Genomic DNA, 72,089 nt, shown 5'->3' with positions numbered 1-72,089 from the left:
CACAGTTTAATGTAATTAATGACGAATATTTACGATAAAGGTGTGATTTTTTATGAAATGCTTTGAGATTGTGATGAGAGATGTCTGCAGGTTCCCGTTGTACTCCCTGTTTTAGATGATTGATAATAAAACAGTTATCCTTTTGTCAACTACCTGAGTTGTTTTGATTATTGATGTTTGAATAAAATTCTGCATCCCCATTTATCTCAAGGGGATTGCTATCTCATCTTAAAGGGCTTGAAGGTCTAGTTCAAGTTTGTATCCATTCCTTTGAAACTCTGAACTCAATTAGGTGTGGCTTGTTGCAGGTGCACATGGCCTAGGAAACAAAGAGACAAAATTAAGGTAAATGGAAGCAAGATAGTTCTGCAATTTATCTAATTCATGTTGAATGTCTTTCTGTAACAATAACTAGAATGAAAGTGGAATTGGATTGACAGATATAATGATCATGAGATGTGTTGCAATGTTTGAAGGATATACGTTCAAAAGATATAACATAATTTAATTATATGAATATTGATTATAATATCATATGAGTGAGACAAATAATCCCTACTCATTTAACAATACTCATAAACATATTTGCAGACATCATCCAGTTGCATAATACTCATTTCTTGTGAGTTATGTCTAAAATCATTAGCTAATAGCAAACTTTCAAAATATATAATGCAATGGATCCAAAAAGAAATATAGAATCAAATATGAACATATTTTAAAATGTATGATTCATCATAAAAGTATGCAGGTTGCCAGAGCATTATAACTTCTGAAGTGTATTTGTTTACTCTTTTGTAATGAAAAATTATGTTACATTACCAAAAAGAAGGTAACACTATTACAAAGTAAATGAATCACGCACAGGTAGCAAAATATGATGTAATACATTTACGCATCATATGTCTTGACAGCTATTTAAATAGTTCCAAAATGGCGTTGTCAAAGCATGCAGAATGCCAACATTGCAAGGTAAAAACAGTATGGATTATTTGCAAACAACTCATTTTGGAATATATTTTGCATTTATTCGACAGACTAACAGTAGTTCTCATTTAGAGCAGGAATATTTAGAAAAAAATGTTTCAAGGATTTGAGAACTACAGAAGCTGCATACAATTATAAAACACCGGAAGATACCAAGAATTGGCCAATAAAAAGGTGATAGATCATAAATTATAATTAGGACTCTAATAGTTTGTGTTTTAAAAGAGATTTGAATTAGAACTGGTGTTGGGGAATGAATGTGAATAATTCAAGAATACCTCATAAAAAGAAGGCTTGTAAATCGTATGCATTGGTTAAATGGGAGTTTTTATTATCAATTTACAATTGTACACCATTTATGAATAGATCTTCAGAATCCTAAATTAATCATTTCAATTTGTAATGCAGAAAACCCTTGTCTATTCTGTCTGGTAGAAAACTATGACACAGAACCATCTATAATATTTATTTGGTTGCTTGAACAAATACCTATGTACAGATGAGTTGATGTTCTTCTTTTATTATTTATATTTGCCCACTTAAATGCTAGTTAGTGGACAGCTTGTAATTAATAAAATATTAGGAAGGATAAATAGTTTTCATACAGATAGACATTAATGTACAACTGAAAAATTAATCTGTTTAGGAAAACTGGGCATTAATTGACAGCATATTTCTATATTTGCCGGTATCTGTCAGTGACATATGTAAACTAGGACAGAGTTGTCAACTCTAACATGAAATTATATATAAACACAGTGACAGCTATATATTAGTGTCACATTAAATGTTAATGTTAAATGTTTTCCTTTCCCTTCATTAGCATTTTCAAATTGTATAAATTTGTTACAATAGAACCTATTAGGTTCTTTGTTTAAGAAAACAATTGTATAATTTGAATACTGCGTGATAATATTGGAATTGAATAGTAAAAATGTATAAATACAATTTCATTGAACACGCATTGAAAAAGGCCGTGGGTCATAACATGCAGTGTATAAAAGAAATGCCATATAAGTAACTGATTATGGCTGGTAATTGGGTTATGTTCTGTTCAGATATATTTGATTATCATCAGCTAATTTCTTGTTTGAATAAAAGTGTTCAGTATATTATGCAATGCATCGGACACAGATGTTTTGAACACAACCTATTAATATAGTTCCTAAGAGTCAGTAGTGTACGAAAATATGTGATAGCTCAACAGAAATCATTAGTACATTTTAGTTAGTTGATATAGGGTACCATGTCCATTTCTGAGGGAGGACATGCAACAATTTAATTATCTAACTAGAGAATATAAACAAATTGGTCTAGGCACAAGATATATTGGTTTTGCCCATCTTTTTTAGAAAATAATGTTAGAATGCCAACACCCTGCAGTTATTTAATTAGGAGGTAGGTAAGGGTGGCATTATATTGATCCTAATCAACGATTACTATATTGAAGAAGGCATGACTCATTTACGTATGCCAGTATATTACATTAAGCAAAATTATTATTCAACTAAATCAATCATACTGAAAAGTAAATAGTACAGGAAGGGTGTGTGCACTGATGATCAAAAAGCATTTCGGACCAATAAACATCCATCATTCCAGTGGTGTATTTTCATACTAAAATAAGCCAGAAATATGAGTAATTTCTGGTTTTACATATCATGAGTGGTATTGGATGGGTAACTGATAATATGTTAAAAGATACTGATGCAGCAATTTGACCAAAAGTACAGAAATTGAAATCATATGTAATGGTTTCTATGAATAACTGTCACATTTTAAATATAATATTTAGCAAATGGAGTATGGATTAGCATGAAAATGATATATTCATCTATTGAACATAACCTGGCATTGCAAACCACAGACTTTTACTACTTGGAAATGTCGGCTTCATAGATTTTGCCATTTGAAATGATTACAGAAGTACCTACATTTGCACTAGATTACAACATATTAATATTTAACTATGAATGTTACAAACAACCCAAAGGTATTGCAATGGGGGCATGTTTCGGGCCACCATTAGCTAACCTATTCTTGGGCCAATATGAGCAGATGCATGGCATAGGAACAATTAACCTATTTCAAAGCATTGTAATAAGGTACAGCTATATAGATGATATTTTTGTAATATAGAACTTTACCAAAAATGGAAATACAGGAATATGTGGCCTTCCTGAAAAACAATGATTTTGGAATAAAACTTAGCAGTGCCTCAAGTAAGACCCATATTGATTTTTTGAATCTTAATATATATGTAGGAAATAACAAACTACAGTCAACACATTCAGAAAATAGACAGAAATAATCTCTGTAACCCATGCAGACAGTGTGTATCGTAGAAGTACTACAACTAATATCTCAAGTGGAGAATTTATAAGGGCACACAGTAACTGTCTGGAAATAACATTTGATGAGGAATGCAAACTGTCACTGAATAGATACCGCCAAAGAGTTTATAAGAAGGATGAGATTATGAAAGCTAAAACTAAAGTGAGGAACAAAGATAGAAAACAGTTCCTTGACTTGTAAAAATAATACTATACTATCATACATACAAAAATCAGATTTAGAACACATTATATTAAGGCGCGCAACATATTTATAAGAGCAAACATTGTCATTTACTTTGAATTGGTATCTAAAGGAGAATACTGATATTAACCCCATTCTAAGTTACACTAAAGCACAAACTTTAAAAACACAATTATTTCCAAGTTTTATCAAAAACCAAAACAAAGAAATAACGTTATGGCTAAAGCCAGATGAAAATATTGAGGGATTTTTAAAATGTGGTTCTTGTAACATGCTAATTTGAAATGTAAAACATTAAGTTTCACATCAAGCAATTTGTCAGGTGGTGTATCGATTAGTATTTTTTGAGTGTACAGCCACCAGCCAATGAAAGATCATGTACCTATCATCGGGGAAGGGGAAAACAATGAAATGAGGAAAAGCACTAGGAGGTTTTCTTTTTCAGTTTATAAGTAAAAAAACATATTTGTACTGCCACATCATGATGTCATCACTGTACAGCTAACAATAGTGTTTATCATTTTTCTTTTAAATCTTAGTGGACTTTAGTTAGGGAATCCATCAGCCCTTCTTGGAGCAGGGTATTGCTGGATGCTATAATCTGGACTTTACATGTGTGCCTAAACTGCTGAGCGTGGATTTAAGTCTGCTTCAGGTTACTGGAGCAAAGCCATTAAACTTGAGCCAATTGAGTGTGCCGGACTGAACTGTCCTTGACAATAGACTTCCCTTCGGTGCCAGAAAGCGGTATGGTGGGTCAGGCCCTACATCCTTCTCCTGAGGAGGAGGTGAATGGTAGTACATGTGAGCCACTATCTTCACCGGGAACCACACCACCAGGTGACATCTTATGGACACAGACATTGTGGATGGTATAGTCCTTTTGGACAAAGGGAATGTTTCGTCATGAAGGAGGCATCACTAGCATGCAGGAAGCCCTTCCAAGTGTTTCTTGAAAATTCAGGGTTGAGCATCTCAGAGTACATAAAAAGATCAGTTCTGGAGAGTGGAGCATTTTAGTTAGTTGGGAATGTGTTATTGTTGAGGATCCTGTCTATTTGTCTTGCTAGAAAACATGAATAAACCTTTTGTTTAATCATAACTGGAAATTAAGACAATTATTGACATTGCCAGATTGGCACCATGACTCAGATCTGGGGTGCCACATGGTATGGCATCAGACTTGTGGGCTGCTTCTTCTCGAAGACCCCATGTGCACAACAAGGAAAGGTAGGGTTCATGTTACAAACTCCAAGTCGTTTATTGGGAGGAGGATGCACAGGTTAGTTGTCATTGTGCATGTCTAGCTACCCATGAAAGTGGGGAGTTGGGGGATTCACTAGTATGATTTGGCAACAGGAAGATCTGGTTACGGGATATGGAAAACATTACTGGATTGTGTATGGTATAAAATAATTGATGTTGCCTGTTTTATTGTGGTGGGCTTGCCTTTTGTATATATAGGGAATAGTGATTATGTTAGGATGGTCTGGTAACAAACCCTGCAGGTTTCAGATATAGGTGTCTGAATATGATTTGAATGCATTCAAGCCCCAGCAGGAGTAGGCATCGGTAGGAGGCCTCTCTGTATTTCTGTTCTTGATATGGAAAATAAATCACGCAAGGGTAAGGATTGCATCTGTTGGGATAGCAATGCCAAATTTAAAAAGGGAATGGCAAATGCTTGCAGGCTGAGTGCTCGATATACTTTCCAGGACCACTATGCCAAGGCTCTGTTAAATTCCCCCTCTCTTCTCAGGCCTGCAAAGGAGTGGAGCCAAAGGGTGAATGTTGCATTGACAAGTGAGCACAGGGCACCCGAGATTCAAACTCTGAACAAAAATGAGTAAAGGGCGGTCGAGACAGGTGGAAGGACTTCTAAAGAGCTTCATGGTACAGTATATGTTCACCAACTTTAACAGTACTACTTGTGACTTCTTAGACTCTTGACATTACTTAACAAGCACACCTAATTTCCCATAGAGAGAACATGGACACATTGTGATCACTGAGACCAGCCTTAGAAAAACAAAAGGGTAAGATAATCCACAGGCAATGGGAGCATTTGTTACTTGGTTAGAAGAAGCGCCAGCTAGATCCAATGATTGCAATATTAGAGGAGTGAGAAAAGTGAACAACAGGTTGCAGGGTATAACAATATGTCCAGGGGCCAGATGTTCCTCATAACAATCAACGTGCCTGTGCCCCCAAATTGTGGAGGAGAGAACAGACACAGAGCAGGATGATCAGGACTGTGAGACAGTTGAAGACATTGTATGCTTCTTCAGCCTTGTACTTGCTGCAGCGAAAGCAGACCAGTGACAGGTCGGTCAGGGAACCCATGTACCCAGAGCTGAACAGCCCCCCATGGTGGTTCTACCCCAACACGCTGAGCCCTCTTCACCAGTGATGCCTAGACCACACAACCTGGGTGCCCTGGCGGGCCCAGCTACCTAACACACATCCACCTTACAGTCCATCTGAGATGTCGAGAGGCCTGGTGTATGGAAGAGAATTGTGGGCCCACCAAATACCTCTTAGACAAATGCAGGTAGGGAAGGAGGAGCTGATAAAACAGCCCAACCTCATCACTGTACATGGTCCAGGGACACTTGCCAACTAAGAAATTCCCAAATATTAGTGAAGGGCTGCAGAGACTCATAGAGGAGCTGTGTGCAGACACCCAAAGCTATAACCATGCTTGGGAAGATATTACTCAGCTAATGAGGTTGGTGATGTTCACAAAGTGAGGCAAAGACTTACTGAACGTACTACTTGTTCAGACCAAGACCCAGGAACTATAAATCCTTTTCTCCGAGCTAGGGAAAGAATAATTACTGCCTGAAGATTACTTAGACAAACTACAGGTAGTATTCGCTCAGCATTCAGGTATCACTAAGGTAGATGAGAGAACTCAGTGGGATATAGCAAACTCATTTGTAGCCAGTCTGCAGGCCAAAGTGCAAGCAGAGCTAAGGAACATATGCATTGGGTGGCAGACTAAACCACTATTCTGGCAGGATACCGTCAACCCTGCTTTACCGTCTCTGCTGGCCGATATCCTGGTATTACCAAGATATGACGGGCAGTGGAGTAACAGCAAGTTCCCATTCTCAGGGAGTCCTATAGGACTCCATGGAATAGGATTTACTGAATCACTGGCACATGTAACGGTGGGACTCCAAGGGAATGGGACCTTATTGTCATTCTGCCACCCGTAATATACCAGTAATACTGGGATATCGGACGGCAGAGACGGTAAAGCAGGGTTAGCAGTATCCCGTCGTAATAACTTTTGTTAGTGGCTAATCCTAATTGAGCTATTTTGTCAGGCATTGGATGTTACATAAGGCTGTTACCTGCATTGTCCCCTTGTTAAACATGAAAAAAGGACTATTTCAACATTTGCAGTCTGCCATATTGTAATGGAGAAGTTGTTATGTAGATTACTAGTATATTATGGAAATAGAGAATGAAAGGCATAACGTAATGTTAGAATTGGTCTTGCATTTTTTTCTGATTGAAAGTATTTTTAGTGGATCATGAAATGTGAAGTTCACTGTGGTATTCAGGATTGTTCCAATTGTCATTGACTCTTCTAAAACCTGATTGTTTACTACAGAACATGTTAGCAGTTGAATGTTTGTTATTTGAGTCCTTAACATTATGTGAACCCTCACATAATTAACCCATACAATCTAGGTTATTTGTAACATGAGTGTCTAGAATGCCCAAAAAATGATTAGCATTGTGCATATGGCATTGTTGATATGTCACTAACAATTCCACTCTGAAGCACTATCAGAGCTGCAGGGATTAATATGTTTTAATATGCTTTGAGTTCATTTTTTTGTTAGGGCCCACGTTTGTTTTGTAGAAATTATTGATGGCTTGTGTGTCTTGCTGACACATTTACAGCTCTCAGTTGCCTAATCTTTCAATAGAGTGGAGACATTCAATTCCCAGTAAATGTGTATATTCCTACTTGTCAACTGGTGCCTCTGTTGCAATTGTTGTGCTATGGGCTAGTGGCAATCATTATCTCCTATTGAATTGAGATGTTCTCTGATTATTATAGGCAGTTCCTATTTAGTTCTCCCTATGATCGTCCACTGTTAATAACCATTGGAAGAATCTTGCTCATTGGGAATACACCTAGAGTCCCTTGGATCATGTTTATGTCCTTACCAAGTAATGAGGATGTGTCCTTTCTCTTTCCACATTCCCTGGTCCATACTCTCCCCACTACTGTGGAGTACAAGTTAGGTCTAGCTCTTTTGCCAAAAGAAAGATACATTATAATAACATAATTCTCTAAGACAATTGTAAAAAAATACATTCCATGTCACCCCCATACTCATATTAGGATTCTCCCACCTAGGCCTGCTCCATCCACCTCTGCCATTAAACAATGATTTCTCACACATAAATTGTCTGGATGGGTACAGGAAACTTAGATGCTCCAGTATGCACACAGGTGATCCTGTATTGATGGTAGTTGATAAACTAGCCTGGTAAATACAAGTGACAACAAAACAGTGTCACCTGGAGCACATTTGCGGGTAGGACCTACCAACCTAAACCTTGGAGCCATCTTGATGTCTTCTCTATCAAATTTCAAATTAACATCTCTGCCATTCAGTCAAAATGGAACATTGATCATTTTAGAAACAACAGATACGGGATTTTTTTCTGCTAATGATACCACCTGTGGTGGTAAATTTAGATTCAAACTTGAGTGCCCCAATCTAGAAATCATTGGTGCTACGGCCTCCATTCCATATGTATGCTTAAACAGATTTGTATCCTGCTTCTTATTCAGGAGTTCCTCTAAAATGGATCCAGTACAGAAAATTCCCTCCCACCCCACAACTGTTTTTTGGAACACCTAGACTAGTTGCAATTTATGACATTGCTGCCAGCCCCATTTTCTACATTACAATTTTAGGCTCACCATCACAATTGTAATAACACCGCCCCCATTTTCCCATCTGCAATAGTATCATGATTTTGTAGGGTAAATGAACCAAAACCTGAATTCCAAATAGGCCAAATAATTGATGCACCGTTTGCAAGGAAAACAAAGTTTTATTATATGCAAAAGTATCATGTCGAGCCAAACTAAGACAGAGCTCGTCCCATCCAAAGTTGTGTACATCTTTTATAGCATAAAACCATAAATTAACAAAATGATCCATGTTAAAGATTACAACATGATCCCGCACTCACCATTGCAACACCTATACACAAATCTAATTATCCTGTATAGTCCATTACAATTTTGATCACACATTACCTAAAATGCATTACCCTAAACAGTTGACCTACTACATCATCACTAGAAGTTGATTAACTAAGAGGTAGTATTATTGACCATCAGGTGATGTGCATGTGCAGGCTTCCGTCGGATCCTGATCAAAGTGTGAATAGCTAGGGCAACTCTTCTTTGATAATACGATGGACCTCCTCATTATATCAGGCACAGTGGCATGCACCGACAGCTTCCTGCCCTTGTAGATACATTTACTGGCATACTTTTGCTCCTCCCACTCGAAATCATGGTACAGTTCAAGCACATGAATGACGTGATCAGGGCACCAGTCTTATGTTTAAATTTTACATCTTTTTTATCCCTGTAGTGCAGTGCTTGCAGTTCTAATTGGATGACTGCTCTTCAGGTGAGGGCAGTAGTGCTCTAAATATTCACCTGGCCTCTTGGCATCACAGAACTCCATGTCCTGCTCTCATGAATTCAATCTTTAAAAGGTGCATCCCTACCCTTCCTCGCTGTATCCAGCAGTCCGTTTCCAGCTCCTACGATCTCTGCAGGTGGATTCAATTAACTATTGTTGACACAACACGGCCGCCTGAGTCCTTGACATCAGAACATCTCTCTGGGGGGAAGGAAGGGGAACTTGTCTCAGGATCAACTGGACGGAGATACAGCTCCACGTTAGGCCCGTTTCTCATACCTTCCCAAAAAGCATCCTGTTACATGTCCTAAAATACAACATGGTGCAACTCATGCAACCTTAGCCCCCTGACCTTACCTTTACTGCAACACTTCCCTGACTCTATCTCATACTCCTACCTATGTCAGCTACCTATTTGCACAAACCTTAAAACATAACTCCATACACTACCACTAAATGCAAGAGACATCACCCTATCTTTAACCTCTGCAACTGCAACGTGAATACATTTTTGCTCTTTCTTTATGTCTAAATGGTGTTTTAAATATGTGTGAAAGCTAACTACAAATGGGTACATGTGCATTCTGCCCACCCGATGAGAACTACTAATACTAGGCCACCTGCTAATATACTTTTTGCAATCTAAATCTGCCTTCCTGGGATGTTGCACTTTTATCCCAACACTACCCCTTTTGTTAATAATCCATTAACTAATGCAGATTCCCTTCTTCTATCATTGTCGTCCTTGGGCACCCAGACTTTGCACATGTGGCCTAAACCTTCCCCATCCTGGCATATTCTTTTGGGTTACACATCATAAAACAACAAACCCCATTTCCTGCCAAAAGTACCCAATGTTCCACATAATTTTCTGGATCATATGGGAGTATTTAGCATTATTTTTATGCAGCACCACTGCATGGGTTTGGTGCATTGATATAATGCGGTACAGCAAGGCATGTGTTGCCAGTGTGACATGGACATGTAAATGAAAACAGGCTATTCAGTCAAAAAAACAATTTCTACATCTAAAATTCAAATAATGTTTTTTCACAGTTAAAAGCATATATTTTTTTTTCTCAACCTGAAATCCCTCTGTTGCAGGAGACACATTTGAGGATTAATAAACTAACCTCATTAACAATACTAACGATTCTAACTCATTAATAATATAATGTGTTCTCCAGTGCAAAATGAGATGGAAAATGACATGCTCTTAAAGTCATTTTAAAAGCGCATCCAGATTTTTTTTCTTTCCTTTTATCTGCGCTCTGTCCACAGTATTTGCAGGAAGCAAAGACTCAAATAAGCAGGAAATCAGTTTGGTTACAGTTGCAACTGTATAAGCCAAGCCATTGTTAAAGAGAAGGAGGGTAGGACATGATAGAATTTCATTGGTTGAACTCGTTTGGCAGGCTGTAACAGAGCTTTGCTAATGAATCTCGGGGAAGAAGAGAGGAGAAGACATTTTACACAACTGGGAGAAAGACCTGGCTGGTGGCTGGGGATTTTCCTGATTGAAAAAGCAGATCCCAGTGCACTGCTGCAGAGACTGGGAATTCCAGTCAATAAGCCCCGGTTTGAGTGACGGCAGATGCTCGTCCTTGCTGAGGAGATTTAAGAAGAATTCATTGAACCACTTCCAGAAGGCGACCAGCCGACGAATTTCACATGCTGGACAGGCCTGGTAATTACATTACAGAGTGTGGGGGCAGTGTGTATGTGTGCGAAACTATTCAGTCAGCGTGGAAGAGGGAACTCCAGTGTTTTATCAACATGTTTAATGTTGCGAATTGAATATGTTCTCGCCGCTCTCTTCTCATTTTGTTACCAATAAGGTTGTTACTGTGCAATTTCCATTTATTTCTGTAAAAAGAGTAAGATTGTGTTGAAATGCAATTTTTATAATACACAAAAAATATCTGAAAGCAGACGGATAGTGTGTTTTATTTTTCTCTTTTATTTGTGCATCTACCATTACAGTACTGATAATATGGGGAGAGGTTTAGACAGTGCAATTGTCATTTTTAAGCTAGCTAAAAATAAGACTTAGCGGTAGCTGTGTGCATGATTCCACTGAGTATATAAGTGCATGTTTTCTGGATGGAACATAATAATAATATAATGAAATAGACTGATGCTGGAGGTACATGTGTCAGCAGAAAGAGAGGCCCTGGACATAGTTCACCGATGTAGATAAGTTGGTGCTAAATACCGCATATTAGCTCGCTGCCGTAGATAATTCAGTGAGGACAGCCTATGGTGGCACTCCAATTGAAAATGTGGTGTTTCTGAAATGTAAGCCTGAGGCCTCTCTAGTGATCACATGAACAAACTAAGCAAACATAAGGGGTTCTGGATATTGGGGTCACATATGAAACAAAGGAATTATGCTCACCAGAAATACCACCAATAACGCACACCAACATAATGTATACCACTAAATGTATTTGTGTGCTGAAATAATGTATATATACTGTAGTACTATATAACAAATCTAATCTGAATGCAAAAAGTGATTATTACTGAATTATTTTCATTTTAGCGGTAAGAAAATACCGCTAGGCCCCAAATCTATACAAAATACCGTACATATTTATGGTGCGTTTGCCGGGAAAGTGATCATAGAACACCTACTGGGCGTGGCAAGTGTGTCTCACACTGCCATCTGTACATTAAAGGGAACCCATTTCATAATAACAGTGTGTCACCAAAACGAATTTCAGAATGTCACAAACGGAAACCATATTCTCAGACCTAGTGCAATATTTAGAGGAAAAGTTGTTTGCACATGGGACGTGGTCATCAAACAGTACCTCAGAATGGCATGACCACATTCAGGGTGAGGTGCAGAAAGAAAAACTAGACAATATTTTTGCAGAAGGCAGCATAATTCAGGTCTGCCTTACAAGGTTATTGAATGCAGCCAATAAAAGTGCAGAGAAAGACTGTTTAATACGGCTATGCGCCAAAATATGGTTTATTTTGAATAGGTCCCTGCAAATGCAAGAAAATGATACCCAGCTAATTAACAGGTTAAAGACTGACTTAGATGGGGCAAGTAAAAAAGAGGAGATGTTAAGAACAGAATTAGAAGGATGTCAGAAAGACATGCAATTAAAATGCAGAGATTTTGATATTCAGTTGTCCAAAAGCAAGAAATAGTTTGAAGACAGTGAGCAAGAATTGGTACACTTAAACGCCTTAGTGGATCACATTAGACAGGATAAAGATGAGATTGTTTCAGAAATGCAGATTTTACAAAAAGAACATTTTGAAAAAGAAAGTGATCTCCAAGGTGCAGAGCAAGAAATGGTTAAAATGATTCAAGAAAGAGACAAGAGAAACAAAGAATTCAATGAATGCCAAATGCAAATGTGCGACATGCAGGAGGTAATAAATAAAATGAGTGATGAAAACAACCATCTGCAAAATGAAGCACGCAGGCTCCTTAAAAAGTGCAAAGACTTAGAACAACAAAAGTGCATTCCCAGGTCCCAGGAGAGGCGGCAGGGTACTACATTCAATGGAGTGGAGGCGAATTCTAGTTCTGCCCGAAGAGCTAGTGCTCCAGTGACTGGGCCGGTGACTGAACTTGGTTGCAGCGCCCGTGGGGGATTTGATACTCCCATTGGGGGCAGCCACCAATCCCACCAAACCTGGAACCAGGATTGAGTCACCAAGTAGAGCAATTCCATGCATTGCAACAAGTAGCCCATAAAAATAATGAAATCTATTAAAGCTCTGATCAAATCATTTAAAAAAGGAGGTGAATGCTGCATTGAGGATCACTTAGAAGTGGTTCATGACATTTTTAAAGCACTCCAGATACCTAAGGAACAGTACAGACCATATTTTCATTTAACTTTAGATGCTCCGACGGCCAGCATCATAAGGGGATTAAATGAACAGCAGAATATGACATGGGTGGAGTTTGAAAAAGAAATTAGGCGTCATTTTTCTCCTTTCCAGTCATTACAGGAGGCAAAGAAAGTTGCTTACACACTTACTGCTGGGCCTAATACATCCCCACGCCAGTTTTTACAAGACTTAAAAAGAGCATTTTCTCGCTTTGATGTATCTTTTGACCCCAATTCTAATGAATTTAAAACCGCCTACTTCTATGGGCTACAGAAAGACATCATATCCCAATTGGTTCGTGAATTTGATTGTGACAAGTCCCTTGAGTGGATTGTGCATCAAAGCACAAAACTATATGAGGTACTCTATTGTCAGGGTAGAGAAAGTGATATAATGAAAGATACTAGACCTAAATCTAAAGAACCCTCAGCAACAGTGATGGAAATCAGGTCAGCCAAAATGTCCCTTGAGTCTGCTCAAAGTCCAGGTAAAAATAATTTGGTACCTGAACAAAGGGTTAATCAACAAAGGTCATCACACTCTGCACCAATGTTTCAATCACATGATCCTAGTAATAGGGAGAGCTACATCAGTCCTAGGTATTTAGGAGATAGTCCCCGGGCAGGCTATCGGCCTGATATGTCAGGTATGAACTATAATCGGAGACAAAATCAAGATCAAAGAAATGATGGTCCCTACCAGACATTGGGGACACAGAGCAAATTTGATCCCAACACCATGATATATGGTAATCAAGATAGACCCCGATATGTGGATCGATTTGCTGATAATGGGAATCAACATAGGGGTCAGTACCCACAACATGAGAGACAGGACATGAGACAGAACATGAATTATACTCCACTCAGTACAATGATTCCCCACCAGGGGACTACAACCAAAGGATGGGTGCACCCCGCTCCCCTCCACAAATGAATCAAGAGTTCAGAAACTATCCCAATAGAAATCACTCACCTGAGAGGTATCAAAATAGATCCAATCAGGGAGAAAGCAACCAATATTGATCTAGGCCACAGAGGGAGGATTCTAGAGAGATGGAAAGGTTCCAGTGCCTTGAGGCCCAAGTGAAAATGTAAGCTCAACAAATAGGGAAGCTTTGTACAGCACAAAAAGTCATCAAAGGAGGGGGCTCATGGCCATAGCAATGACCGGGGGGCTTCTTCTGAAAAGTGACTAGGTACTCATGATACCTACAGCGCCGAAAAGACAGATTGCTCTGATGTAATTTCGCATATTGACTCTGAGATGTCGAATGATTTAAAAGTGAAAATGCCAGTAAATGAACATGAAACAGAAAGTGCAAATACTTCTAAAAGAGAGGTACGGTTTAACCTAGAGCTAAATCAAACATTGGAGATTTGTACAAATGAAATAAGAAGACCTGAAACTCCAAGAGAACAAAGAGACAGATTTAAGAAAAATGACTCATGCATGGGGAATACCAGTAAAACGGGAGTAAGTGGGAATGCTATGATTTCTTCCCTGGGAAGTCAAAACGATTGACCAAACACAGGCAGAAAAAGAAAATAATCCAAAGGACGGTACATGCCAATCACCTGAAGAATTCTTTGAGCCACATATTTTTGAAGAGGCTGAAAGGGCTGGTACCACACTAAATGATCACAAATGCACAGAATTAAACAATGAGAGATTGCTGAATGATGTTGTTACACATGTTCAGTTGGAGGGTTGTAATGTGGCCTCTGATGATAACTGGATGGATAGGCGAACAGTGGACACACTCCAAAAAACCTCTGAACATGGAGAAATGAATAAAGTCTCTCGCGCAGAAATGGGTAACAAGGAGGGAAAAATGTCTTTCCATTTACCATTGTGTTTAGCCAAAAGTGAAAAAGGCCTGAGAAAGGTGAGTCCTGAAATCAGTAAGAATTCACACTTCTTATGTGTATTAGAGGAAGTTGAGGACAGGTATTATGCTCCCATCACTGTAGAAGAAAAATGCCAAACATTTGCAATGATTGACACTGGCGCACAGGCCACAATTATGTCCAAGGAGCTGGTAAAGAGTATAAATGAAGGGAGATACCCACAGAATCAGATCACAGTGAAGGAAAATAAAGGTCCAGTGCATAACGTTAATGGGGAGGAGGTGCCCATCATAGGTGTAACTGAGGTTGACATAAAAATAGGAAAGCACAGAATGAAACAAGAGGTATTGATCACATCTATTTGTGAAATTCCATTTCTGATGAGGACAGATTGCCTGAAAAGATTGTCTCCTGTCATAGATGGGGTGAATGGAGTGCTGTGGTCCTTAAACAAAAAACCATTGAGACCTAAGAAACTAAAATCACAAAGCAGCAACATAAATGAATGTCACACCGTTGCCAAAACAAATGATGCTGTGGAGGTATAGCTCCAGAATAGTTGCATACCTAGTGTCACTGTTATATTAATGTGTCAAGACAAAATGCAGAGCGACAATGAAAAACTACCTGTACAAATATACTTGGACCCAAGGAAAAATTGGCAGACCGCCATAGATGAGCACACATTACGTTTTTATTTAAAAGAAGAGATATGCAAACAAAATATTACTCCTAAAGCAGATTCACAAAAACACATTACCACTCTTGCTGAAACACACATGGAAGATGAGCAAACATGGGTTCATGTTGGTATAAATGACTGTTTTAAAACAATAAAAGCCACTTTAGCGCTTGAACAGGAGAGCAGCTTCATTAACGAGAAATTGTTGCAAAAAATAATGGAGAGGGAGGAAATAATGAAATTTAGGATTAAAAACCAATATGTTTCTGGGTTGGACAGTCCAGACTTTGAAAACCGAATTGCAGGCAGATGCATGCTTAAAATTAGCATTGGGCATACAACAATTTACCATAATGTATGGATAGTGAGTGGAGCACAAAATAATTTTTACATGGGCAATGACATCATGCACAGAATGTGTATGGTGTTAGATTACCTTAATCAAAAAATATGGTCACGCTTAGGTGGGCCGGCACGCGAATTTGAAGACAAAAGAAGGGCTTATCATTGTTCACAACTGGTTCCTTATGCAATCGAACTACAAATGAGGAAAGATACTATTATTCCTGCATTTACAAAACAGTTTGCAATAACACTGAAATGCAAAAAGGGACAGCAGATGAAAGACTCTGATGCATTTGTGTGCCTGAATGAATCCATAAAACAGCAAGGCCTGGGTTATGAATATATTCCATTGGTAGATATTGGTGAAGGGCCTGTAAGAATTATGGTAAATAATAAGGGTTGTCAAGATATACACTTAGAGGAAAACTCCCCATTAGGAATGGCCATACAAAAATCACATTATACTGCAGATCTAAATAACATGGTGATTGGAAATATCCCTGAAATGTATGTAGATGCCAAGGGTGAGTTGCCAGAATACCTGGACTCTCAGCCCAAAGGAATATTTAAAATTCATTCTGTGTACCCTTATGATTCAAGTGAGACAGTGTGCTGTTATCAAGAGAGTTGTATAACATTTGATTTAAGTGAAAATGAAATGGAAAATCAGCCCATTGAAATGGAAGCTGACATGACAAAACATTTAAAAGTGGCAGCTTTACAAAGAGACACAGCCACACAACTAGAGGAAAGTGCTGAGATTCCACTACCAGAACATTTTCAGAAATTTTCCAAAATGGTAGAAGAGCAGATCTCCTTAGCGGATGCTTGTGACAACGATGAGGATAGAAACAAATTGAGGAAGATATTTATGGAATTTAAAGATGTATTTGCAAAAGATGCCTATGATCGCGGGTTAACTAATTTACATGTGGCCACACTTCCGGAAGGGTGTAGCAGAAGTCCAGTATTTGTACGCCAGTATAGACTACCGCTGGCATGTTTAGAATCATTGGCAGAGATTATTAAAAATTTAGAATCGCGAGGAATCATCAGGCATATCCATAGCACATCCAACACGCCCATTTTAGGTGTGTTAAAGTCAAATGGTCAATAGCGGCTTTGTGCAGATTTGAGGGAGTTAAATAAAAGAGTACCAGTGTCCAGATGACCACTGCCATTCATTGATCAGGGCCTAGCTCAGGTACATGGTTCAAAAGTGTTTACCACATAAGATCTCACCTCTGGATATTGGTGCATGCCATTGGCAGAGGAGATACAGAATTTATTTTCCTTTACATTTGACAGGACTCAATATGCATGGGTAGAACTCCGTTCGGGTACGTTAATAGTGGGAGTGAATTTGGAATATTTTTGAGGAAGGCCATGCCTGATGCAGCGGAAAGAGGAACCATAGTTTATGTGGCTGATGTCCTGATAAAAAATGAAAGCTTAAAAAACCATTTTGATGAAATAGGCATGTGCTTGGCCAATTGCAGAAAGCAGGCACCAAAGTGTCTTTACAAAAAGCACAATGGTGCAAGAAAAAAGTGAATTTTATAGGCCATGAAGTAACTGAACATGGACTAAATCCAAAACGGAAGAAAATAGAGGCCATACAAAAACTAAAAGACCCTAAAAATGTGAAAGGGGTGAAAAGTTTATTAGGAATGACAGGCTATAACAGAAAGTTCATTGCAAATTATGCTGAAATCACTCAACCATTGACTAAACTGCTAGAACTAAATACGCCCTGGAAATGGGAGAAAGAGCAGTCTGAGGCAGTAGCCAAATTGAAGGAATGTCTTGTAAAGGCACCATGCTTAGCATACCCCATAAAGGATAGGAATTTCTTTATAGAAATAGGTTTCTCTGAACATTGTATGTCAGCAGTGTTATCACAAAAACATGATGTGAATCACAAAACCATTGCCTATGCAAGTAAAGCATTTTCCCAAGTTGAAATGAAATTCAATGAATGTGAAAAGGCCCTATTAACCACTGTGTGGGCGCTAGAACATTTCCGCCCCATTGTTCAGGGAGAAAAGGTGATTATTGAAACAAATCATCAACCTTTGCAATTCTTAGAGAGTAAAAGAATTAGGTCAGGTAATCTAGCGCAGTCCAGAATCGATTCATGGACTCTAGCATTACATGGTTTTCCTGTAGAAGTGAGATATGGCCAAAATTAAAAGAGCCCAATTGCTCAAAGTTTAGCAGATTTACACGACTGTGCAGCTGAACAAGTATCAAACGAAATGGAAATAGAACCTAATTTACAGGAGTTTGAACAATCACCACACAAAGCTTTTGATGAAAAAACATGCAAGGACTTGCCAACTGTATATGTCGATGGTAGTGCTTTTCACATTGAAAATGACAGTAATAAACAATTAGTGTCAGGAATAGGAAATGTCTGGTTCAAATGTGAAGGTATCCCCAGCATAGGGATGGGAATTGGAGCTAGGAGCAGTCAAGTAGCGACATTGGCAGCCATTTTTAAAGCCATTGCTACTGCAATTGATAATAAATTCTGTGAAATTGTCCTCGTGACTGATTCTGACTATGCACGAAACAGCTTTGTGGAATATCTACCTGGCTGGAAAGCGAGAGGCGTGATTACATACAACAAAAAGCCACTTAAACATGGAAAAATGATACAAGCCATAGACAAATTAGTGTCAGAAAATAATTTGACAATATACTGGAGAACAATTTGTGGGCATTTAAAAACTCCAGGAGAGGATAAAGAGGGGAATGATAAGGCAGACCACCTGGCTAAAATTGGGGCTGTGATGGGAGAATTGCTACCTATTGAACATTTACTGGTTGAAATACAGATTGATGCAGTAACACGTTCTAAAGCACCAAAGGAGACAGAACAATCAGTGGTACAATGGAGTTACAACACTCCAGACCAAGATTTGATTGAGGCACAAAAGAATGATCGAATTTTGGGAGTCTATTATAACCATTTGATAGATCCTGGACAAAACCCTTTACCAGAAGATGATTGTGTGGGAAAAGAGGAATTGAGGGTGTTATTAAAGAATAAAAAACGAATTAGTCTACAGGATGGACTCATGGTTAGAGAGTCCATAATAGGACAGATACAATGGGTGGTACCCCTTTCATTTAGAGGGCTAATGCTACACCATGCACATGATGCCATAACTGCAGGCCACAGAGGTTAAAAAAAAACATTGGCAACACTAAAAGACTATGCTTATTGGCCACATATGTCCCAAGATGTGGAATTGTATACTAGAGGATGTCTAGTATGTGCCCAATTTAAACCTACTTCACCAATGCACAGAGCTCCACTAATGAAAAGAGGCCTAACCCTTCCATGGTCAGATTTGCAAATAGACTATGTAGGGCCTTTAAAAAGGTCGAGCAGAGGAAACCGTTATATTTTGAGCGTGGTATGTTTGATGTTGAAGTGGATTGAATGTATTCCTGCACCAGATTGTAGTGCGCAAACAGCAGCCACATTGCTAGTGAATCATGTGTTCTCATGGTTTGGGTTGCCACAAAGAATTGAGTCAGACAGACGAAGTCATTTCACAAGTGCTCTAATGAGCAAGGTATGGCAAATACTGGGTGTGAAAAGGAAACTACATATCGCATATCGGGCAGCTTCTTCAGGTGGAGTTTAACGGGTTAATAGGTCTGTTCTGGACATTTTAAAGAAATTTGTAGCTGAAGCAGGTTCCAGCTGGGATTTACGTTTACCGTTGGTTTTGATGGCAATCAGATCTACTCCTGCCAAAGCAACAGGTATTAGCCCACATGAGGTCTTGACAGGTAGGAAAATGGTGTTGCCGCAACACCTGCTATACAGAACACATGAGCAAACACTTGTAAGCGCATCTACAGTTCATGAATACATTGATGAGCTGAGGAAGCATTTACAACATGCATTTGCTTTTGTACAGAGAAATCTGGAAAGGGCTGCTGACGGTGCTAAAACATATTATGATAAAAAGTCAACAGTAAAGGAATATTGTGTAGGGGATCAGGTGTATCAATTCCATTTTGGAAAAAGTAAACAGAAAAATTCCAAATTCCTAGCAGCCTGACAGGGGCCATTCCGAATTGTAGATAAAGTCTCTCCTGTAGTTTACAACATTTTAAAGACTGAAGGTGAAACTGCAAAAGAACAGTTTGTGCATGTAAACCAAATCAAGCCATGTCATCCAAGACATGAGATAAAAAATCTGGAACGTGTAGAAACAGATGAAGTCCCTTGAACACAAAAAGGTAAAATAAATGGGTACAGTCAGGAGGCAGTGACAGAGAAGTTAAATAAAGATGGTTGATTATAATGGCACATAAACACTGTAATGTATGTAAATATATATGTATAATATAAAAAAGAAGCTGAAGTTTATGGAGTCGGTGTGCAGAATGAAAATGCATTAAATATTGAATGTTCTTTTATGTATGCTTTTTCTCTATAACCTGTGCTTAATTTCAGAAGGCGAAAGAAAAAGGGCGAAATGTTTTACAAAGCATGTTTTATTTATGGCAAAAGGGTGAAGTTAGTATTGTGCTATATTCTTAATCTGTTTCTTTTCTATTTGATTTAGAATATTAACATATTTGTACCAGAGGTCACGGGAGACGATGGAGTCCTGGAGCCCCCTGGATGAAGATCGAATGATGCCTGCCTCCGGGTGGAGGTGAAGACAAAATAACCGGAATGCCAAAGAAAAGATGACTTCTATAGAAAAGGATCCAAGAGTACCAAGATGGAAGAACACCCGAATGAACCAAATGATGTGACATCGCTGGTCGGGACATATCAGAGGCAGACAAGTGTCCTGGCGTATGGAGTTCCAAGTATTTATTATTTTAATTAATTATTTTAATCTGTTATGTTAATTCTTTGTTTTAGTTATTTGTTTTATCTTATTGTTTTTGATTGACTTCAAGTATAAAATTGAAGCACTGGACTATGGACACTTCCATTGGGAAGGAACATATGGACCAAAAGATGAATTTTGATATTATGTTGATTGAACAGTGGTTTTTTAACTTTTTCATTTTTGCATGTGAATATTCATTTTGTTGGATTGCTACATTTTAAAAGAAGGAAGGGAGCAAGTTGATTTTCCTCTAATTATGGCTTGAACTGCCAAATTCTCAGAAAAAAGGAGGGAATATGTAAGAGTATTTAGCATTATTTTTATGCAGCACCGCTGCATGGGTTTGGTGCATTGCTATAATGCGGTACAGCAAGGCATGTGTTGCCAGTGTGACATGGACATGTAAATGAAAACAGGCTATTCAGTCAAAAACGATTTCTACATCGAAAATGCAAATAATTTTTTTTCACAGTTAAAAGTATATATTTTTCTTTTCTCCACCTGAAATCCCTCTGTTGCAGGAGACACATTTGAGGATTAATGAACTAACCTCATTAACAATACTAACGATTCTAACTCATTAATAATATAATGTGTTCTCCAGTGCAAAATGAGATGGAAAATGACAGGCTCTGAAAGTCATTTTAAACACGCATCCAGATTTTTTTTCCTTTGCTTCTATCTGCGCTCTGTCCACAGTATTTGCAGGAAGCAAAGACTCGAATAAGCAGGAAATCAGTTTGGTTACAGTTGCAACTGTATAAACCAAGCCATTGTTAAAGAGAAGGAGGGTAGGACATGATAGAATTTTATTGATTGAACTCGTTTGGCAGGCTGTAACAGAGCTTTGCTAATGAATCTCGGGGCAGAAGAGAGGAGAAGACATTTTACAGAGCTGGGAGAAAGACCTGGCTGGTGGCTGGGGATTTTCCTGATTGAAAAAGCAGATCCCAGTGCACTGCTGCAGAGACTGGGAATTCCAGTCAATAAGCCCCGGTTTGAGTGACGGCTGATGCTCGTCCTTGCTGGGGTCATTTAAGAAGAATTCATTGAACCACTTCCAGAAGGCGACTAGCCGACGAATTTCACATGCTGGACAGGCCTGGTAATCATATTACAGAGTGTGGGGGCAGTGTGTATGTGTGTGCGAAACTATCCAGTCAGCGTGGAAGAGGGAATCCAGTGTTTTATCAACATGTTTAATGTTGCAAATTGAATATGTTCTCACCACTCTCTTCTCATTTTGTTACAGATAAGGTTGTTACTATGCAAATTCCATTTATTTCTGTAAAAAGAGTAAGATTGTGTTGAAATGCAATTTTTATAATACACAAAAAATATCTGAAAGCAGACGGATAGTGTGTTTTATTTTTCTCTTTTATTTGTGCATCTACCATTACAGTACTGATAATATGGGGAGAGGTTTAGACAGTGCAATTGTCATTTTTAAGCTAGCTAAAAATAAGACAGCGGTAGCTGTGTGCATGATTCCATTGAGTATATAAGTGCATGTTTTCTGGATGGAACATAATAATAATATAATGAAATAGACTGATGCTGGAGGTACATGTGTCAGCAGAAAGAGAGGCCCTGGACATAGTTCACCAATGTAGATAAGTTCGTGCTAAATACCGCATATTAGCTTGCTGCCGTATATAAGTCAGTGAGGACAGCCTATGGTGGCACTCCAATTGAAAATGTGGTGTTTCTGAAATGTAAGCCTGAGGCCTCTCTAGTGATCACATGAACAAACTAAGCAAACATAAGGGGTTCTGGATATTGGGGTCACATATGAAACAAAGGAATTATGCTCACCAGAAATAGCACCAATAACGCACCCCAACATAATGTATACCACTAAATGTATCTGTGTGGTGAAATAATGTATGTATACTGTAGTACTATATAACAAATCTAATCTGAATGCAAAAAGTGATTATTACTGAATTATTTTCATTTTAGCGGTAAGAAAATACCGCTAGGCCCCAAATCTATACAAAATACCCTACATATTTATGGTGCGTTTGCCGGGAAAGTGATCATAAAGCACTTACTGGGCGTGGCAGGTGTGTCTCACACTGCCATCTGTACAGTAAAGGGAACCCATTTCATAATAACAGTGTGTCACCAAAACGAATTTCAGAATGTCACAAACGGAAACCATATTCTCAGACCTAGTGCAATATTTAGAGGCAAAGTTGTTTGCACATGGGACGTGGTCATCAAACAGTACCTCAGAATGGCATGACCACATTCAGGGTGAGGTGCAGAAAGAAAAACTAGACAATATTTTTGCAGAAGGCAGCATAATTCAGGTCTGCCTTACAAGGTTATTGAATGCAGCCAATAAAAGTGCAGACAAAGACTGTTTAATACGGCTATGCGCCAAAATATGGTTTATTTTGAATAGGTCCCTGCAAATGCAAGAAAATGATACCCAGCTAATTAACAGGTTAAAGACTGACTTAGATGGGGCAAGTAAAAAAGAGGAGATGTTAAGAACAGAATTAGAAGGATGTCAGAAAGACATGCAATTAAAATGCAGAGATTTTGATATTCAGTTGTCCAAAAGCAAGAAATAGTTTGAAGACAGTGAGCACGAATTGGTACACTTAAACGCCTTAGTGGATCACATTAGACAGGATAAAGATGAGATTGTTTCAGAAATGCAGATTTTACAAAAAGAACATTTTGAAAAAGAAAGTGATCTCCAAGGTGCAGAGCAAGAAATGGTTAAAATGATTCAAGAAAGAGACAAGAGAAACAAAGAATTCAATGAATGCCAAATGCAAATGTGCGACATGCAGGAGGTAATAAATAAAATGAGTGATGAAAACAACCATCTGCAAAATGAAGCACGCAGGCTCCTTAAAAAGTGCAAAGACTTAGAACAACAAATGTGCATTCCCAGGTCCCAGGAGAGGCAGCAGGGTACTACATTCAATGGAGTGGAGGCGAATTCTAGTTCTGCCCAAAGAGCTAGTGCTCCAGTGACTGGGCCGGTGACTGAACTTGGTTGCAGCGCCCGTGGGGGATTTGATACTCCCATTGGGGGCAGCCACCAATCCCATACACCTGGAACCAGGATTGAGTCACCAAGTAGAGCAATTCCATGCATTGCAACAAGTAGCCCCATAAAAATAATGAAATCTATTAAAGCTCTGATCAAATCATTTAAAAAAGGAGGTGAATGCTGCATTGAGGATCACTTAGAAGTGGTTCATGACATTTTGAAAGCACTCCAGATACCTAAGGAACAGTACAGACCATATTTTCATTTAACTTTAGATGCTCCGACGGCCAGCATCATAAGGGGATTAAATGAACAGCAGAATATGACATGGGTGGAGTTTGAAAAAGAAATTAGGCGTCATTTTTCTCCTTTCCAGTCATTACAGGAGGCAAAGAAAGTTGCTTACACACTTACTGCTGGGCCTAATGCATCCCCACGCCAGTTTTTACAAGACTTAAAAAGAGCATTTTCTCGCTTTGATGTATCTTTTGACCCCAATTCTAATGAATTTAAAACCGCCTACTTCTATGGGCTACAGAAAGACATCATATCCCAATTGGTTCGTGAATTTGATTGTGACAAGTCCCTTGAGTGGATTGTGCATCAAAGCACAAAACTATATGAGGTACTCTATTGTCAGGGTAGAGAAAGTGATATAATGAAAGATACTAGACCTAAATCTAAAGAACCCTCAGCAACAGTGATGGAAATCAGGTCAGCCAAAATGTCCCTTGAGTCTGCTCAAAGTCCAGGTAAAAATAATTTGGTACCTGAACAAAGGGTTAATCAACAAAGGTCATCACACTCTGCACCAATGTTTCAATCACATGATCCTAGTAATAGGGAGAGCTACATCAGTCCTAGGTATTTAGGAGATAGTCCCCGGGCAGGCTATCGGCCTGATATGTCAGGTATGAACTATAATCGGAGACAAAATCAAGATCAAAGAAATGATGGTCCCTACCAGACATTGGGGACACAGAGCAAATTTGATCCCAACACCATGATATATGGTAATCAAGATAGACCCCGATATGTGGATCGATTTGCTGATAATGGGAATCAACATAGGGGTCAGTACCCACAACATGAGAGACAGGACATGAGACAGAACATGAATTATACTCCACGTCAGTACAATGATTCCCCACCAGGGGACTACAACCAAAGGATGGGTGCACCCCGCTCCCCTCCACAAATGAATCAAGAGTTCAGAAACTATCCCAATAGAAATCACTCACCTGAGAGGTATCAGAATAGATCCAATCAGGGAGAAAGCAACCAATATTGATGTAGGCCACAGAGGGAGGATTCTAGAGAGATGGAAAGGTTGCAGTGCCTTGAGGCCCAAGTGAAAATGTAAGCTCAACAAATAGGGAAGCTTTGTACAGCACAAAAACAGTCATCAAAGGAGGGGGCTGATGGCCATAGCAATGACCGGGGGGCTTCTTCTGAAAAGTGACTAGGTACTCATGATACCTACAGCGCCGAAAAGACAGATTGCTCTGATGTAATTTCGCATAATGACTCTGAGATGTCGAATGATTTAAAAGTGAAAATGCCAGTAAATGAACATGAAACAGAAAGTGCAAATACTTCTAAAAGAGAGGTACGGTTTAACCTAGAGCTAAATCAAACATTGGAGATTTGTACAAATGAAATAAGAAAACCTGAAACTCCAAGAGAACAAAGAGACAGATTTAAGAAAAATGACTCATGCATGGGGAATACCAGTAAAACGGGAGTAAGTGGGAATGCTATGATTTCTTCCCTGGGCAGTCAAAACGATTGACCAAACACAGGCAGAAAAAGAAAATAATCCAAAGGAGGGTACATGCCAATCACCTGAAGAATTCTTTGAGCCACATATTTTTGAAGAGGCTGAAAGGGCTGGTACCACACTAAATGATCACAAATGCACAGAATTAAACAATGACAGATTGCTGAATGATGTTGTTACACATGTTCAGTTGGAGGGTTGTAATGTGGCCTCTGATGATAACTGGATGGATAGGCGAACAGTGCCCACACTCCAAAAAACCTCTGAACATGGAGAAATGAATAAAGTCTCTCGCGCAGAAATGGGTAAAAAGGAGGGAAAAATGTCTTTCCATTTACCAATGTGTTTAGCCAAAAGTGAAAAAGGCCTGAGAAAGGTGAGTCCTGAAATCAGTACGAATTCACACTTCTTATGTGTATTAGAGGAAGTTGAGGACAGGTATTATGCTCCCATCACTGTAGATGAAAAATGCCAAACATTTGCAATGATTGACACTGGCGCACAGGCCACAATTATGTCCAAGGAGCTGGTAAAGAGTATCAATGAAGGGAGATACCCACAGAATCAGATCACAGTGAAGGAAAATAAAGGTCCAGTGCATAACGTTAATGGGGAGGAGGTGCCCATCATAGGTGTAACTGAGGTTGACATAAAAATAGGAAAGCACAGAATGAAACAAGAGGTATTGATCACATCTATTTGTGAAATTCCATTTCTGATGAGGACAGATTGCCTGAAAAGATTGTCTCCTGTCATAGATGGGGTGAATGGAGTGCTGTGGTCCTTAAACAAAAAACCATTGAGACAAAAGAAACTAAAATCACAAAGCAGCAATATAAATGAATGTCACACCGTTGCCAAAACAAATGATGCTGTGGATGTATAGCTCCAGAATAGTTGCATACCTAGTGTCACTGTTATATTAATGTGTCAAGACAAAATGCAGAGCGACAATGAAAAACTACCTGTACAAATATACTTGGACCCAAGGAAAAATTGGCAGACCGCCATAGATGAGCACACATTACGTTTTTATTTAAAAGAAGAGATATGCAAACAAAATATTACTCCTAAAGCAGATTCACAAAAACACATTACCACTCTTGCTGAAACACACATGGAAGATGAGCAAACATGGGTTCATGTTGGTATAAATGACTGTTTTAAAACAATAAAAGCCACTTTAGCGCTTGAACAGGAGAGGAGCTTCATTAATGAGAAATTGTTGCAAAAAATAATGGAGAGGGAGGAAATCCTGAAATTTAGGATTAAAAACCAATATGTTTCTGGGTTGGACAGTCCAGACTTTGAAAACCGAATTGCAGGCAGATGCATGCTTAAAATTAGCATTGGGCATAAAACAATTTGCCATAATGTATGGATAGTGAGTGGAGCACAAAATAATTTTTACATGGGCAATGACATCATGCACAGAATGTGTATGGTGTTAGATTACCTTAATCAAAAAATATGGTCACGCTTAGGTGGGCCGGCACGCGAATTTGAAGACAAAAGAAGGGCTTATCATTGTTCACAACTGGTTCCTTATGCAATCGAACTACAAATGAGGAAAGATACTATTATTCCTGCATTTACAAAACAGTTTGCAATAACACTGAAATGCAAAAAGGGACAGCAGATGAAAGACTCTGATGCATTTGTGTGCCTGAATGAATCCATAAAACAGCAAGGCCTGGGTTATGAATATATTCCATTGGTATATATTGGTGAAGGGCCTGTAAGAATTATGGTAAATAATAAGGGTTGTCAAGATATTCACTTAGAGGAAAACTCCCCATTAGGAATGGCCATACAAAAATCACATTATACTGCAGATCTAAATAACATGGTGATTGGAAATATTCCTGAAATGTATGTAGATGCCAAGGGTGAGTTGCCAGAATACCTGGACTTTCAGCCCAAAGGAATATTTAAAATTCATTCTGTGTACCCTTATGATTCAAGTGAGACAGTGTGAGAGAGTTGTATAACATTTGATTTAAGTGAAAATGAAATGGAAAATCAGCCCATTGAAATGGAAGTTGACATGACAAAACATTTAAAAGTGGCAGCTTTACAAAGAGACACAGCCACACAGCTAGAGGAAAGTGCTGAGATTCCACTACCAGAACATTTTCCGAAATTTTCCAAAATGGTAGAAGAGCAGATCTCCTTAGCGGATGCGTGTGACAACGATGAGGATAGAAACGAATCGAGGAAGATATTTATGGAATTTAAAGATGTATTTCCAAAAGATGCCTATGATTGCGGGTTAACTAATTTACATGTGGCCACACTTCCGGAAGGGTGTCGCAGAAGTCCAGTATTTGTACGCCAGTATAGACTACCGCTGGCATGTTTAGAATCATTGGCAGAGATTATTAAAAATTTAGAATCGCAAGGAATCATCAGGCCTATCCATAGCACATCCAACACGCCCATTTTAGGTGTGTTAAAGTCAAATGGTCAATGGCGGCTTTGTGCAGATTTGAGGGCGTCAAATAAAAGAGTACCAGTGTCCAGATGACCACTGCCATTCATTGATCAGGGCCTAGCTCAGGTACATGGTTCAAAAGTGTTTACCACATTAGATCTCACCCTGGATATTGGTGCGTGCCATTGGCAGAGGAGATACAGAATTTATTTTCCTTTACATTTGACAGGACTCAATATGCATGGGTTAGAACTCCGCTCGGGTACGTTAATAGGGGGAGTGAATTTGGAATATTTTTGAGGAAGGCCATGCCTGATGCAGCGGAAAGAGGAACCATAGTTTATGTGGCTGATGTCCTGATAAAAAATGAAAGCTTAAAAAACCATTTTGATGGAATAGGCATGTGCTTGGCCAATTGCAGAAAGCAGGCACCAAAGTGCCTTTACAAAAAGCACAATGGTGCAAGAAAAAAGTGAATTTTATAGGCCATGAAGTAACTGAACATGGACTAAATCCACAACAGAAGAAAATAGAGGCCATACAAAAACTAAAAGACCCTAAAAATGTGAAAGGGGTGAAAAGTGTATTAGGAATGACAGGCTATAACAGAAAGTTCATTGCAAATTATGCTGAAATCACTCAACCATTGACTAAACTGCTAGAACTAAATACGCCCTGGAAATGGGAGAAAGAGCAGTCTGAGGCAGTAGCCAAATTGAAGGAATGTCTTGTAAAGGCACCATGCTTAGCATACCCCATAAAGGATAGGGATTTCTTTATAGAAATAGGTTTCTCTGAACATTGTATGTCAGCAGTGTTATCACAAAAACATGATGTGAATCACAAAACCATTGCCTATGCAAGTAAAGCATTTTCCCAAGTTGAAATGAAATTCAATGAATGTGAAAAGGCCCTATTAACCACTGTGTGGGCGCTACAACATTTCCGCCCCATTGTTCAGGAAGAAAAGGTGATTATTGAAACAAATCATCAACCTTTGCAATTCTTAGAGAGTAAAAGAATTAGGTCAGGTAATCTAGCGCAGTCCAGAATCGATTCATGGACGCTAGCATTACAAGGTTTTCCTGTAGAAGTGAGATATGGCCAAAATAAAAAGAGCCCAATTGCTCAAAGTTTAGCAGATTTACACGACTGTGCAGCTGAACAAGTATCAAATGAAATGGAAATAGAACCTAATTTACAGGAGTTTGAACAATCACCACACAAAGCTTTTGATGAAAAAACATGCAAGGACTTGCCAACTGTATATGTCGATGGTTGTGCTTTTCACATTGAAAATGACAGTAATAAACAATTAGTGTCAGGAATAGGAAATGTCTGGTTCAAATGTGAAGGTATCCCCAGCATAGGATGTGAATTGGAGCTAGGAGCAGTCAAGTAGCGGCATTGGCAGCCATTTTTAAAGCCATTGCTACTGCAATTGATAATAAATTCTGTGAAATTGTCCTCGTGACTGATTCTGACTATGCACGAAACAGCTTTGTGGAATATCTACCTGGCTGGAAAGCGAGAGGCGTGATTACATACAACAAAAAGCCACTTAAACATGGAAAAATGATACAAGCTATAGACAAATTAGTGTCAGAAAATAATTTGACAATATACTGGAGAACAATTTGTGGGCATTTAAAAACTCCAGGAGAGGATAAAGAGGGGAATGATAAGGCAGACCACCTGGCTAAAATTGGGGCTGTGATGGGAGAATTGCTACCTATTGAACATTTACTGGTTGAAATACAGATTGATGCAGTAACACGTTCTAAAGCACCAAAGGAGACAGAACAATCAGTGGTACAATGGAGTTACAAAGCTCCAGACCAAGATTTGATTGAGGCACAAAAGAATGATCGAATTTTGGGAATCTATTATAACCATTTGATAGATCCTGGACAAAACCCTTTACCAGAAGATGATTGTGTAGGAAAAGAGGAATTGATGGTGCTATTAAAGAATAAAAAACGAATTAGACTACAGGATGGACTCATGGTTAGAGAGTCCATAATAGGACAGATACAATGGGTGGTACCCCTTTCATTTAGAGGGCTAATGCTACACCATGCACATGATGCCATAACTGCAGGCCACAGAGGTTAAAAAAAAACATTGGAAACACTAAAACACTATGCTTATTGGCCACATATGTCCCAAGATGTGGAATTGTATACTAGAGGATGTCTAGTATGTGCCCAATTTAAACCTACTTCACCAATGCACAGAGCTCCACTAATGAAAAGAGGCCTAACCCTTCCATGGTCAGATTTGCAAATAGACTATGTAGGGCCTTTAAAAAGGTCGAGCAGAGGAAACCGTTATATTTTGAGCGTGGTATGTTTGATGTTGAAGTGGATTGAATGTATTCCTGCACCAGATTGTAGTGCGCAAACAGCAGCCACATTGCTAGTGAATCATGTGTTCTCAAGGTTTGAGTTGCTACAAAGAATTGAGTCAGACAGAGGAAGTCATTTCACAAGTGCTCTAATGAGCAAGGTATGGCAAATACTGGGTGTGAAAAGGAAACTACATATCGCATATCGGGCAGCTTCTTCAGGTGGAGTTTAACGGGTTAATAGGTCTGTTCTGGACATTTTAAAGAAATTTGTAGCTGAAGCAGGTTCCAGCTGGGATTTACGTTTACCGTTGGTTTTGATGGCAATCAGATCTACTCCTGCCAAAGCAACAGGTATTAGCCCACATGAGGTCTTGACAGGTAGGAAAATGGTGTTGCCGCAACACCTGCTATACAGAACACATGAGCAAACACTTGTAAGCGCATCTACAGTTCATGAATACATTGATGAGCTGAGGAAGCATTTACAACATGCATTTGCTTTTGTACAGAGAAATCTGGAAAGGGCTGCTGACGGTGCTAAAACATATTATGATAAAAAGTCAACAGTAAAGGAATATTGTGTAGGGGATCAGGTGTATAAATTCCATTTTGGAAAAAGTAAACAGAAAAATTCCAAATTCCTAGCAGCCTGGCAGGGGCCATTCCGAATTGTAGATAAAGTCGCTCCTGTAGTTTACAACATTTTAAAGACTGAAGGTGAAACAGCAACAGAACAGTTTGTGCATGTAAACCAAATCAAGCCATGTCATCCAAGACATGAGATATAAAATCTGGAACGTGTAGAAACAGATGAAGTCCCTTGAACACAAAAAGGTAAAATAAATGGGTACAGTCAGGAGGCAGTGACAGAGAAGTTAAATAAAGATGGTTGATTATAATGGCACATAAACACTGTAATGTATGTAAATATATATATATAATATAAAAAAGAAGCTGAAGTTTATGGAGTCGGTGTGCAGAATGAAAATGCATTAAATATTGAATGTTCTTTTATGTATGCTTTTTCTCTATAACCTGTGCTTAATTTCAGAAGGCGAAAGAAAAAGGGCGAAATGTTTTACAAAGCATGTTTTATTTATGGCAAAAGGGTGAAGTTAGTATTGTGCTATATTCTTAATCTGTTTCTTTTCTATTTGATTTAGAATATTAACATATTTGTACCAGAGGTCACGGGAGACGATGGAGTCCTGGAGTCCCCTGGATGAAGATCGAATGATGCTTGCCTCCGGGTGGAGGTGAAGACAAAATAACCGGAATGCCAAAGAAAAGATGACTTCTATAGAAAAGGATCCAAGAGTACCAAGATGGAAGAACACCCGAATGAACCAAATGATGTGACATCGCTGGTCGGGACATATCAGAGGCAGACAAGTGTCCTGCCGTATGGAGTTCCAAGTATTTATTATTTTAATTAATTATTTTAATCTGTTATGTTAATTCTTTGTTTTAGTTATTTGTTTTATCTTATTGTTTTTGATTGACTTCAAGTATAAAATTGAAGCACTGAACTATGGACACTTCCATTGGGAAGGAACATATGGACCCAAAGTTGAATTTTGATATTATGTTGATTGGACAGTGGTTTTTTAACTTTTTCGTTTTTGCATGTGAATATTCATTTTGTTGGATTGCTACATTTTAAAAGAAGGAAGGGAGCAAGTTGATTTTCCTCTAATTATGGCTTGAACTGCCAAATTCTCAGAAAAAAGGAGGGAATATGTAAGAGTATTTAGCATTATTTTTATGCAGCACCGCTGCATGGGTTTGGTGCATTGCTATAATGCGGTACAGCAAGGCATGTGTTGCCAGTGTGACATGGACATGTAAATGAAAACAGGCTATTCAGTCAAAAACGATTTCTACATCGAAAATGCAAATAATTTTTTTTCACAGTTAAAAGCATATATTTTTTTTTCTCCACCTGAAATCCCTCTGTTGCAGGAGACACATTTGAGGATTAATGAACTAACCTCATTAACAATACTAACGATTCTAACTCATTAATAATATAATGTGTTCTCCAGTGCAAAATGAGATGGAAAATGACAGGCTCTGAAAGTCATTTTAAACACGCATCCAGATTTTTTTCCTTTGCTTCTATCTGCGCTCTGTCCACAGTATTTGCAGGAAGCAAAGCCTCGAATAAGCAGGAAATCAGTTTGGTTACAGTTGCAACTGTATAATCCAAGCCATTGTTAAAGAGAAGGAGGGTAGGACATGATAGAATTTCATTGATTGAACTCGTTTGGCAGGCTGTAACAGAGCTTTGCTAATGAATCTCGGGGAAGAAGAGAGGAGAAGACATTTTACAGAGCTGGGAGAAAGACCTGGCTGGTGGCTGGGGATTTTCCTGATTGAAAAAGCAGATCCCAGTGCACTGCTGCAGAGACTGGGAATTCCAGTCAATAAGCCCCGGTTTGAGTGACGGCTGATGCTCGTCCTTGCTGGGGTGATTTAAGAAGAATTCATTGAACCACTTCCAGAAGGCGACCAGCCGACAAATTTCACATGCTGGACAGGCCTGGTAATTATATTACAGAGTGTGGGGGCAGTGTGTATGTGTGTGCGAAACTATTCAGTCAGCGTGGAAGAGGGAACTCCAGTGTTTTATCAACATGTTTAATGTTGCGGTTTGAATATGTTCTCGCCACTCTCTTCTCATTTTGTTACAGATAAGGTTGTTACTAGGCAATTTCCATTTATTTCTGTAAAAAGAGTAAGATCGTGTTGAAATGCAATTTTTATAATACACAAAAAATATCTGAAAGCAGACGGATAGTGTGTTTTATTTTTCTCTTTTATTTGTGCATCTACCATTACAGTACTGATAATGTGGGGAGAGGTTTAGACAGTGCAATTGTCATTTTTAAGCTAGCTAAAAATAACGCTTAGCAGTAGCTGTGTGCATGATTCCATTGAGTATATAAGTGTATGTTTTCTGAACGGAACATAATAATAATATAAGGAAATAGACTGCTGCTGGAGATACATGAGTCAGCAGAAAGAGAGGCCCTGGACATAGTTCACCAATGTAGATAAGTTGGTGATAAATACCGCATGTTAGCTCGCTGCCGTAGATAAATCAGTGAGGACAGCCCATGGTGGCACTCCAATTAAAAATGTGGTGTTGCTGAAATGTAAGCCTCAGGCCTCTCTAGTGATCACACGAACAAACTAAGCAAAAATAAGGGGTTCTGGATATTGGGGCCACATAGGAAATAAAGGAATTATGCTCACCAGAAATACCACCAATAACGCATACCAACATAATGTATACCACTAAATGTATCTGTGTGCTGAAATAATGTATGTATACTGTAGTACTATATACCAAATCTAATCTGAATGCAAAGAGTGATTATTACTGAATTATTTTCATTTTGGCGGTAAGAATATACCGCTAGGCCCCAAATCTATCCAAAATACCCTACAGGACCAACTGGTTGTTCTACTCTCAGCATCCTGTGATCTTTTTCACTGTTCCTCTTCTCGGTCTCTGTGTACATGTGTTTTGTGAGGGTAGCAGCTTTATCTGTTCTTATGGAAACCAACATCATCATTGCACTTTTAGACAGTGTCTTGGAGCAGCACCGTAGAATCATTTGATAAAAACAAAAAATTACAAGAAGAAATCCTCCAATAGTAACCAGTACCTTTACGGCTATCCCCAGCCAAGTCCGTACCCATTAAAACATGTAATCAAACCAGTCTTCACCACTCATTCCAACTTTATTTTCCATGGCAATCTGAAAGTTGTGTAGAAATCTAATGGCGTGGGTTAAAGATCCATTGTTCGGATCATTTGGGCTATGTATGAGCAGCAAGAATATCCTATCTTTTTGCACATCCCCCTTTCCATTGCTGTAAGTAAATCCAGAACATAACGGTTCTGGAGGGTCATGAGACAAAAAGCCTGCAATTCAGATTTTATTGAATTGAGACCCTGCTCTGTCTAGTTCGCTGTCTGGGACATCTCCTACCTTGTTATCTGCAACCACTTTGCATTGGCTGAGTTATGTATGCCAGGCACAGGGGGCGGGGGAGTTTAAAATGATTCTGTCTTCGTGAACAAATGGAATTGCTCTGGGATCACTTTGAGCTTGTCAGAGGAGTCTTAGGACCAATAACTCCATATCTTTTGTGGGCAGGCTCTTAGTGAGCGTGTGAGCATGCTGATTGGGAGGAGGTTTAGTTGCAACTGGGGGTGGCACGTTTGTGACAGTCAAATGTGAGTCGGGCACTATGAGAACAGCGAAATTCAAGGTGGTTGTCGAGCAGTTGCCTCTCCAGGATGGGGGATGGTGGAGATAAGCGCACTGTCCACATAAGCCGGAAAAAATTCATCAATGCAGATGTGCCATTAGTCAGGTCTGGAATAAACAAAGTCTTAATGCATCTTTTATTGGTACCCATGAGTCCAGAGCCATTTCTTCTGAAGCAAATGGAAAACTGTAACAGTATTGGCACCTTAGCAGGCTTTTCATTCAGTTCAATCCAGGTCAGTTATGACACATAGGTGCTCCAAGTTTTAGAACATTTCTGGTTGACATGTGGCGCTACATCCTCCGAGAACCCAAGTATACTGCCACTGCACAGCTCACTAGTCCTTTCACCCATCAGTCATTGATAAACAGTACACCTTCCAATAATGGTAGTGGTTTTACTTGTCAGCGTAGTGGTCTTATTTGATAGCATACTTGCTCTTAGTTCTTGGCACACTAGATTTAATCTCTGTCCAATATGACTGCCTGGACCGTATGCCCTTGAAACCGGCTTTGTATTCTGCAAAGGGCCAGGTGAACTAATCATTGTACTAGAAGAGGTGGCATTTCTTATGGGGTAAACAGTATGTGCATGCATGTTGCATGGGGTAGAAGATCACAAATTTAGCAGCTCTCATTTGTCTTCACTCTTCCCACCTCCCTCATGTGGTTGTTCCACGTGTTATCTGTTTTGGGGTGGTGCGCATCTCTGACGGTATCCAAAATAACTCTTTTATTATATCATTATATTCTATTTCATTTCATGTTTCCCTTTTATTTCTGGTCATCCCTATACTTACTTTTTCTGTGTTATTGCTATACACCTTTATATGCAACAACCACATAAAATTACCTATAAGAAAGGAAAGAATAAGACAGAAACCGAAGCATCCCATATATAACTACATTGCATTACTTCTTAATCCTGGAAGCTGTGAGGAAGAAAAAAACATAGTGTCATGGTGCCCACAGGGGTGCATCTGTTGCATAAATGTCACTATATAAGTCACCACATTCATTGTTTAATGTCAAAGTTCTTAAGGCCCTGCAGGCGGTGGTATGGTGCAAGTTGCTTTTCGAAAGTCAGATAAGTGGATTCAATACCACTGCACTTTGTCTCTCACCGCAGATGGAGTGGCACACACTATCTTAAACAGACCTTGGAACTGACAGTAATTTTGCTTCCTCATGGTTTACCACACATACACGACATCTGCAGGGTAGAGCTGAGGCTCCTGTAGAGACGATGATTTGGCCGTGGATTTGGCAGCTGTTTCTTCTGTCCTGGGAGCAAGTTGTTGGTAAATTCTCTTTATACATTTTGTTAAATCCCTCAAATACTCCTGAAACTCCTTCCCCAAAATCTCAGCTGCCCTGTGTGCATCTGATGCAGTGTATGCGTGTGTGAGTGTGTGTGTAACCATCTCCCTGTCACTATCTCTTGCAGGGACAAATAGTGGGCCTTACCTGCCTGGTTCCTAAGGCTGAACAGAGCCAGAGGAGAAAAATGCAGCCAGTTCCTCCCTAGCGTATTACACAACTTTGACAGTTGTTATTTCAATAATCCATTGCAACATTTATGATCCTGTTGGCTTAAGTGTGGTAAATTGTGTGCAATATATGTTTAATCCCTAGTAGCGATGTAATCTCTTTAAATGATTTGTTGAAAAAGTTAATCCCATTTTCTGACTTTACGACATCACATATCCCCTAGCGAGGAAAGACCTTGTGTACTAAAAATGTGGCTGCTGATTTAGCATATGGTTGTGTGCAAGGGCCCACCTCAATCCAATGAGAGAATGGACACAGAACACCAATAAGATAACAATAGTTACTGCACGTGTTTATCATGTCTACATAGTCTATGTGATGCTCCCAAAAGGGTCCTGTCCAATGGGCAATGTGCCACGCAACGTTCTGAGGGTGTTTCCAGTGCTGCAGAGGTGCCAGGTAGTGCAGTTTGCCACAGAGTTATCAATGTATTCTTGAAGGTTGGGCTAAAATCATTCTTCCTGAATGTCGGCTACAACATCGCTAACGATCTATGTCTAAATGCCAACAAGACTGAGATCCTCCTTATTGGTACACCATCTCCAACCTTTCCTCTCACTCTCTGGCCATCCTCCCTTGGCCTTCCTCCTACCCCAACCTGCATGGCTAAGAACCTCAGTGTTATCTTTGACTCTACAATTTCCTTCTCCACACACATCTCTGATGTCTCCGAAAAGTCAAACTTTTTATTGCACCTCCTTAGATGTACTCTGCCTTTCCTCTCCTTCCCTCAAGAGCTCACTTTCTCCCAAGCTCTGGTTATTTCCAGACTTGATTACTGTAACAGCCTCTTTCATAATCTACCTGCCTCCACTCTCTGCCCTCTACAACTAATCCAGAACAGGACTGCAAGACTTGTCCTCGGCCTCAAGCCCTCGGACTGTATCTCCCCAGCCCTGAAATCCCTTCATTGGCTCCCAGTGGATGCAAGGATTAAATGTAAAACCCTCTGCATTGTCCACAAGACTTTCTGGGGCCAGGGTCCAAAATACCTTCAACTATCCCTCGGTAAATACCTCCCCTCTCGAGCTCTTCGCTACTCTACTTCTAACTCCCTCAGGTTTAGTTGTTTTGTAAAGAAATGAGTTGGCGGTAGATCTCTGTCTTCAGATGGTGCCTCCCTTTGGAACAGTCTCCCAGCCACCTTGAAACTTGACGAAAACCATCTCCAGTTCGGGAAGCATCTCAAGACCTTCCTCTTTGCCTCTGACTTTGCCCCTCTTCTCTCCTGTTGATCTGTTTCTTCTTCTTGGCATTGTGCACCTGGCCACCCTCTATCATTCGGGCCTAGGTACCTGCTCACCCTGCCACCCTCCTGCACTGCCTCCAGGCCAACCTCTGCACTAGGGCACTGTGTCTGTACCCATACAGCCCCCCCACATTTCTTCTTCACTTATCAGATATACCAAATCCGACTAACTTTTCACCTACCACTTGCTGGCTGCACTACCATGGTTTATCACCCTTATTTATTATGTATTTATTTAATATGTATTTCTGTTTTCTGCTCTGCACTTTTCCCCTTTTCCCTTTTCCTTGCACTTGCGCTTTCTTAAATGTCGCTGGGCCTAGTAAGATCGCTGTTTTCTTTTTTTGTACTCCCTTGTTCCCCTCCCTTTTTGCATGGTCATGCTCTGAAATACTTGTGTACGAGCGTGAGATAAATAAAATATCATATCATATCATATATCTTACTGTTTCGACAGATAAGATCTCTAGGTGGTGACAGTGAGCACCCACGTCTAATGCACAAATCCTTCTCCTCTTGTGGTGCCTCATCTTGCAAATTAATTATCTGAGTGAGCGGGACTGCTGTGCAAGGCACTCCTAAATGCAATTATTGTGTGGCTTCCTGAGGATATGCCGTGACGTCAGGAACTTCTAAATACACTGCTTCTTTGGCAGCCCTCTCTGCGGCATCATTATTGAGTGAAACAAAGTCTGTGTACCGGGCGTGGGTGGAGCATTTCGCCACCACTACTACCGATGGGTGAGATAAAAGATAAATTAATCTTTCTAGCAAGAGTACTTCATCATTAACACGAGTAATGTGGGGAAATCAGCAGTGGTTGAAGTGTATGAAAAGAAGTAGTGGAACTATGTTCCCCAATGGCCTGCCCCTGCCCCACAAACCCCGTTGCCACGCACCCTCCCACGTGCAATCCAAACCCCCAAACAAACACACCTGCCGTTTAAGGGAATGTTCAGTGCAGTGCACTTAAGTGCAAGTTTCAACTTCTTCCTACATTTTTATTTTAAATGTAAACTATTCCGGAACATTTTACTTTTAACAAATAAAGTATAGGAACAGTAAAACCATTTTTTTTTTAAGTAGAGGCGCACTGCTCCCAACCGCTCCCGCCCACTTCGACCATTGGAAATCAGGCACACTATGGGACGCATTCAAGATGGTGGTGAGAGGAGCAACGATATGGAAAATGGGAGGACTCAGAAAGGAAATTCTGTGGACCCTGGAGGAGGTCGAGAAGGAGTTGGTGGAGAAGGAAGACGATGAGGGAAGTCCACAGGGAGAGCCTGGGAAATCGTTAGAACTGAGGCAAAACTATATGGGAGAGGCTGGGGGGACCAGATTTTGCCAAATACACCGAAGGCTGGATTGGGAGGGGACACGCCTGGGAGAATGTTGGCATTGCTATGCAGGCGAGAGGAGCCAAGGGACATGATCAGCACATTTATTGATGACAAAGGAGAGGTGGTCAGGACTCAAGTTGAGATCAACAATGTGTTTTTGAGCTACTATAAATCTTTATACTCTAACACTGAGTCTGTTTTGGACGGGGGTGTGGAAGACCCACTAGCTCAGATAGAGCTACCAAGACTAAAAGCAGGAACAGATATACAGGTTAGATGTGTCCCTGACATTAGAGGAAATAAGGGAGGTGATCAAGGACTTCCCGACAACCAACACCCTGAGGCCAGACGGACTCCCAGGGGAGTTCTACAAAACTTGCAGAGACATAGATGCACCTACACTTTACCGAGGCACACAAGCTGGGAGTGTTCCCCAACAGCTTACTGGAAGCTACATTAGTACCTATCCTTAAGCCAGGCAAAACATCACAGAACACTGGTTCATTTACACCTCTCTCCATGGTGAACCAAGAATGTAAAATCTTGACAACCACACTGGCAAACAGGCTTAGAACAGTAATAGGAGATTTGGTACACAGAGACAAAAATGGGAATGTCCCGGAGGTTAGAATGAAAATGAACCTGAGAAGGCTACATCACATTATATATAGCACTAACCAGGTGAAGGAGGGATGCATGGTAATGCCATTGGATGTGGTAAAATCCTTCCACTTGGTCTACTGGGACTGGTTGCTGGTGACACTAAAGTGATTAGAGATTGCGAAGGCTTCCTAAGATATGAGATATGAGATATGATAGGTTATTTATAACGCGCTTAATACCCAGAGGTCTCTGATCTACACAGCTCCTATGGTGAGAGTGAAGATGGGTAGGAAAATATAGGAGGCAAGGGAGGTACAGAAGGTAACTATTCAGGGGTGCCCACTGTCACCAATGTTGTGTATCTGTGCCTTGGAGCCCTTGGCTGTGTTTCTTAGGACGGAGTATGAGGATGCAGGGATCAAAATAGATGAGGTGACACATTTAGTGTCCCTGTATGCAGATGAAATGTTGTACATCACCAGACCTGAGGAGAACTTGCAATACCTACTGATCATCATAGACCAATTTGGTACCCTTTCGGCTATTACCGTGAACCAGGAGAAATAAAGACTGTTCCCACTGCAGGACTACGGGACCTAGAAGAAAGGGAATAGCCATGCTGGGGTCTGCAGTGGGCGACTAAAACCTTCTCTTACTTAGGTATTAATGTGTGGCATGACCCGGAGGCAGAGCATAGGGACAATACACTGAAGGCCCTTACGGGCACAGCCGACTCAATGGGATTGTGGATAGGGCTACCAGTTGGGGTGACAGGTAGAGTGGCCCTCCTGAAGATGGTTGTACTTCTTTGTCTCCTCTACTGTTTCACTAACATACCTTATAATATACCCAGGGGCTTCTTCCAGCAACTAAACATGATGACCAGGGACTTCATGTGGGAGAGGGGATGAAATAGAGTAGCTATGTGTAAACTACAGTGGGATTACACGGAGGGCAGGATGAAGGCACCCAACATTGAGTGCTATTACTAAGCTGGACTGATGCAGTTTGTGGTAAACTGGTTGGCGGATGAAGCACCACAAGACACCTGGTTGCTGCAGCCGATGCTAGGCAGACAATTGCTAAAAGAAGTCTTATGGGTGAAAAAACGGTCTTTGCTAAAACCCTCAAGCTTGATAAAACTTTGCAGGAAAGTCTGGAGGAGGGGCTGGAAGTTTCTGGGAGCTTCAGACCCGTGCTCCATGTGTCTCCCCTTGGTAGGGGTTGTAGTAGAGCAGCAGGGAGTCATGGGACAGTTGAGGAGACAATGGGAGAGTAGAGGAGTAGCTACGGTGGGAGACCTACTATGAGAAGGCAAGACTACAGACTTCCTGACTCTGGTCAGAGATGACAGCATTCACAGGGGCCAGTTTTGACTATACCTACGAATGGTTAGACAAATTGAGAAAAGATGGGTAGGCCCACAGGGGACGGTGGACTTCAATGAGATGCTATAAACCATATATGAAGTATCAGAGGGGGGAACATGGTAATCAGGCTGTATGACCTGCTTCTGGAAAGTTTTACAGCGAAGAGCTGAGTGTGAGAGGAAAGTGGAACTAGATATGGGAGATTCAGATTAATCCAACTGTATGCATTGCACAGGGCATACCTAACCCCACACAGATTGACCTATGTCACGGGGGAAGAGAAACATGCCTGTCCGAGGTGCACACCGGGCGGGGTGGATTTGATGCACATGTTTTGGGCATGTCCAGTGATTGGGAAATTCTGGTGAGAGGTGGCAAAATGGGTGACAAAAGGGGTATACAGCTGGTGACAGTGACCCCGGAGGCCTGTCTGCTAGGCCTATTCCCAAGGGGCAGAAGACATGCTGCTCACTATGCCAAAATGAAAGATTTCATCTGCATACTAGCAAAAAGAAAAATAGCAATGGTGTGGAAATCGACTGAGGGTCCCCAAATAGAGGCATGGTGGGCAGACCTGAAAAGGTGGTCATTAGCAGAGAATGCGTTTGGCACAGAGCACTACAAGGAGGAATACACGAAAGGAGTACAAGCCTGGAATGCATTAACATAGACTATGGGCCTCATTACGAGGTGGGTGCAAAGGGATACCGGGCACTGTTAAGGACATAGGTGCCGGTAATCCCTTTGTGCCCTATTCCGAGGTCCCTTAGCGGCGTTATGGACGAGGCCCATTAAGGGACTTCAGAGCTAATACCGGTACCGCAACTTGCGGTATAGTTATTAGCGCCTTCCCCCTTCCCATTGAGCCCTAAGGGGGCTGAAATGGGAATGTGGAATGGCTTTTTCAATGGAGACTTACCAGTCCCGCAAAGGTCGGAATAGATCGGTAAGTCCCCATTGAATGAGGGCGGACACGGTACCGGTATTGGAGGAAGTCATGGCGCTAATAGTAATGAGGCCCTATGTTTTCCCTGGACAAAGAGGTGGTGGATTGAGGCATATATTCAAGGAGGGGAAAAGGGAGGCAGTGGAGAGTGGAAGGGGGAAGATGACATGGATATGTGAGGGACTATGGAAATGTTTGCAACAAGAAGACTGGGTTGACGAGTGGGAAAGGGCAGGGAGAGGGAGTAACAGCCAGTACAAAGCTTAATACGAAGAATTGTATACATATATAATTGCACTGGGGAAAGGAAGTCTGTCTAGAGTTGGGTTTGTATGTTTATAAAATAATGTTAAAAGGTAAAAAAAAGTAATATTAATCTTTCAAGCATTTATGCATGCTGCAGAGGTGTCCCATCCGCCCTCTTGACCGCTCCCCTTAACCATCTGGACAACCCTGAATATACTTTGAATGTGACATACGCTGAATCAGAATATTTTGTTACTTGACACACTTGTGATGTTTCTAGTTCTTTGATTACTGGAATGAGTTCTGCTGCTTCTGCAGAATATTGCGTTGGTAACCTCTTTTCAATTGCTACTTCATACTCTCCTATACGAGCCACACCGCCGCAGCACCAGTATGCCAGGCCAGTCTCCTGATTAATCGTCAATGAAACACTGGAGTGTTAGTTGTGGTATTCTTGAGCTCTTGAAAACATGTGATCATTTCCCTTTTCCATGTGAGTGACATTTCACTTTTTGCACTTCTTTAAGTCCTTGAAGCAAGGGCTCTGTGTAGTTAGAGTAGTCAAAAATCCATGCTCTACAATAGTTACACGATCCTAGAAACTGTTGCATCTCTTTAACGGTGGTAGCCTGTGTTGTGTTTTGTAATGCAGTTGCTCTCTTTCGGGGTACCCCTTTTTCTTACTGAGGATATCATTTGCCCTAAGTATACCACTTTTTTCTGACAACACTGTATTTTGTCTTTGTCTACTTTGGGCCCCTTTTCTGCAAGTAATGTCAACAGTGCCACAGAGTCCTTTCTGTACTGATTTTCAGTGTTACTACACACTAGGAGGTCATCAATGCACTGAATAATGATGCTCTGAACGTGTATGTTACTTAAATCCACATGCAAACCTAAAAAATCCTGGGAGACTCACAGTACCCCTGAGGAGGCCTTGTATGTTTAAACCACTGCTTCAATATGTAAACGTGGTGAGATTTTGAGAATCCAGGTTCAATGGGATAAAGAAAAAAACATTTTTCATATCAATTACAGTAAAATATGCTGCCTCAGTGGGTATGTTACAAACAATTATGGAAGGATTCGGTACTACCGGGAACTGCCTCCACAATGTTTTTCAAAGGTGGAGATCCTGTATTGTTCTCCAACTTGAACCCTTCCCTTTCTTGATAGGCTATATAGCCGTGCTGCACGGGGATTGTGATGGTACTATTATGCCCTGCAGCCATAATAGCAAAATGGTGTCATACATCCCTTCATCTGCCTCTCTGGATAATGGGTATTGTAGTACTATTAGGTAATATTTCACGCTGCTTCATATTTATGTGAACAGCCCTTATGCTCTTCAATAAACCTACCTCATAGGGGTTACTGGTCCATAAGGTGCTGGGTACCTTTGCCATGTCTTCCTGTAAGTGAGAGGGTAATGGTCTAGCAATAAGTGTAGTGTGTGGTTCTTTTCTGTGCTGGACCATGGCATGACAAGAGATACATATTAAAAACATAATTTCTCCATCATTGTCAACTTCTTCAAACAACTCCTCATCAGACAACCCTCTTAATGGCTGGGTTGGATCTATACACAAAACTGTGCACCTCTTATCTCCTTCCTCATCAATCTCTAACAATACTTCCATATATCTTTTGATTATTGCCACTTATAGATCTAGTCTGAGGATGGTACCTGAGGCATGTTCTTGAGGAACTGCTGGTCTAAACAAAAACTCCACTGGCACTCTCTTTGTTTTGGCTTTCATTCCTGGCACCCATCCCACCAATACTGTTAATCCATATAGGAACACATATGGATGTATTGGCACCCCTCTAGAAGCAGCATCACTATAACGTTCTTGTATTATCGCAGCAGCCCTAGCATTATATGTTCCTGGGGTTTAGCACACTACACTATCCTCAGTAAATTAAATACCCATGTTTTGCTTGATCAGGAGGTCCCTACCTAGCAAGTTCACTGGGGTGTTTTTTGAAAATATCGAACAGGGCTACCACCTCTTGGGTACCTACCTTGATGTGTAAATCTTTTGTAAACTGAACTGACATTAATGCCCCAATGAACCCCTGAGTGTCCCATTACTTTTTCTGATAAAGGCTAGTGACCTTCATTAGTACAGGACTTTGTAGCTCCTGTGTCTGCCATGAAGGTGAATGTTTTACTACATATCCTCACACCTACCTGGGGATCTGGGTTGGCAGTGACTGACAGGGCTGGGCATTTCAGTGTTCCCTGTCGGCTGTCCTATTGGGGATAGGTGTTCAACTCCAGAAGTGGAAAAATGCTCCCCCCTATTATGGTTACTCCAGTGAGATGGGTTAAAATACCATGTGGCAGGGGGACCTTGTCCCAGGACTGAGATGGTGGCTGTGGGGCTTGCTGCTCTATAGACATGGGTAAAAGATTTGGACCTGGGTTCTGCATTTTCTGGTGTCGGGGTGTCAGCTACTGATACTGTGGTGGTTGACCAGAGTTAGCTGATTGTGGGGGGACTGGGGCAATTGGGCGCATCATCTTTGATGGTGGGTGATATGCAAGTGCAAATGTGGGTCCACTAGGGTGAGCGTACCGATAATAAGAATATACTTGTCTGCTTCTACACTCTTGCACAATGTGTCCTGCCCTGCCACAGATCAAACATGGTCCCGCTCCTCCAAACCTCAGCCTCATCCCCCGAAACTACCTCCTTGTCCTCCCTGGAAACCTCCTCTTTCTCGCTGCTAAACTCCAATGTCCCCACTGTTGACTGGGTATCCTCGGTCCATTCTGGTGCTTGCCTTGTGCCCTGCTGCCCCTCAGGGGAGCTGGGTATCAGTGCCCCTTCTACACTTAACTTTGCCAAATTCTTCTGTACTAACTTTGCTTCAGCCTTCTGTGCATGTGCTGCTATTTCTTTTTCCTTCTCCTGTTTTCTCCTACAATGATTCACTATGATTGCCTGAATCCTTCCCTTCAATCCCTATACCTTATCTAAATCATTTTGCAAATCCTTGGGGAGTTCCTTCTGTAGGAGTCCCTTCTGTAACATGTTATTAAATATTGCTATATTCTTGTCCCAGGGCTACCCTGTCTGTTCCCTGCACATTTCTTGAATCTGTTTTATGTACAATGCAGTGTCTTCACCGAACTTCATGGTACAGGCCATAATAAAATTCATATCTTGTGTGTCTGGGTATGCTGACCTTAACATGTGCCATACTCTTGCTTGGCAGTCATTAAACTGTGCTCCATCATGACTGTCATTATTTATCTGTACCACCGTATACCCCGCCTTCATCCATTTGTAATCAGTCTGTTCTCCTAACAGCAGAGTGAATACAATTTGTCCCCCCACAAATGTAATCCCTGCGGCTGTTTTTCTAATTCATATATCCATTTGCCTCCACCGCTGTAATTGAACGTAATGCCTTCATTAGATTGTTTCTGCCCATGCCTGCCCATATTGTGCCCTCCCATGTTATCTGTGTTATATTGGAAACTGTGTTACTTACTGATTAACCAGTGTAGTTCTCCATCCTATCTTGCCTTTTGCTACACTTAGTCAAACTGGTTGTGTCCTGAGACTTGGCCCCCAGTGCTCTAAACCCTTGGTGTTGTTAAGCATGGCATCTCATCCTCTTGATTCTCCCCCTGCTCCTCCTCTGATGCCCACTCATCTTCCTCCTCTATGACCTCTGTTTCTATGGCCTTTCGAGTCAAGTCATAATCTACACTGACAGCATGTGATGGACCCTCTGGATGCCCCCCAACATTTTGTTTTAATTTATAAAGTGCACAAACTGCCCAGTGGCATTGTGGCACTGCTACAGTGATTCATTACATACAGTCAGTCAAGAAAAGAATATGCCGGTAGCGCAGGTGTCAAGTAGAATACATTGATTACATGCATTCATTATAACGTATTGTTGTGTTCAGGTAGGGCAGGGGTACCATATGTATGTTCATGGACACCTGGCATAAAGATCATTGCAGTCCTGCCTATTCGAACAGTCCGGTTTTGAGGGCTTTGCAGAATGTCGAGTAGGAAGGTTCGGCTCTCAGGGTGGGTGGCAGGGAATTCCATTGTTTGGCTGCATTGAAAGGGAAGCTGGCGCCTCCTACTTTGGCACGCCTGATTTTAGGTTGTATGAGTGGGTGGTGTGAGAAGCTAGAAAGTGTCTCACCCACTAGTCTCCGGGGATCTGTCATCCAGGTGGCCAGAGCATGGCCATCGCTACTGGATCCACTTCCTGGGGCTGAACCATTGCGGGAGGATCACCTGGGTGAGGGGTCTTCGGGGAGTGGAAGTGGGACACCAGATGGAAAGATGCAGTATCCCCTTCCTTGTAACAGCTTTACCCCATCCTACCAGGTATGATATTTTGGAACTCAAACCCCCCCCCCAATTTTACAGCACAAACATTTTCTCACGGACAGTCCACTATGAGAGAAAACAGACTAACACCGGAGCAGTATACCTGGCATGTCCCAATACAATGGTCAGGTGAGGTCAGGCAATTACTGACCAGCACACACACCTGACTTCCATTACACTTCCCCACAAGGATAAAAGGTGGAGCACAAGAGCACACTCTGAGTGAGGTAAATCACACGAGGAAACAGCACTTCCAAAATGGCTGTTTAATAAGAGGAGAAAGATGGCGAGACAGAAAGGGATTGCAAGGAGGGACATTCCCTTGACCTTTTCGACAAGGAACCGTTACTTTCACAAAACCTTGAGAATAGACAATGTAAGATCAGGAAACCCAGCTGAGGAATCCTGCATTGTGTGTCGGAGGTACTCTCCCACATTGATAATGAAGGCAGGGAGAATTGCCAGCTGCCGTGGTACTGTCCTTGGCTCAACAACAAAGCAGTGCCAGTGAAATCGACCCAGCCGGTAAGTTGGGGAGACTGATACAGGACCCGTCTGTGTTGAGGCCAAGTTGCAAGCTGAAACTTTGTATGGCGAGCGCTGAAATGAACATTGTTTGAAATGCATGTGATAACCAATGCGAGTGAAGTTGAACAGCATATCAGTGATTGAACTTTAAAACCAAAATATGATACCTTTGACAGAGTGGTCCGGCATCGCATGGGTGCTCAATCGAAGATCTCTATAAGGTATCCAGCTGAGAGTTAACAAAAGTAAATGAGTGGCAAGGGGCTGTGAATCAAAGTGGTCATGTGACGGGTCAAGCAAAATCCTGCACACAGTCGAAAGTCTTGATGTTGATAAAGAAAGTTCATGGCAAAGTATACAAAGTTGGTCCGAGCCTGGCAGAGGGAGATCAATTGTAAGTTTTGGGATAAAGCAAGTGTGTGATATTGGTCTGAGCCTGGCGGAGGGAGACTGATTGAAGATTTGATGTCAAAGTGGATCTGAGTCCGGCATAAGGGGATCCAGGGTTAACAGTGAATCACCCAAAAAATTGGATACATGAAAATCCCCAAAAAATGATTTCAAGTGGATCTGAACCCAGCAGAGGGGGAGCCGAGATGGATAGTAAAACACATATGAAAACTGTGTATATGTGAAATAACAAAAGGAAGGGAACTTTATTGTTTGATTGTTGCATCAAGCTCTCTGAAAGAAGAGACTTTGAATGGCAAAGAGGCTTTGGCACAGAAGGCCATGATGTTGAAGTTTTGAACTGCACCCTGGTGCTGGAGAAGCCACAGACTGTGCTAATCTCGAGTGTGTCGTCTAAATCTCTTCACCTGCCTGGGACATTGCACTTGCATCCCACCGATTTGAATCTCTTAACTAGAAATAAAACTAAAGATAGAATCGTAGCAGTGGCATGTTCATATCTGTCTCAAGGTGAGGGCCTCCTTCAAAGGTTAAGTTATACATTCACTCAGAAATGAGATGTTTCCTTAATACCCATCATGTATGGGATACAACAACCCATGTCATCCTGCATAGATTTTTTTATGTATACCCCCTTAACACAACATGCATATTGTGTGGCTGGGGTTAATGTACTTACACACCACTTTCCATTCAACTGACATGGTTTTCCCTCCCTTAGATTGCATGCACATAGGTAGTTTGATTGGCTCCCGGATAAATGTGATGTTTGGAGATTCTCAACACAGGGTTTGGAATTAGCTTTCCCCAACACCCAGTGTTTGCTTGCTTTTGGTGTTGGTTCAGGCTTTATAGTAATATAAACTGCATCAGGAGCCATATCCTACTCTTTCATAGAGGATTCAGCAGCACTGATGTGCGGCTTTTTTCCCCTAATTGTTGCCTCAAAAATAACTCAATGACTGCAACATGCATTATCTGTTTTGGTTCATTCTTTCCACACGGTGATATGTATCCTTTTGTATTGGCTATAATTTATTTTTAAAAAGACCCAAAGAATATTGCACAACTCACACTCAGATAATCAAATCTTAAAATACCTAAACACAAAATTAAAAGAAAAAACAATAAAATAGAAATAAAACTATTCAGAAATTGTAGGCTAGAGCTTGCAGGGTATGGGTGATTTAAAGGGCGACCATTGTCTGCCAACTCCTCTTACCTTAGCAGTAGACTTAAAAGCACAAGATTTTGCATTGATTGATGCAAAATTTGCCAAACTTCAAGTGTTGTATATTTTCCTTGGACTATTTCATGTTACCATAACATATATAGAGCCTCTAGGTGGCCCACACATCAGCACACATCAATATGATTCAAACATAGATGACAGTGACCAACATAGCAAACCTCTTCGTAGTATCAGTGATCAGTAAAGGTAAGCTCCTGCCAATCTCCAAGATGTAACTACTCCTAAAGGTGACAAACTGCAACAGCTGAGACAACACTTAAACATTATGTCAGTCCTTTAAGGAGACACAAGATCCATTACAACTGAACTGGCCATATCATAGACTGCTTTACTTTAAAAGGCAGTATGTCAAAGTTCAACATTGAGCAGTAATGTGTGCAGATAATAGGCCTGATTACGAGTTTAGGCCTCATTACCCAAACTCGGGTCCGGGTCCGTGGTCCCTGAATGAAGAAATACCGGGCCATTCCGACATTGGAGGGCCCGGTATTTCCCCATTCAGGGAACCCGGACCATCCCCATTCCCATTTGATCCCCCATAGGGCTCAATGGGAATGGTGAGCATGCTACCGGGCCCATTGTTAGCATGCTGGTCCCCTCGCGGGACCTGCAAAGGACGTCTGGTCCGAACCAGAGCGGGTTCCGCGAGGGAATCTCGTAATGAGGCGGTACGTGGTTAATGGCGCCGGCACCTTTACTGTGCCATTAACCCCTTACCGGCTCAGTTGTAATGAGGCCCAATGTCCGTCCCCACCAAGTATATTACTGTGAAATACAGCTGGTTTGTACTTTCTTTACTCTTTCAGCTCAACTTTGTATACAAGAACCCTTCTTCTACCTTTTAAACCAAAAAGATATGACCTTTCCCTCAAGTTTTACCACAAAATGAATGAGCTGCAGATTAAAATCACAACAGTATAGGTGAGATTTGAGTGGGATTTAGGTAAATATTGATGGCTTACTTTTCCTGGGTCCTAGAATGACATACGTAACCTAGAGCATCCTAAAGCACCTGTGCCATTTCACGTAGGCTTTGCTGGAATTCACAATGTATAAACTTTGCATACAGGAAACCCTATCACATGGAACCTGAAATCAGAATCCAGTGAGACACATGCAAGAGCTGAACAGTAAAGGTACTTTCACACAGAGTTTAATTGCAGAAAATGACAGATGGCAGCTAGCTGCCTATACACAACACCTCTGACTTAGACACATAATATATGTTTTCACATGTGTATGTGTTCTAAAGATAATGGCCATACCCAGACCAAACATGGACATTCACCCTGCACTTCATTAACAACAGACAAGCAAAAAAGCAATAGCAATGTGCTTCCTTGTGTTGTTAAGTGACTACATCACCAACACCCATCATCTGGAAATCCGTTATGGTCGACAGAGATGCTTCCAGTGATGGTGTCAGTTTTTTTGGGGAAGGTGTTCATGTGTGAGATGCCTTTTGCCGTCTTTATTTCCTCATGTTTCTTTGTCTCTATGTGCTAGTCATTCCACCAACTATGCCACAGTTCACGCACATTTTCAGCTATGGTGGTTGACCTTACTGACTGCATTTAAATCACTTTCAACACTTTTTCAAACTTCTTCACTCTCAAAATGGGTCACCTTACTTGCATTCTCTCTCTAGTGGTTGTCCTTGTATTTTGTTGCATTCTCACTGAGTGGGCCTCATTATGAGTCAGGCGTTAAAGGTTTTACGGCGCCGTAAACGGCGCCAACCCTTAACGCCTGATTACAAGGTCCCTTTGCGGGATGGTGATTTTAACGCCTGCTTTTTGCAGGCGTTAAAAACCATGCCGCAAAGGGACCTTGGTGCTAAGTACGGTGCCGCAATTTGCGGCACCGTACTTAGCGCTTCCCCATTCCCATTATGCCCTATGGGGAAAAAATGGGAATGGGGAAGGGCCATGGCGGAAGGGGGAATTACCACTCCGCCAACCTCAGAATGGGTCCATCCGCCAGGGTCGTAATGAGGCCCAGTGTGTCAGAATGCTTAACGAGACGATGGCCCTCATTACAACTCAGGCGTTAAGGGTTTGACTGCGCCGTCGGCGCCGTTAACCCTTAACGCCTGATTACAAGTGTCCCTTTGCGGGTTGGTGTTTAAAGCCTGCTTTTAGCAGCCGTTAAAAATCCAACCCGCAAAGGGACTTAGCTAATTACGGCACCGTAATTTACGGTGCCGTAATTAGCGCCTTCCCCATTCCCATTATGCCCTATGGGGGCAAAAATGGGAATGGGGAAGGGCAAATGGTGAATGGGGAATTACCGCCTCACTCACCTTGGAATGGGGCGGTAATTCCACCATCCACCATGGCGGAATCGTTACCTTAGCGGCATGGACCATGGTGCTAATAGCACCTTGGTCCTCCGCCAAGGTTGTAATGAGGGCCGATGTGCAATACAAGCTTTGTTGATTTTGTTCTATGCAAAAGCAAATATGCTGGTTTTCACTCTTTGAAAGTGAGCTCTGCTGAACAGGTTTCACTTCCATATACTCAATGTGAAAAACTACAGCTCACACCTGTGCATTTTTCTGGGCCTTGTTTACTGACACACCAGCAGCTGCAGGTGATTTGGCAACATGGGAGCTGCAGAGTTGCATGCCTTACTGAATAAGTCGATGGAATCAATTGAATTCCAACAGCCAGGGTTGCCATTAACGGTGGGCACACATGATTCAAATGACATCATAATGTTGTTGAAGTAAATTTCAATGAATTCATTTACTTCTAATGCCAATGGTTTAACGGCGCCGTAAAGAGCGTCGGCACCGTTAAACCATTAGCGCCTGATTAGTGAATAAAAAATAGCCTTTTATTCATTTTCAACAATATCTTGCCATGTATTTCCTTTGATTTAAATGATGCAAAGATCACATGAAGAAAAGAAACTCCATTCTAAGTTCATTACTTTCCATAACACTGTATTGTGTTTGTTTCAAAATCATACATTTCTGTATCTGTAAACAGTCTTAAGACCTCCGATCACGAGATGGGTGTTTCTCCACCATACAACTTCTCTGTTTAATCTTGCTCAAACTAGTTTTCCAGGCCCTGGTCATGAGATGCTATTTATCACAAATGAGGCTCATATTGAAGGTTTCCTATAGTAATAATATGGAAAAGAGATTATTTGAAATGTACCACCAGTGACATCTGATGGCTGATATCATTTTTTCAACATACACTCATTTTAAAGCTAAAGTAAATTTTGCATATGTTTCATTTCCATCCAAAAATATAACAGATTCAAATCTACAACTTGATAGAAAAAGATCCACTGCACCTAAAACAAAGTGTGCACTATTGATAAATAATATATATCTTTTGGCCAAACCGAATCCGAATTGTGAACAATTATGGATATTATAAATACATATAAAAAAGTAATATCTCCAAAGGTTTAGATCTCACAAAGGCACATCACATCTTGAATCATCCATGCTGATGCATAGATTGCAATGGTCTTTATTTTATTAAACTAGCACATTGACATCAAAACGGTATATTACACAAATGAAATGCCTCTTCATAATATCAGGAGTGAGATTTACCCTGCCTTTTCCAGTCACAATATTAGGGTGGCTAGCCTCACCTTGCCAGTCACAAGATAAGTAGTGAATGCCCCACCAGCTTTTCAAAAGGTTAGGGGAGGAGTTTGGATTACAAAATAATTCACTCAAAGCTAGACAGAGATGATCATCATTATTCAGAATATTACTGGAAGGAGATGGCTGGAAGGAGGAGAATAAACAGCAACTGGAATGCTGGTTTTCCATAGAAGCTGAATACATTTTCCCCATTTGAAAGAGGATGAGCGGCCCATACTGAGAACCTATTCAGCACCATAAGGGACCTTAATTTCAGGGTCCAAGCTGATCTCCAAACATGGAAACCCGATTTCATGTGTAAGTACTCATTCTTGATATAACTCTAGATGACCCTATATAAATGTCTATGGTAAGTCTCAGTGGTAGCCTGGGAACATCAAAGTGGTAGCCTGTGAACTAGTTTTAACAGGGGCACAGTGGCAATGTAATATGAAATAACATTGTGGTCTCTATTTGACTGAATGCAAGTGAGATTTAATTTCCATAATGCCAAAAGCATTTTGTATTGAGAAGCACAGTTTCAAACTGACAGCTTTTTGTGCCACTTATTGTTTCTGTAGATTTGTGCCAAATTAAATCATAATCTGTGTGTACTACCAGCATAGCTGTTGGTGCAGGCTTTGGTGCAGTCATGAAGCTCCAGTGCCTGACCTTATATCCATTATGATTTGTCATCACTAGGAGACATAGCCATAAAAAGTGTTGTGGGTGAGAAGTAGTTTGGAGAGTTAATTCTACTCACAGAAATTCATGCAAAGTGTAAAACCCATGTAAATTCTTATGCTGAAATAAGATGATAGACCTATGTATGATGTGAAAGGGCAAGGGTGCTTTTAATATTGTACATTTTAATTGAGAATATTAATTCTCCAGCCCAAAATCTGTATCTAGCAAAGCACCTGACTAGAAGCTGGTTGAAAGTTGGGCACACATGTTCAGAGAATATTGCACACATTTGCAGATTGGAAGTTTCACATTTATGTAGATTGAAAGTTGCATATACATGGTGAGGGGAAATCTGTACACACATGTTAAAGAAGCCCCTCCACCACATTCAGTTGAGACACTCTAAATCTTATAATAGTCCTCCTAATCTGTAAATAGTGTGTGTCAGTGGTGTAGGTAAAAACAGTGTTTTGATGCATTTGAAAATGTGATGTCATATTTCATATTAAATGTTTTGCATAGTTCTGATGCTGGAAATGCTTTTGGGGGACAGGGCATCCTCATCTTTGTCCCACTACTTCTCTGTATGTTTTCCCTCTGTTTCCTGCACAGCAGTTCAGTTAGGACCCCTGGCTATGCAGCTCTTCATTTTTATTTTTGGTGAACCAAGACTTATGGGATACCCTTAAGGAACCCTTTAGTAAGGGTACAGCCTTGTACCCCTAGTGTATGTTTTTGGGCACATGAGAGTTGCCCACAGAGCAAGGTAGGGGTTGGCGGCAGCTACATGCTAACTTGACAGTGGTGCTGAATGTCCTCAATTTTTGGGACACCCACCCCTGCGATAGAAATCAATGGATTCCAAAACAGAAGCAAGATGGACACCTGGCGTTCTACATTTCCCTTCCTGTTTCTCAAAGTCCCAAAAAGCCCTGGCTCTGTTCTCTTCCCCTGATTGGATGTTGGGTGGAAGGACCATATATGTCTCAGGGGCTGCCCCTGCTACACTGGTAGGGGCCGTCCCAGGGACTGCTTGTTTTAGGTACATGCAAGGTGTGGGACCGAAACGAACAGAGAGAGGATGCATTCTTTGTTGTGGGTGTCTGGTTTTGGCTGTGTGTCACAAATCCAGTGGTCTGCCTGAGTCAGACATGACTGAAACTGGAATTAATGCAGTGTGAGCTCTGAAAGGCTGGGAGTTGCCTCTAATATACATTCACTGTTTTGTATGTCTGATTTTGATTGAATGGCCTGAATGCCTGTGAGCCTGATTGGATGCTGCCTGATGAATGCACTAGAGTTTGATTGGCTGACTGATCCTAGCTCAGCCTGAGTGATGGGAGACACTTGTGTATAACAAGGGACCCCTCACTTACTTCTGAGTCAGAAGCTGAACTCGGAAACTAGATGAAGAAACCTGGAGTATTCTTGAAGCTTGTATCCTGAATACAGCTGGAGGAAGAAGTCTGTGTCTATAACTCTTCAACAAATCCACAAGCTGCTTTACTGATTCAAAGACTAAACCAGAGAGGACCTGCACAGGCAACCTTTTCCCATAGCTACAAGGGGACATCACACAACTGCTGCTCTTACCCGAAGTGTCCTAGAAGCCAGTCTTGTGTGCCTGCCATCCTGAAGAAGTATCTTTGTGGTCCCTGAATTGTGGTGCCTGGACATCTTGATCCCATGAAGTCCACCAGCATCATCCAGGGTCCGGAGGTTATTCATGACCACTGGGAAGCCAGATTGCTGTGTATCCCCCAAATGAGGGGGTACTCTGGTATAGTGCTGCCCAATTCCCGGAGCTTGCAAAGTTCCAACAAACTAAAGGAGCCTTCAAAGGGCACTGTAACCAAAAAACCTGTCCACTTTTCCGTGGCTGAGGAAGTAGCGTCACCACCTGCAGAGAGCCCAACTGTGGGTTTTGCCACCATTCCAAGCTGAAGATCGAGTCCTGAGGGGCCAAACTTGGTAGTGGCCCACAGAGAAGACTAGTGCTCGAGTCCAAGGCACCAGAAGCCATCCTGTCATCTGTGCCGTTTGTATAGCACTGAAAAACCAAAAAGCAGCCTACAGCGAATGACCAAAATCCAACACCTAATTCTGTCACTGCACCATCACCACTCAAGGTCACCAACAAAAACTAAAGGATTCATACTCACCCCCCAAGTCTTGCCGGGGTCCAAAGTGACTTTCAGCTTTGTGGAACATTCACAGTCTGTGCAGCAACCCCACCATACAGACCACCAAGACAGACCTTCACTACTGCATTTCCGACAAAGCTTGGTTCATTTCTCCTGCTCGACACCAACATCCTAGTGATTCCTTCTTCCAGAGGGTGTCAATCCTCAAGGGGCATAATCGAGTAAAACTGAGAAACTCCACCACTTGGCCTCCCAAGGCACCCAAGTTACTGTGATGAGGAAAAGTGTCTACCAACCTCAATGTTCTTCCAAGGGTTCCAGATTCATCTTGGATCCTGTTCTTCTGTGGCTTCCCAGGTACTTTGCAATGGTAGGATCTGTAGATTCAAAGGCAGACAATTGCAGAATATATAAGGACTGGGCATTGTCTTAAAAGCAAGGTGCAACTTACCTCTTTCTTACAGGTTGCCCAGGTGGGGGGATCCTCACACATTATTGCATTATTTACTCTCAAAGAAAGCATTCTGCCAATGTTCTATGTATTGCCTGCATTTCTACCTTAATGCCTATGAGGTTAAACAGTAGCTAATAATTGTAATGCAATTTAATAACTGTCAGCAGTTGGTTCATTATAACTGAATCTAAGCGTAACTGTAGTACCAACTAGAACTGTATATACTGAGTTAACTAGTGATTAGATTTCTGAATACAAAATGAGTCTTAAGTATTTGTATATTTCCACCTAATTTTGCTTCCTTTCATTAAAAGAACTGTGTTAGCACATAACATAGCATATGAACATTCCATTGTGGGGGGATTGCGGTTTCACTGTACCTAAGAACCAGCCTGCATCACCTCCCTTGAGTTGTAGCCTTGGCTGCTTGCCCAGCTTTACCAATTTGAAAGCCTTGGCTGGGGTGCCTCTGTGCCCTTACCCTACCATATAGTCGACAGTGGGACATATACCCCCTTCCAGTCTTTACAATAGTTAAGCACTGTGAGAGACATTTATTGACAAGCAATAGAAGTCTATTTATAATGCCTGGTATTCTTTAGAGCTTAATATATAAAGAGAGAATGGGTGTTGGAAATTAATACCTGTGTGGGAAACATATTGAGGTTAATTCAGGCAGGTACCATTTTGTTTTTCTGACCAACTGTTTATGATTATAAAACATTGTGGTGAATTCCCTGTCATTAAGCTGGAGACAACCTTTGTTTAAATTTGAGTTTAATCTTCTTTAAATATTTTTTTTCTCCATAAAAGGTCCTCTTTACTTCCTAGAATTGTGAAGTGGGATTGTATGATCATGAACGTGAGACCAATAATATCATACTAACGCTGATTTTGTGATTTAAAAGTAAAATATATCTTTACAGTGTTTCAAGAGAAATGATTGGCCTCTCACAGATGGCTTAGAATTGACAAATCCACCGTGGCAAGGTGACTATAAAAGAGGGTCAGACCCCCATAATTCAATACTATTTAAATTGTCTTGGAGACATCTTTAAGGAACAATCTTTAAGCATAATTTAAAAAAAGATCACTGGAATCTTGTTGGGGTAACTATTGCCAAAATTCTCTAGCATTGGTGTAAAAATATGGATTTCCAGGCTGTAAAGCCTCTCCTTAAGCATGTCTGGGGCACATAAGAAGCATTCTGCTGTTTAAAAGGCCTAAATGCTGCTGAACACTGGTACCCAGGAAACCATGTCCTAAAGTGGCAGTCCTGCAAATGTCCCTTACGATCTTTCTAGCTGGGAAGAGCATAAGACAGATTCCCCTTTCCTCTGGGACCAAGGTAAAGGATTCCATAGCTCCCAAAGGACCAAAAGAAGCTTTATTTGGTTCTTTCTATGATTTTGAGCCATTTCGAGCCATTTTAAATATTCTGAATGCCTTCGTGCCACAGCAAAGACCCAACCAAGCTTCCTTTGACACTCTACATTTAAGCAAGTTTGAGAACCCTTTCAGCCGCACCTACACAAAAATCGCCCAATCTTCTTTGAGCCTCAAGCCATTGCCACTTATCCAACAGCTAAGTGTCATTGCACCCAGTCTTGCCACCTCACTGCCAAAATCAAATCACTAATGCAGAGACCTAGTCAAGCCTTTGAACAATGTAGGTTCCAAAATGAATGTGTCAAAAGCAGCTTCCAGCCTCAAGACACTTGTTGAATTGCACCACTTTTGAGTCCTGTCTAAACAGCTTGATCAACTTGAACCTGACTTGATACAACAGAATCCACTGAGCTTGACTTCACTCTTTCAAGCTCCTCGAAGACAGTAAGGTATATAACAGTGGTTATCTCCCACAGCCCTTGATCTAAAGGCCCTAGTGGCATTTAAGACCAACTTTATACACTACTTTGACTTTTTGACAAGACCGTTTAACCACAGCCCCTGTTCTTCAATACCCAGGGTACCTTTTTCTCCCAAGGTCTGCCTTTAAGATATATGTCCTTAGTATTGTTGGGGATCTGAAAGTATGTTTAGTTTAATCAAAATCGTATTTTTTATAGAACCTTCCTTGACATTCCATTTATTGTATTAACAGGACTATCGATGTTTGGATGATGCTATGATGGCTCACAGCCTCTCACAGCCTCTCGGAAAAGAAAGCCAGCCCTAGGCCCCTGCTCCTTGAAGGAGGTAAAGAAGATGTACCATTCATGTATTGACTCTTTCACCTTTGAGATCATCACTTGTTTAGCAGGAGGGTAGGGCTAAGTAGAGTTCAGAAACCAATTTATATCCCTTTACCCCTGCAAAGCATTTCATCACACCGCTGGCAAATGTCTGGGGTCAACCAAGAAATGCACCTACAACTTACTTCGCCAAAATAAATGAACTGTTCAGGCAATGCTAGTAGCACAACCCTATGAAGTGGGGAAGTCTATTTTTGATTGGTTTGTGGCAGTACAGTTAGCCTTCTAACTGCAGGAGGTGGATGATGGATTATGGGGTGTAGCCCTTAGAGCTAGCTTCCCCACCCCAGGCACGGATGTTATCATTCACGTGGATCCCCTGCAAAACCCTAGAGCAATACCTTTGGAGGTTTGGTGAACTCTCAAAAGGACACTCAAACTATTAAGGCCTTTGGGCCTCATTACGACCCACACGGAATGGGTTTAAAGGTGCCGGGAATGGTGCTGGTGCCGTTAAACCCATTCTGCCCTATTACGAGGTTCCCTCGCGGGACCTGCTCTGGACGTCTGGTCAGACCAGACATCCTTGCGGGTCCCGCGAGGGAACCAGGGAGCTAACAACATTCCCATTTAAGCCCCCTATGGGGGCTTAAATGGGAATGGCGATGGGTAAATTGAATGAGGAATTACCGGGTCCTCCAAGGGTGGAATGACCAGGTAATTCCTCATTCAAGGAACCCGAATCCAGACCCGGGTTTGGAGGCAGCCATGCCGCAAATAGTGGCATGGCTACCTCCAAACTCGTAATGAGGCCCTTTGTCTCTGAAGTGTCTCAGTGGGTGGGTGCCAGGACTAAAGTTAATACATTTGAAGGAATGTATGCATAACCTTTTGAGACAGAGTTGTACTAGCATCTAGTGGAGAGGATTTGAGGAATTCGACCATCCGCATGGGGGGTTTGTGCTCGCCTGGGCTTTTTTGAAATTTTAATTGAAATTCAATGATGGTAAATAAACCTCCAGAAAATGTGTGGGGCTAATCCGCACACAATTTTCTATGCTCACAGCATCCCATACACATCGACGCAGCCCATAGGCGCAGTCCCCCATGTCATAATTAGTTGGGATATGACAGCCAGGAGTACACCATGTCATCTCAGAAGGTGGAGTGCCAAACATTCCCCCTGCCATGGCCAGCCTAATTAACTAACAAAGGCTCCATGGATCCAACATGTCCTTTTGTTGAGCCCTGTACCTGGTGGCAGCATCTGCATACTAATCAGAGATTCATTCAAACAGGCCCACATGGGGCCTGGCTGCAGAGGCTATCAGTGGAGTCAGGAAATCCTAACATCGATTCATATGCAAGGGAGACCTGCCACTTTAATCAGGAACCACAGAGAGCTTTTCTAACCAGAGAGACCCTTTGCATACTAATCAGAGATTCATTCAAACAGGCCCACATGGGGCCTGGCTGCAGAGGCTATCAGTGGAGTCAGGAAATCCTAACACCGATTCATATGCAAGGGAGACCTGCCACTTTAATCAGGAACCACAGAGAGTTTTTCTAACCAGAGAGACCCTTTGATCCACAACAGACAGGAAGATGGGTGGGACTTTGTAGTACATGTTTTCACCCTTTTACCTTTTTCTGTTGCAAAGCACTCTGGTTATGACCTCACGCATACAGGAGTTTGTTGGTGGGGACCTATGATTGGTTTGATAACGTAGGCTTAGCCTACACCAATCACTGTGGCCCATTTTACTTTAAAAGAAGGCTGAGCCAATCTTTTGGCAGATCATTAGAAGTCTTCACTAGAAGCAGAAGGAAGAACTCATCATTGTATACTGGCTGAAGGTACAGTCTACCTTACATCTTCTGCCAGTGAAGGAAGGCCAGGACCTCCAAGAGGGAAGCAAGATCTCTCCCCTAAACATCTCCCAGGGAACAGAGGGAGATACCGAATCCAGAGGACCCTCCAGCAGCTCCAGAACCGGTTCCCAGCCAGCACACAGTATGCCCTGCTAGGCTCTGCAGAAGGTTTCCTAGGTGGGAAGTGCCAGAGAGTATACGAACTAAACCAAGAACAATGCAGCTGCCTGTAACACTCTCCTCAGCTTTTGGACACTAGCCTTAAAGGAAGACACAAGCCCAGTAAAGAAGCGAGGAGTAGTACATTGACAAGCATACATCAACGTCTGCCTTTAAGGACATGTTTGAGCCAGTTGAGCCACTCGAGCAGCAACCAACTGCACTACTGACTGTTGTTATACCGAAATTGCTGAAGCTGTCCAAGATGCCTTGACAAGTGCTTTACAACCAGCGAGCAGCACTGAGACAACGATTCCTGTACTTGAGTCACCATGTAGGCCAGTCTACAGCCGTTTGTCCAGCTTTGCATACCTAACTGCCTGTAATCTGATACCCCCAGCTGCCTCCCTTCTCAAACTCTGTCACATAAGCTGCAAAGCACCCTTAACCTGACTCGACCCTGTCGAGCACGAAGAACTCCTACAGCACAAGGTACATTGTGGTTCTGTCCCTCTTTTCCTTCTCAAATGCCCCAGTGACATTTTACGACCTATCTATCTATCTATCTATCTATCTATCTATCTATCTATCTATCTATCTATCTATCTATCTATCTATCTATCTATCTATCTAGCTATTCACTTCTTATATTGCGCTTTACACCCATGGGCCTCTAAGCACTCACTGGACAATACAACAAAAAACATGTAAAGTCATAACAGAGGAAGGGGGCACGATAGAGGTTCAGGATAAAACAAGTCTGGGCCTGAGTCAAACAGATATATCTTCAATTGTTTTTTTAATTGAGCAGTTGACTCATTGCTCTTAAGGAATAATGGCAACTGGTTCCAGAGGCATGGGCCCCAGGCATTGAAGCTTGCGCTACCCAATTTTTTCAGCAGGACACGAGGTTGCTGCAAAGGTTTGTCTTTATTCGATCAGAGAGTGCAACAAAAAGGCATTTTGGAGATTCTAGTTCAAAGGCAATTTTGGGTATTCATAATGCCTTTAAATCTGATTCTTTGGTTAACCGAGAGCCAATGCAGTTTCCTACTATCAATGGTAACATGAATATGTTTTCCAATGCTGTAGACAGCCCGAACCGCTCCATTCGGAATCACCTGAAGGCTTTTTATATTTGCCTCAGATGAACCAATTAGTAGGCTATTGCAATAATCGAGCTTGGTGTTGATAATGACAGCCTCGATCATGGCACTGTTGGTCTCTGAAAGATAAGGACGAAGTATAGATGTGTATAGCAATAGCAAGAGGATTTAAGATAGAGCACATGTTTGTTAAAAGAAAGATGAGGGTCAAAATAGACCCCCAGAGTTTTTCACGTGATTAAAGACTTTGATCAAATTGCCTGCGATCAGGAAGCTATTCTTGGATTGGTCAAGCTTTTTAAGTTTTGTCGGTGAGCCCAGAACGAATAGTTCTGTTTTCTTATTGTTCAGGGCGAATGAGTTTCTAGCCATCCAGGGTTGAATACTGTTATAGATGGTGTTTATCATTTCAAGGTCTTTGCTGTAATGGCCTGAGAGTTCAAACACAATCTGGGTGCTATCTGCATAATTAGCAAAACGTACACCCAGAGAGGCGAGCAGGTCACACAGGGGTTTTATGTAAACGTTGAACAATAATGGCGAGAGGCATGATCATTGCGGGACCCCGCAATTTAGTGTTGCTTTGACGGAATACGCATTGTCCTTGGTTACATAGACATTGTGAGGGCCGAGGCATGATCTAAGCCAATTAGCAGCAAGGATTGAACATCCACCCACTTGTACTAGGCTGTCGGACAGAATAGTGTGATCAACAAGATCAAAAGCGTCCGACAGATCTAAGAGAAGCAGCAACACCTGACTCCCTTTGTCAATGATCTCAATGATGTTAGACTTAAGATCTAAGAGGGCAGTTTCAGTTCCATGATTTGCACGGAACCCAGATTGGCCAGTGGTGAGAATGTTATTTTCCTGTACATAACTGTGGTACTGATTTGATGCTAATTTATCCAAGATTTTTAAAAGAAACAGAACATTAGTAATCAGGAGAAAATTTCCCGGTTCGTTGGAATAAAAGTTTGCTTTTTTTAATAGAGGCGAGATGCAAGCTTCCTTAATGCTGTCAGGGGCAAAGCCTTCAGCAAAGGAGCAGTTAACAAGCGTGGTTACTCATGGCACAAGTGAACTTTAAAAGTCTTTAAAAAGCGAAGCAGGGAAGCTATCTCCTTTGCAGGATGTCGTCTTCAACTTAAGTATGATGTCCTGAACATCACTTTATGACACCTCCCGGAAGGAGAAAGAGGGCGCATAGTGGTCACAAAAGGGACAGATAGGGGGACTTTCAATTTGAGAGAATTGTACTGATTTAAAGTGATACGCTATATTTTGTTGGTGTGTTTTAATTTTATGTATGATACAGTTGTGAATATTTTGACACCAGGCATTATCTTCTTCAGGAAGAGGGTCTGCTGGAATGCCCTTTATTTCAGTGAGTACTTTGAACTATAGGCATTGCTGGGGGGGGGGCTAAGGGGGCTATAGCCCCGGGTCTTTTGGCTGTAGCCCCAAATAGAAGCTCAGGGGCTACAACCAAAAGGCTAGCTCGACCCGAATCCCACCAGTCCCGACATTAGCCTAGCCCCTGATCTTTTGCAGACCTAGCAACACCACTGCTTTGAACAGTTCCCTCAGCTTGTATTTAGCAGATTCTATTCTGATATTTAGATGGTCCTCTTTAGATTTGAGCAGATATTTCCTGTAGGACTTCATGGAGGACTGAAAGAAGAAAGAGAAACATCAGAGGGAGATTTGCACCATTGGCGCTCCGCTCTTCTATTTTCACCTCTAGCCACAAGGGTGTCAGAGGATAACCAAAGCTTGTGTGAGGTTACCTTTTTTTGAGAAGGCAGTTTCAATGGAGCAAGAAGTTCAAATGATTGATTGATGACATTCCTAAATGCTGAGGTAAATATGTCCAGGGGTATTTCCTTGTCCAGGGAAGGAAACAGGGGGTAGGATTGTGGATGCAAATATATTTTGGGCCTCATTACAAGGATGGCGGCCCCGGTATGAACGGTGCCAGTAAAGCACTGGCACCGTTCATACTAGGCCGCCGCATTACGAGTTCTGCTCGTGGGTTCCTGACAGCCCATCAGGTCTTACCTGGTGGGCACTGCAGCACCCGCGAGCAGAACTTGTGAGTGCACCGGCACCAATACCAACGGTGCCGGTGCAACCATGCTCCCTACCCACATTCTGTCCTATGGGGCAGAATGGGGATCGGGAGCCCGGCATTACCGCCACCCGTGAATTGGCAATTACCGGCCCACTCATCTCGTAATGGCCCGGTTATTGCCCAATCCTGGGAGACGGTGCCGGTAGCGAGCATGACGATAGCTATGCCTGCCATACAGGCACGGCTACCGCCATGCTCATAATGAGGCCCATTGTGTGCAATTCCTTTGGAGTTTCTGATAGGAGCACATCGCTTGGTAGACGTCTGAGGTTTCACCTGCTCTATGTACGAAGAGGCTTCAAAGATAATAGAAAGATGATCAGACCAAGATTTCAACACCATTGCTCCCTTTGTGTTGAAACCAACTATCCTTGAACTATTGTGATTAATTACTATACCGACTACCCTCCTGTCAGTATCCAGAGTGCAATATTTTTATACAACCTTGACTGGAAAGAGCATTTTTTTCATTGGGTAATAATTGTATTTTCGCTCTGTTGCAACTAACCAATGATGCACAACCTTTCGTAGATAATCTTCCGTTCCATCCACATTACCAAAATTGGACAAGGAGATTTATAATTTGCCTGTGTTTCCAATCTGTTTGGATCCCTTCTGGTGTTCTAGAGGTGTGGGGCTGATTGATAGTTTGGAAACTGATATTCATCCCTGGACCACCGCTGTTCCGGACATTGATTCATCACACAATGTAGGGAACTTTCAAAAGATACTGATTGGTATGTGTGTACTTGCATTCAGAAAAAGAACCAGGCAAGCATGCCCAAATCAGAAGAGAGTTCTTTTGAGAAAAATAAAACAAACAAGCAGGTTTAGGGACAAAGGTCTCCACTTTTTTTTTTTTTACAAGGAAGGTCCACAACAAAATGTGCAGGCAAATTCCTGCCACATAGCTTCTATTTCTGCCTAAGAAAGCAGAGCTGCAGTACTTCTAACCGTAAGGCACCCATAACCTTAACACCCAGGCCATGTTTTCCATGTGGTTACTTGACCCATAGAAAGGGAGATCCAAAGTGCAAGGGGAAACCCAAGCAGGCCAAAGGCAGTTCAAAGCCTCATAGAATATGTCATAGTTGTATGGGCTTCCTAGAAAATTGATTTCTACATGCCAGAGAAAGGCCAAGTGTTCTCTGTTTGTTCTGAGGGGGAATTGTAACAGCTTCCAAGCAGAGACCCCAGTCTCCAGAAATACATATATTTTTTGGAGAATGTCTTCCTAAATCGGAACTCAACTCAATGATAGGGTTTTAATGTAGGAGGGCATGTCTATGTACTTACTTAGCAGTCAAAGATGCAATGCCAGGCAAGAATCAGTTAAGTAATGGCCTTCCGGATCCAGAAATAGTTGCATGAATCATTAGAGCAAAGACTCTGCAAGCAGCTTAAGAAGGTCTATTTAAGTCTCTAGACACAATGATGCTTTTCCTGCTTGTGAGAGTGAAAGACCTGTCACACTGGTAGTTCCAGGTTCAAAACTCCACTGGTTTTCCTGCCCCTGGGGGAAAGGGACCAACAGCCACTGAAGTGCCTATTGTAGTAGAAAGGACTCAGTGGTCTCAGGTTGTCTACTGGTGTAGACAAGGAACCTCGGGTGGAGGATGCTGTGTTTTTCACCTGAGTGGTCTTCCAGATCTGATTGAGTTTTCCTGAGCTGGAGATCCACGTCAGGCTGATTTATTTCCAGGCACAGAGAGACTGCCCTAATCTGGTGGGTCTGCAGAAGCAGGCAGATAGGCAAGCCTGGGTGAGGCTTGTCAAAGTGCACCGGAGAGTGATTTTGTGCACAGCCAATCCCAAAGTGTCTGCAGAATGGCTCAACCAGGGATTGGTTGTTCCCCAGTGCCTTAGGAGGTTATTACTGGAGTTGGTTCATTATATTTCTTTGGCATGTCATGTAGGAGGGCCAAGATATATGAGAGGTTGTCAGCTCATTTTATGTTTATGTTTGTTTATGTTTGTATACTTGTAACGCGCCGAAAGCCTGCAGGCATCAGGGCGTGTGAAACACAAACAGCCTAAAACAAAACAACATGTAATTACTTTTAGCGCTAATCAGGGACTTTTAACTGGACATTGATGGGTGTAAAATAAAAGTAAGTTATAATGTGCTCCTGCCAGCCTTGCCAAATGTCTGGTACATTAAGTATAGCAACAAATTCCTCCTTAATTTCACTGCTAGTGGTTGGACAAACTACCTAGAGGAAAGGTAAGCATATTGTGGGTCCCTTGGATGCCTAAACCACTCCTGGGGACAGGAACATTCAATTGGTGCTATAAATGGTATAACGCCACACAGTATTACAGAACAACAGTGCATTCAGATATTATCTTCCATGGGTTTTCCAAAGGAAGTCATTTTTGACAGGTGATATCTACTTTCATATCTGCGTTTATGAAGGAAATATAGGAGGAGTGTGGTGGAGTTACTACATGTTTTCTAGCGCATTCCGACCCCAAATCAAAGTACTTCTGAAGATATTCAACAAGACAATGAAAGGTATGATAGATGACCTGGAAGTGTGCCCGAGAAGAAGGTGGGATGTTCTACTGCCTTACTGTTCAACTACAAAGAGGTAGCACAGAATGACTTAGGCATCATTCCCTTTGAACCTGTATTTGGCTACCCTGTTAGGGGTCTCCTAAATCCAGTGAAAGGAGTATGGGAGGCTGACCCCAAAGTCCTACTCATGACATTGTGGATTATGTGCTTGGGCTGACATCCAAAATGTATTAGCACATTGACAAGTATTTGAAAATCGGAAGTCCAATGAGGGACTGATGAGGGACTGGATTAACTAGAAGGGCAATGTGACACTCCAAGACCGTTTTGATGGGTAGTGGAACTGTCAATCCCAGTGCACTTTAGGATAAGCTGACTGGTCCCTACACAGAAATTCTAAATATCAGTGAGGTGAACTACCTATTTGCTATTAAGTCTCCTAGGCAAATGTATAGAGTTTTTCGTGTCAAGCAGCTGAAATATCAATGCAGCAGAGGTGACTTGGTGCTGGCTCTCATGACTGATGCTGAGCTTGACAAGGATCTGATCCCCTCCCACACTTTTTACACACAGACGCCACAGAAGGATCTATTTAAGGCATGCACATATCTGACCTGACAAAGCCAACACTTCAATACTGTCAGCAACTGCTAAACCAGTTTGCAGGGTTGCATTCACTGATGCCTAGTTGCACAGACTGGTGTGTCTATGGTGTGCCCATGACATAGACACCATAGTCATTAAGCCTGTAAAAAGCTGAATTCACTGGTTGTCTGCAGAGGCAAGGACACCATCAAGAAGGCTATCTCCAGGATGCTAGCCCTCAGGGTAATTGAGACACCCCCATAGGCTAGCCTCATAGTACTAGTACTTTAAAGGTACAGCAATGCACTGCAGTTTGCTTTTTTGTGGACATCAGAGGGCTCAACTCTGTGACAAAGACACACATGACCCTTATACCTAGGACAGGGGACCTGATTGATAAGTTGGGTTCTCCCAAGTAAATGAATAGCTTTGACCTTACGACCGGTATGTCATCATCACAGGCAAAGCAAAAAGCAATCAATTATAAAGAACAATAATTAAGAACACACATGAATTCAATCAATACATCCACAGATAGATACAACTAATTAATGATATCTCTATCATAACCTAGCCTAGGAACTAACACAGCATGGAGCAGAGGAAGGCACAACATCACCATGAAAATTAGTTGTTAGAGATAACCGGCTTTGAGCTTTTGTAAGGTTATGGGATTTGACCGGTGACAAACTTAGGCACGTGGTAAGAGATTTTGGACTCAACCAAGTGGTGTATATTGGAGAGTGAATAGAGACAAGTTACATTGTATATGTCACTGCTTCTTTTGTTTATCCCATAGGGACCTGTATTAAGAAGAAGTCCCTTACCATGCAATAAAGTAGAAGGCACTCTCCCTACATTCCCCAACCTTCATTGGCACATCCATTTAAGAAGTGGTAAGAGTTGTAATTCCATCCACCTATGCAAATGCAATATCTTAACTGCCACTTGGTCACCTTAGTAGGATTTATTGGTACACTTTCATATAGGCAAGTGTAAAGACCGGAGGGGAGTGTCTGTACATCTGCTCTATATATGGTAGAGGAGAGGCACAGAGGACCCCAGCCAAGATTCTCTATAATTGGTACGTGGTCGAGCAATCAAGGCCTAGCTTCTCAGGAGGTGATTCAGGCTGGTTCTTAAGTACAGTGTAGTCCCAAAACACCCACAAAGGAATGTCCGCACACCGTATTAGTTAAAACACAGTCTTTATATAATTAATATTCAAGGTTATGTACAATATCACAATAACTCACTTTGTACTCGGTTATCTACAATGGCAAATATATACAGTTCTACGTGGTACCACAATTACTATTAGATCTCTTTAAAGTGCATCAACTGTACGGTTAAATGGCACACAAATCAGTTAATAAAGGAAACCAACAATAGAGGTAAGAGGAAAGCAGTTGGTGAGAACAATTGGCAGAATACTGGTCTCTACTGTTAAACACAGTTCTATGTGGAGATCCTGGGGAATTGACGGCCCTTCTTGAGTGCCCTCCCTTTTAGGCAGGAGTCACTAGTTGTCGAACGTCCGTCTGAGAACAGGGTAAGGTACGACGGTGAAGTGGCAGCTTCTTTCCTGGCAGTGCTCGTTGACGAGGAATCGTAAATATCTTGCAAGGAAGAGGCATGCGGGACACCTCAGTATGGATAGTTCAGGACCACAAAGAGTTTGAAGATCTGTGGGCCAGCAAAGGCATCGAGTCGTTGGCGTCTCCGTGGTCTTTGGGTGGTGGGAAACCCACCGGTGGATGCTCCTCGGCGTGTCGACGGCCTGGCCTTCTCCGGCGGGAACTATTGTTCTGACATTCTACCTTGTTTTTCATGCCTTTTCTGTCTGATCTCTTACACCATTTTTTCTTCTAATGCCTATCTTCTTGTCAGTTCATATTCACCACTACTTCATTATTGACAGTAATCATGTGTGTCTTGAGCAGATAATTATTTAGCATTTCATTCCAGTCATACAATTTTAGTAGTATTTTCTCACAACCATAGGTCGATCTTCAACTTATAATATGTAGTGTATCCCTTCTACAACGCATTAGCAATGGACTTAAACAGTTTTAGCATTCTACATTTTTCAAGATCTGTTTTTATTTGGTTAGGCATTTGATAAAGCTTATCATCATATTAATGATGTAAGGGATTACAGTACCCGGCGAGGGTGGTATGGCAGCCTCCCAATCAATGAGGAGGCTCAAATGGGGTCCTTATCACACAGGAAAGACCCTACTATGAATATCCTCAGAGCGGGAGGCCGCCAAAGTTCCCTCACTAGGAATCAGGTAAGTGTGCTCCCCATGCCCCCACCGCACTCTTCCTCATATTTAAGCCACCCACACCCTCCCGACTTACCTTGTCTCGCTGTTGCCGGGAACAGCATCGTTACCGGCACATCTCCACCTCGCGAATGGTAACCATGGAAAGGGAGAAGGGACTACATGTAGTCCCTTCTCCCCGTTCCCTGGCGACGATTTTCTTTGTTTACTTTACTTTAAACAACTTTTATTGGCTGCAATGCATCTCCTCGATACATGACAGACTTTTTTTTTTGCTTTTTCTTTCTCGAGTTGAGAAACGGTTTAGACGCTGTTTATCAACTTGAAAAAAATACTACTAGTAGCCCAGTACAACATGACAGGGTACTAACAGCAATATAACCCTCAGATGGGGGGGCATTACAAGTATGGTAATGCCCCGGGGAGTCAGTTACAAGCACAAGCCGTTTCTATTCCTTTAATAAATTCTACAAAGTATTTTTAATGTCACATGTGTCATATGTAAGCAACATTCTTAAAAACAATATACATTAATTTAGTTTAACTGAAAACTGTTCATGACAAATGTGCCTCATAGAACAGATTGTATTACTATGGAATATAACATATGCTCAGCCAAAATAAACCGTTCAAAGTCTACTGATGCAGTCAGTTTCATGGACGATTGCTGTTGACTGCACAAATATATGATCAAATTGTGTAAAAGAAAGGATTGTACTCATTCTTGCTTGTTAAAGATATATTTCATTTACTCTGACATATTGCTGGCAAACTTTTTACAATGTTCCTAGCACCTTTGCATGTCTCCTGACACGTTAAACATATTTGATGTTGGTAATCCATACCATTGAAGAAAGAAATAATATTGTTTTCTTATGTGTTGCTTAACGCCTGAATCCTCCAGCTTCTCGTTGCTTTCATAACTGGTGTTATTATCCCTCAATATATGTGCTTGATAAACCCTCCTCGGAGGGATGTAGGGCTATGTCACCCGTTCTGTAGGATTCAAACTTGCGTGATGCAGGCTTCTCTTGGGCCAGAAACCAAAGCTTTATTTGTGTAGCCATGGATGGTCTGGCCTATAGGGAACTCTGAAGATTGCCTGGTAGGCCTCTGAACCCTTTGTCTTTTTAGTTTGGTAACTTATTTTTTGTCCAAACTGTCTCATAGGAAAAAGGGTTGGGCTTGCTGAAAAGGTGTAATATGGGGCCACTTTGAACATTATTTCCACAGCCTCTTTTGGTTCCCAGTCCATCCCTGCATGTATCTTACCATCCAAGGAAATTGGTTGAGTTGTGGGACATGTCACCCAGTGCTCTTTTGTATGCTAGCAAACTGTCCATGGAGATTCCTTCTCATTCTCTAGTTTAAACATATCCTTCACAAATTCACATAAAGGTACAGCTTCGGGGATATTTTATGGCCCCCTACACTGTTGAAGGGAATGTTGCTCTCCTGGTTGATCTTCACAGTGTGCTATAGTTTTCCACTAGCATGTATTTCATGATGGCAGAAAACCTAAGGATTCTTATGGGTTCTGCGTGACCTTTACACCTGCTAAAAGCAGCTGGATTCCATATGAATGAATTGTGAAAGCACTGTATAAAGTATTGTTTGTAGACAACATTTACATTTTTTCCAATACACAGTGGGATATTGAAAGTGAAGAGTAAAGGCTCTACTACTCTTCACATTTCCACCCGATCTTGTAAATCACCAAAATTGAATGGAGCAGGACCTTTTGCAGCGTACTGGGACATGGTCCTCTTCAACGCTATTTTGGTGTTCTATAAAAAGACCCTGTTTAGTGCTCTTTACATAAGTATTAAGTGGTGTTGCTTCTTGGGAAGGTCTTGGTACTCTACTCTCTGATACTGTTGTTAGTGATGGTTGTGGGCACCTCCTCTCTACTCGGGGTCCGTATGCCTACATGAAGCCCTTCAGCTCCTCCTCGTCAGCCTGCAGTAAAAGGACATTAGAACAACCTGACTCCAGGCTCTTCCTTCTATTCTGGTTCCTCCTTCCTTCCCCTTCCTGGATGGTGGTTTTCAATACTAACTCCTCCTTCTTCTTTTCCTGTATGCCAAGTTTTTCCCTTCCCAGTCTTTCCATGTACGGGTACCCTTGGTCGCCATCCTGCCCAACAGGTAAGTGTATTGGGATTGCAGCTGATCATCTCTCCAACCTCCAGCAATATCCTCGCTCTCTCCATCCCGGCTCATGCCCAAGCGTTCCTGTGATGTTGCATGACAGGAGAGAAGGGCATATTGCTCTGCTTGTTAGCTTCTGCATTGGTGAGTGCAATCGCATGTGGCAGCAATGTGAACCACAGAGACTGCCAGTTCTCCTCTCTGAATCAACAATCCACCTGTTGCTCTTCTATCCCTTGTCTGCCTATGATGCCAGCATCCTGCGGAATCAATTCTTCTCTTTCCATCAACACTTCCCCTGCCGAAGGTCCCGCAGTAAGCGCTAAAGCTGACATACAACACTAATGATCTAAAACAGCCAACCTCATCCCCATTTTCCACCTATTATATTAATAAGAACAGCTAGTTCCGGCCTATACAATTGAAACTGCACATCAGCATAAAATTATAAAATATGTCAAAACTAATAGAAAGTTCTGGTAAGAATGGATAGTTGCATTGTGCTTGTTCTCGTGGATGTCCAGGATATTCTAGAAATCTGGGAAAACGCTCATTGGTTGCAGGCTTGCATGCAACATACTACAGTTCAATCCATTGAAAGGAGCTTCACCTTTCCACCTGTGACCTTTACATTAAATGTATACACATCTTGACAAGACCATAGGGCATTCTTCAGTGAGGAGAATACATTGCCCTTGTTAGGAAGGTTGATGAGTTCAACAGACCGAAGTGTCTAAAGTGTTTCCATCAAAAGATGTGGAAGCAGAAGACACGTCCCAAGCAGGCCACACTTAAATGCTTAGGATGGGGGTGAGGAAGCTCTTGACATCCCCAGCAGTTTCATATTTTCCATATCCATATATGCATGCAGAGAATGGGCCAGCATACCAACCCACATCAAATTGGCAAGATCTCTTTTACACCTTAGGAAGAAAATGCAGACTCAGCTCTTTCGGGAACATCTAGACGTCCGTTGACCACATGAGTACACTTCTCCACCCTTACCCCAACTTCCGCCCAATTTGTCTCTCTCAGTATTTTCTCACCCTTTTTTGTATGGTACAGGCCAACTCATTGCAGACATTTTGCCAAATTTCTTCGCTGCACTGTTACGGGTGTGTGGGGTTAGGGAATATATATAGATTTTTAATTTTGGTTGTTGGGGAAGTGGTGGGATGGAAATAGAAGGGGCATATTGGGGTCTATCTCCCCATTACGATGTCACAGACAAAATGGGTGGGCATGGCCGTGATGAGGCAACCACCTAGGAGTTGCAACCGATCCATAAATGTAAACACTTCTTCCATTCCTATAATAAATCAAAAATAACTGTCAAAAAAACTGTTTCAGCAAACACGAACAAAAGCTCACATATTAGATTTCAATCATGTTTGCCGGAATGAAGGTGTGCATGCGATTTATATAGTGTGAACCCACCTAAAAGGCAATGGAGTGGTCTGCAAAAAAAAGGATCTGTTACAGCTCATGAAAATGTTTTCTTTTCAGATTGAAGAATAATTATTTCTCTGAACAAAAAAGCCATGTTGGCCCCATAATGAGAGCAAAATCCGTAACACATTCTGATTAGGAATAAACAAACACAAAGTACGTGTTGATAATATATACAAACC

This window comes from Ambystoma mexicanum, chromosome 5p (assembly GCF_040938575.1).
Source record: "Ambystoma mexicanum isolate Mex_15411 chromosome 5p, UKY_AmexF1_1, whole genome shotgun sequence".
NCBI lineage: Eukaryota > Metazoa > Chordata > Amphibia > Caudata > Ambystomatidae > Ambystoma > Ambystoma mexicanum.
Note: the sequence above shows the minus strand (reverse complement) of the source record.